The sequence below is a fragment of the Hibiscus syriacus genome, unplaced genomic scaffold (assembly GCF_006381635.1).
Source record: "Hibiscus syriacus cultivar Baekdansim isolate YM2019G1 unplaced genomic scaffold, ASM638163v2 tig00110387_pilon, whole genome shotgun sequence".
Classification (NCBI taxonomy): Eukaryota; Viridiplantae; Streptophyta; class Magnoliopsida; order Malvales; family Malvaceae; genus Hibiscus; species Hibiscus syriacus.
Window position 1 is genome coordinate 4,492,261 of NW_024062717.1, and position 72,089 is coordinate 4,564,349.

Sequence of the window (72,089 nt, forward strand, 5' to 3'; positions counted from 1 at the left end):
TTATTTTCATTTACTTCCCAGCATGTATGTATGTATGTATGTTTTTCTTTTCTGTTTAGATTATCATAATTTAACCTTCATCTTTTCATTTTGATCGATTTAATATTTTTATTTTACAAATCTAACATCCTTTTGGCCTCTTAGGGGTACTTTATAATCGATCAGAGATAAGTAATTCGGATCGAACTTTTATTTTCTATTTAACTTTCAATTTTCTTAATACAACTGAAAAATTAAATTAGTACCGAAAGGGCAGCTCAAGGGTGCTAATCCTTCCTTGATTGTAACGGACTCCTGAATCGACATATTTATGGTAAAATGCAGATCATGTAAGATGGTGTTCGATCAACCTAATTTTTTTTAAATTATCGGTGATGGCTCTAACGTGTTTTATTTAAGTCGAAACCCAATTCTGGTACACCTAAAAGACGGTTGCAACAGTATAAAAAATATTTTTTAAAACTAATTTATCATGCTGAATAGAAATTTGTTTTAATATTTTTGACAATGTGATTTATGGGGTTAATTTTCAATGTTGAACTACCAAATTAAGTCTTGAACATTGTTTCCAGTTAGAACTTCTGTGTTTCGCTTTAAGGCCAATTTAGTGGCATACTATGTGTTCTCATTGTATGGGCTTTTGATGGAACAAACTTGATTATTTACCTATTGTCGCGGATGTCTTTGGTTGGGCCCAGAATTGGGCTTCGACGTGAATGAATTGGGTTAGAGTCGCCACCGACCACTTTAAAATAAATTTAGGTGGGTTGGACACCATCTTACTTGATCTGCGTTGTACCAGAAACATGTCGGTTCGGGAGTCGGTTACGGTCAAGGAAGGATTAGCACCACTGAACCGCCCTTTCGGTACCAATTAATTTTTCGGTTGTCTTTATTGCGAAAATTAGAAATTTAAATTTAAATTACCCGATTCGAATTACTTACCTTTGATCGGTTGAAATTTCTCTAAAAAAAGGAGCGAAAATGTTAGTCAAGAAATAATAAATATTGAATAGATCCAAGGACAATATAGAAATAATAAAAAATAATAATTATGAAATCAAAAGAGAGGAAAAAAATAAGTCGATGAAATAGAACGAGATAAAAAAATGAATAATAATAATAATAATAATAATGCTAAATATAAAAAAAACAAATAAAAATATATAGCAATAATAAAAGGGACTGAATTGAAATAAAATCAAATTTGAGGGTCAATCTCGAAGTAAATCAAAGAAAGAATGAATTTCAATGGTCAAACTAAAATGTATAAATAATACGGGGGCCAAAATCATAGTTAATCCCAAAATGTTGGACACGCGTGTGAGATTACTATATAGAAAGGGTTAAACTGAGATTATCCCTAAAATTTTGAAGAACACGATGATACAGGGCCTCAAAACAACGTCATTTTGCTCATGCTATTTAAGCCCAACAATACCCCCTAAATCACTCATCCTTCCTCATTTCTCATATCTCCTCTCTCTCTAAACTAATATCACTCTCGTTTCTCTCTAGAGAGAGTACCACCGGTGGGAGCCCGGCCACCCGTCAGTCTCTGTCGAACGCCAGCGGCGGCCGGGAAAATCGAATCCTCACCGAATGCTCGTCTCCACCCCGGTCCCAAATCCGAGACCTATTTCTCCAAACAAAACCCCTATTGGCATAGATCTAAGCCAAAAGTCTCGACCTTTTACCTTTCCGGTGACCTTTCCGCTTCTGTTCTTGCCGTTTGGTCTTTGTGCTTCGTTGTTTTGCTTGTTCTCTCGGTCTTACTGTAGTATTCGTTTGGTTGTTGGTATTTTTGCGTGGTTCTTTGGTTCTGTTTTCTTTTCACCGTTCTGTGTTGATGGTGGTTTTTTGGTTTCTAGATATTTGCTGATTGTTCTCGTATACACTGTGTATTTTGTGGTCGTTGTTTCAGCGACTCTCGATGGTTTATGAGATGGTTGGCCTACTGTGATGGTTGTTGATGTTTTTCTTATTTGTGGTGTTTTGATGGTTTTGTGGTTGGCCTTTGGTTCGATGATGATGGGATTTTTGTGTGTTGGCCGATGATCTTGGGTTCTGTATTGGTACTGTGTGTATCTCTGTGTGGTTTTGGTTTACCGTTTTTGTGTGATTCTGTTCCGATGATCTCCTGTTGACCCCCTTGTTGTCGATGGTGGTGGGGTATTTATACCCACCACCGACGCGCCCTCAACTGGCTGTTCCCGCCATTATCGGACCGTTGCTTACTTGCCCGGCTAAAACGGGATGGGTCAGTCCCGATTAAGTCGAGACTTGCTGCCCCACGACTGAGTTCTGGCCAGATGTTTCGCCTGGTTATTCGGTGACTTCTGGCTGCCTTTGTGACTTATTCATGCGGCGCTGTGACATCGTGAAAACCCTAATCTACTATTAGGTTGGTTCAGGCTCAATCTGGACTGCTATTGGACCCTAAAAAACATAAAAGAAAATAATAAAAGAAAATGAATAAACAATAATAATAATATAATATAAATTATATAATATATATACTTCAAAAATATTTTTTAAAATTGTATATTATATTTAAAAAAGTTTTCAAAACTATATATTATATAGTTTTAAAAATATTATATAAGTTTTCAAAAAATGTTTTTAAAACTATATATTACATAATTTTTCCAAAAATGTTTTTAAAACTATATGTTATATAATATTTTTAAAAAATGTTTTTAAAATTATATATTATATAATTTTTTAAAATTGTTTTAAAAAACTATATACTATATAAGTTTTCAAAATGTTTTAAAAACTATATATTATATAAATTTTCAAAATGTTTTAAAAACTATATATTATATAAGTTTTCAAAATGTTTTAAAAACTATATAATATATAAATGTTTTCAAAATGTTTTCAAAACTATATATTATATATATTTTAAAAATATTTTCAAAAACCATATAATATATAAAACTTTCGAAAATCTTTTTCTGAAAATTATATATTATATTTTATCAAGAACATTTTCACAAACTATATTATATATATATATATATAATAAAAATATATAAAAAATAAAATAACTCCGGACGAAAATGAATGTCTACACCTATTTGATTGCACTTTGCACTTTTTTTATTAACGTGTTGTTTCACTTGTGGTACCCTTTTGGCGGTTGCCATTACTGGCATGCAAATGACACCTTTGAATTGAGGTGTAGGTTTATAAGAGCTTTTAGGAGCATTTACTATTTTTTTGGTGGCTTCTTTTATTTTTTTCCTTGGTTTTGGTCAGCTTTTCTCGGCTTCTGCGTTATTACTTTGGGATTGAGTGCTTTTTATATGGGCATTTCACATGTTGCTCATAAGTTCATGTTGTAAATCTTCATTCATTATCTGCTTTTTGTCGCATAACTACTATTACTAACATATTTACAATATTTATTTATTTCTGTAAGCGAGCTAACGCATAAACGCGATCAAGCTGCACATATATCTGCTCTTGCAGAAGCAAAGAAGCGTGAGGATGGTTTGAAGAGAGCTTTAGGAAGAAAGAATGCCTAGCAAGTGTATGGTCATTATTTGGAGCCTTGCTTTCTTGTAGTTATTTTCCTTTTTACTATTCTCAGCATTTCTATATGTTTCTTTGGACTTTGTTATTGGATTTTATAGATTGAAAAGGTTTTACATGAGATAAGTGTAGAGTCAGCTGAAACTAAGGTTGCAGCTGAAAGTAGATTAGATGAAGCACGTTCTATGATTCAGGATGCTGGGAAAATAATTGCAAAAACCGAGGCAAAGTTTCATGCTGCAAAGTCTTTACAGGCAGAAGCTGCCCTCATCCAACGCGATGCTAAGAGAAAGATCCAACAATTTGAAACACGTGAAGATGATTTTAGTAGACGTATTGTATTGTTCAAAAACGAGTATGTCGCATTGTGTTTTCCTTCTTCATGTTGTTGTACCGTCATTTTCCTTTTTACCATTTCTCTGTTTTTCCCCATTGGTTTGCAGTTGACATGCTTTTATTTCCTTGGAGGAAGTACTTGTGCTCTATATATCCTCTTTATTCATACAATGTAGTCTTTTCTTTGCTGGATCGCTATATGAATTAGGTCTTGTAATGAAAAGTTACTATAATTAAGAATCCACAACATGATTGCAAAGTAATCCTTTTAATCTGTTTATAAGAGAGAGACATGATTGAATCTCCTGTTGCTGAAAGTGAACAAGTAAATACTAATTGGCTGGGTCAGGGTGGTTTTCTGCAGATATATGCATACTTTGTTGCATTTATACTGTTTGCTGATGATAATATAATTCATACAATAATTTTTACCATGATTTCAGATTGTGCAACAATTGTATAAATTTTAATAGAATTTTGGTTCAGTGAGTGTTAATTATTTGGTCCTATGTTTTAGTTCTGATGCAAAAGAGAGAGAGATCACCCGTGAACGGCAAATGCTGAGTGAGAGGCAGAAGATTGTACAGCAAGAACATGAAAGACTGCTTGATGGACAAGCTTCCCTGAATCAAAGAGAGGAATATATTTTCAGTAGAACTCAAGAACTAAATCGACTTGGAAAGGAGTTGCAGGCTTCAAAAGTGGCTATTGAAAAGGAACGAAGAGCTTTGAAGGATGAGAAATCCAGCATTGAGTTGCCTTTAGTTTCTCTATCAAAAAAAGAGGAGATTCCATGTTTCATTTGCCCATAACAGTTTCTGATTTGGAGCGCCGTTTCAATGAATTTGTTGCTTTTACCACATTGAAAGTCATAATAATTCAGTTCCTCTCTTGTGCATGCAGGCCATTATTGAGCGAGAAATTTTTCTTAGCAAGAAAGAGAAAGAGCTACTTGTTTCTCAAGAGAAACTTGCAAACAAGGAATCTGTGAGTTACTTTGTTAAACACTCTTTAGTGTGTTCACTTTGTTTCTGTTTCGTTTATGGGAAATTTGTTCTTTTCACTGAATGATGCAGGGTGAATTTCGCAAGGTTATTGCTAGTCATGAAAATGCATTGAGAACCAGAAACTCTGAGTTTGAGGGCGAGCTTGAGCTCAAGCGCAAAATGGTGGAAGATGGGATTGAAATGAAGAGACGGGCATGGGAGTTAAAGGAGATGGATATAAATCACAAGGAGGATCAAATTTGTGAAAGAGAACATGATCTTGATGTTCGATTGAGGATATTAGCAGAGAAGGAGAAGGAAGTGGCTGAGAAGTCAAATCTCATAGATTTGAGTGCTTTTGAAAAAGAACTTGAGTTGAAGAAAGTCCTTTTAGAAAAAGAAAAGGAAGAGATGAGTAAAACGAAACTAGAGCTTCAGGAGTCACTGTCGTTATTGGAAGATAAAAGAAACCAGGTTGATCGCGCAAACGAGAAATTAGAAGCCCTGAGAAGAGATACACATGAATTATTAACTTTAGAATTGAAACTGAAGGAAGAACTTGATATAGTTAGGGCTCAAAAATTGGAGCTGATTGCTGATGTTGATAAGTTAAGGGTTTCAAATCACGGTCCGAAAAAGTGATAACGTCCGTGAAATAATGGTTTCACCGCTATCCGAGTTATCCGCTACGCCCGCAATTGTGCCGTGACGGCCTAAATAGCGCCCGCAACGGCCACAATCACGGTAAACCTGAAATGACCGAAAACACGACCACGACGCGATTTGAAACCCTGGATAGGTTGGAAGCAGCACGTGTTTGCGAGGAGAGAAGCAATTTCGAAGTATCTCAAGGATGAGCGTGATAGATTGAAATGGGAGCGCGAGCATAACAAGGATGTTGAATCATTGAATCGTGAGAGAGAGGACTTCATGAAAAAGATGGTGACTGAGCATTCTGATTGGTTCAATAAGATTCAAGTAGAGCGTGCTGATTTCTTGAATTGAAACCCAAAAGAGGGAGCTGGAAAATAGTATTGAGAAAAGCCGTGAAGAATTGGAAAGTTCTTTGAAGGAAAGAGAGGAAGCATTTGAGCGAGAAAAGAAAAATCAACTTGATCATATTATTGCTCTAAAGGAAATAACGGAGGAGGAGTTGGAACAAGCTACTTCAGAAATGAGAAGGCTTGATGCTGAGCGGTTAGAAATCAAGTTGGACCGTGAGAGAAGGGAACGTGAATGGGCTGAGTTGAACAAGTCTATTGAGGAGGTTATGTGCAAAGACACAAATTGAAGCAACAGAGGGAATTATTGCATGCCGATAGAAAAGAGATACGTGTAGAGATTGAAGAGCTAAAAAAGTTGGGGGACTCGAAAGCTGCTTTGGATAATATGACAGTGGCTCAAATGCATCGCTCTATTGTTGAGCTTAGTCAGCAGAAAGCATCTGGAAGAAGGAATCTGAAGCAGCAAGCTGTCATGCAAAATGTTGAATCTGGTTCGGATAAAAATGAAGTTGTTGCTCTGAATGGCAATGGATTCAACTCTCCAATGTCAAAACCAGATAGTACTCCTAGCTCATCCCGTTTCTCTTGGATCAAGTGCTGCAGTGATTTGATATTCAAACATACCCCTGACAAGGCTCAAATGAAGCCTGAAGAAAGATCTTTGATATCTGATCATGCAGATGGATGTTTGACACTAGCTGGAAGGAAAAGGAAAGTTGACAACATACCTTCAAATGGCACTAAAAATAGTAGGCAAAAGAAAGATGCTTCTGTAACTGCAGAGGACTGTACTCTCTGCATCTACTTCTGTACTTAAATTGATTTTTTCTTAGCATGTTCTCTTTACAATGTCATTTGTTATTTTTTCAGCGCAAATTCCATTGAACCAAATACAGTGCTGGATCAGCCTGCATTGATGTCATACAAGCAAATTCAAGGAGGTGCTGATGAGTCCAATGTTTTAATTGTTGATAGAGCAGTTGATATTTCTGAAGTAGCTGTAGTTTATGTAAAAAAGCTGTAGATGATTTTTCCAATCTAAGAAATATTCATGGAAGTGCTACAGGAAATAATGGTAAATCCAGAGAAGCATTTTTGGTGCAAAAAGAACATATGGGGAATGTTTCTCAAGTTACCAAGCCCTCTCGGGTAATTTATGGTTGGACTTGTCTGCAAGTTTCTTGCCATCTTATTAGTATCAGCATTCTACTAGACTCTTATTTACAATATGAATTCTTTGCTTCTTTTTTTCTAACCGATGTCACATCTCCATTTGTTAACAGTATCATTCCCTGTTTTTGAGCAAGTTAATACTTTCTCACAGTAGGTATACAAGTTGATGGCTTCCATCTTCTTGGAACTGTTCCATGGCATTTTCTCAGAGCAAAATTGCCCATCTTATTGCTGTCCATGTTTTCTTAATTCGATACATGCTTCATAACTCGCTTTCCTTGTCAGTCTTTGTTCTGTATCCTTAAGGTTTATGCAATTTTTGATTCTGTAGAAAAAGGAAGACAAGACAGGAGAAGTTGAACAGAAATTTGTAGATGATGCCGCTGCCAAACCAGGTGAGAATGAGAAAACCGAACTGAGGGTAGTTGTAGTAGCAATATAACTTCTTTTTAGCTGCTAAATTCGATTGAAGTTTTAATTATTTTGTGCAAAGGTGCTCCGTTGTTTCCTGTCTTGCATCCATATCTTACATGAAATCATGAGTTATCATTAAAACAATAGATGTCTGATAAGATGAAGGCATTATCTTAAACAATATGAATCGACTTTAACAACCCCGCAAGAAAATCTACTTTTTTTTCAGGCATTTTAACCTTTCCAAACCAAACCTACTATTGGTTTAAAATGAAACTTTATTTTGTTGACCTCGAAATCCAATTGTTAATCACATGTATGGAGGGCACTTGGCAGACCAGAATAAAACTCGGATCGAAAAAAATTAATTTTAAACTTTGAGTTATTCAAGTCAATTCTTATTAGTGATTTGAATTTTGAGTTTAGTCGAGTTTAGATTTTAAAAAAAGGAATATTGAAGTTGCACTATTTTTTGTCTTTAGCTAAGTAATTTGATTGTTTCACGATTTGGTTTTTGATTTCTTTGTTTTTCTCTTTAGTTTTAAGTCCATTTTAATCAAATTTGAACCAGCACTCCTCAAATAACATAAAATACCTATGTAATTTCATTAATCTTTTTTTACGATAATTTTTGTTTCAATTTATTCCCTCAATTTTATATTTTTATTCAATTTGATTATTAGATTGTAACTTTTTACAAAATTTTATTTCATCAGTTTCTTGACTCTTTTATTCTAATATCAATACTTTGTCATCAGAATCCACTCTTTAAAAAATAATATTACAAATATGTTATATAATTTTAGATGATATTTAATTTATTAAATAATACTATTTTTATAACCCAATTGAAAATGAGATCAAACAAGTCTGCTACAAAAACTCAACTAAAGACCATTTTACAAATTTTACAAACATAAAAGGGTATTGAACGCATTTTAAACCAATATCTAACATTAACAACCTTTCCTAACAAAACAAACCAGAGGGTACCAATATTGAATAGTTTAGTATCGACAGGCTATTAAAAATTTTGACAGAACTTACAATATCGATACTTACAATTTGATATTGAGATCATTCATTCATTATCGATAACGAGTAGGAAGTATCAATATTATCTGTGTAGAATTGCAGAATATTATCATTATATTTTAAAACATGACCGAAATGCTCGAAATTATTATTATTTTTCATTAGCCACCATAAAATTTTAAAATTCAATTTGTTCCCGCTTAATATAACGATTCATCGATTGAATTTAATAAATTCGTTCATTTAATTTAATCGCTTTTATTTCAAAGTTCCATTGTGAACCATATGACCCATAATCATATTCCATTTTCACAAACCATTATAATATCATCTATTCTTTAATTGAGCTATGATTTCATTTCTATAAATGCATATACATAATATATTAGTTATATACTCTTGCATACGTACATAATCCGACATTTAATTAGAATATATTTTAAACATCACAAATGAATGTGATCTTTAGAACCGATTTCAATGAATGAGGTTTTGACCTTCTTTTATACTCTATCTTAGGACAATCCCAAGAAGTCACATGACATACATTGATAGGTGGGATAAGAGGGTTTGATAAGATTCTGGACGAGGGTATAACAGATTCTTTTGTTAATTGGAAACATAATATGGTTACTATCAGTTATGTTTAGGCAATGATCTAATTAAAATCAAGAAGGCCTACATACGAAATTCAATTTTTTTTTACGAATCCAATGACTTTAGTAGTTGATAAATTGTTATTATTTTTTTATGTTTCGGATTCAAGCACTACATGTACGTAAATGTATGAACGTTTAATATCAAATGGTTAAAAGTTTTTTGAATAAATATTGCTTTTGAATATTTATTCCTTGTTTTATATATTTTTTTACGTCTTCTAACTACAAAATCAAGTGAAAAGCGAAAACCATGGAAGCTTTTTGTAGGAACTAGGAAAAGAAAAAATAATCTTTCTAGTCTATTCTGCAAGCTTTATATTTTTCTTTTCTTATTTTCCTCAAGTTGTCGACAACAAAATCTCCCAACATTGACATGCTTTTGCTTTCTTAAAGATGACAAAAACACATGAAGACAACCATTTTTTTATCACTGCAAACCGAGTAAAATCTCAACCTTTCTTTAAGCACTAATTAAACCCTAGAAAAGTTAACTTGATAGATTTCTTACAAGCAACTCTTGGTTCCAAACTTTACGTAGCGGGTGACGACTTCGAGACAAAACAAAACCAGTTTTAGCTTTTATTCGCATCTAAATCTCCACAATCTTTTACTTTTGGTTGAAAAATGTAATACGCGTACGTAAAAGAAGGAACTGAATTAAAGATACAATTGTTTATAATTATATATATGTAGTTCTTTTTCTAGATATGATCATCCATGGTGGTAACGTAATTTTTTTACAATTGAACCTAAATACACTGCATGCAAATCCCACATGGACTGAGTGCACTCTCTCTTTGTCTACAAATTAAGAAATCACTTAAAAAAATCGTTATATAATTCCAAAAGGAACTATCAACAATGTGTTCACACTAGCTAAAAATTGTAGCTGAAATAGCTTCATCGTTCGTCTTGCTCCCGGTCATGGAAGGATAGGAACGACAGCCGGGAAATCCATTTCTCGATGTGGGACTCTTTTGTTAAGCTCTTCAAATCTCGATGACTCTTATTTTTACTGCTAGTGGTTGAATTAACGAAGGATTTTAACCTTTGCATGGCGAGTTTCAGAGTATCTTCCGACATGTTAGCGAAGCAAACTCGGAACCATCCTGGTTCACTGCAATGACACGAAGAACCGGGAGAAATGTTCAGTTTAACATCGCAAACTATTCTTTCCCAAAGCTCCATTTCAGCTTCGAACGTGTTGGAGCTCAATAGGTGCCTCATATCAACCCAACAGAACAGCCCGGCATTGCTGTCTAAGCAGCCGATACCGGCTTTTTCGAGGCCAGAAACCATCTTCCTCTGTCTCTTTTGAAGCCTTTTCAAGTTTTTGGCAGTGTAATAGTTCCTGAATTTCTTATCGGATAACATAACTGAGAGAAGATATTGAGTTTGTGAAGAAACTAGGCCAAAACTGGACATTTTCGTGGCGGCGGATACAACAGTGGGATCGTTGGAGTAAATTGCTCCAACTCGAAAACCAGGGAGACCCAGATCCTTGGAAAGACCATAAACAATATGAACTCTATCCCAGACCTCAGTTTTTTCCAGGTTTCTCTCTTTCAAAACTTCCATGATACTAACGAAGCCTGGGGAGCTAAAAACAGTTCCCGAGTATATTTCGTCGCTTATTAAATGAATTTCTTTGTCAGTAATGAAGTTAATGAGAAGGTCCAGTTCGGCTCTTGTCATCGTTGTGCCCAATGGATTCGAAGGGTTGGTGATTAAGATCCCTTTCACCCTTAGGTTCTGTTTTCGAGCACGTTGATAAGCTTCTTCAATGGCGGATGCAGTGATTTGAAAACGGTTGGAGCTGGTACAGTGGATTGGTACAATCTCAACACCAGTTCTCCACTTGAGATCTCTATCAAATCTGTGAATATATCAATCATTAGAAAATGTTCGATTTTATGCAGAAAATTAAGCATTTTTGTTGTTAGTAATCAACATTCAACATACCCTGGGTAATATGGTGTAGGAAGAAGAAAAGCGTCGCGTTGTTCAGCGAGGCAAAACATGAGCGTTTCATTGGCAGAAGTTGCACCTGCGGTGAGTACTACGTGATTTGGATCAAAAGTTACTTTGTTTCCTCTGATTTCTGCCATGAAATCAACCAAGGCCTGTTGATAATAGAAGATCATCAAAAACCAAGGAATACTATCGTTTTTTATGTTATAAAATGATAGATTTTGTTGAGCTTTTAAGCCTACCTTTTTGAATTCAGGAAGACCATGATAATCCTGGAAAAGAGCAAGCTCTCTGAAAATGGATTTCCCATCTCTCTTGCACCCAACAGCGTCTGGGTTTTTGGCCAGCCATGACTCAAGAAGATCAAACGAGAGCTGCAAAATAAACATTAAAAAAAACTTGAAAATTTGCATTTTTAACATTTTAACAAGCTAGTGCATAAGAAAGGTGCGTGAAGAGATTCCATTTTCCGGGCTTCTGTAAATTACCTGATTCTCTGCAAGACCCATTTGAATGATTCCTTGAGGGTTGTGGAGTTGATGGTAAGGGTTTTTCTCGTATTCCTGCAATCCTAGGAAGTAAGAAGAATCTTGTCCATGAGAGTTGAACGTGGCTTTTCTTGACAACAACACCATTTTTTCTTCACAAAAAGAACCAAAAAAAGGAAGATTGATGGGAGTAAGTAAAATGATAGCTTTGAGTTTGCTGTTGAAAATACAGAAAATTTCCTTCGATTGTCGTTGTTAATGGCGATCGATATTTGGCCTGCCAATTGGGTGTATATATATATATATCTGAAGTAAATTTAAAATATTTCAAAAATATTAAACCAGAAAATAAAAGTCAATGCTGACATGGAACCGATTGTTTGCTGGTCGATATGTTCCCTTTCCTGTCTTCCCAGCTAACCCAATGTCGGCCACTTTGTTTGATCTCCCTCACTAACCAGCTTAACTTGTACTATTTAAAAAAAAAAGTTAAATGGTCTTCAAATTAATTTTATTTATAATATTTTTAACCAATTTTGATCATAATTTGAAGATATTAAACACATGGACGGTGGAGATTGGTACTACAAATCTGTGTTCCTCGATGATAAAGCAAAATAAATAGAAGAAGGGATAGACGTAGATTCGTTTAATTTGGTTATAGCATATTTTCGTAATATATACAATTAAATTATCACAGAAATAATTAAAATTTAATACTATAAAACTGTACGAGATATAGTGAAGAAAACATTATATGAGAAAGATAATATCATTTTTTACCACACTGATATTTAACCTATAGATCAATTAATTTAGATTGAGTACCGTAAAAATTATTATATAAACGACTCTTAATTTAATTTGTTTATTCATAACCTTGGGAATAAAATATTTAATCTTATTTAAAAGATCTAATGCGTTATCTGACTAAACTAACATACTAATAAAAATGATAACGGTAAGTGGTTGAATAAAATGATAATTAAAATATTTAATCTTATTTTGAGGCATATAAGCCGGACTACAAATAAGGTGGCAGATCGACTAGCTAAGATTACCATAACAAGAGGAGAGGTTCATAAGGTATTCTCCGTTCCACCGCGGGAAGTGGTTGAATTAGTTCAACAGGAAGCTGCCGACTATATTTTGACAGCAGAAGCTTAATCTACTACAGTTTATTTCTTTTGTTCACCAAAAAAAAAACCCTTTGTATTTCTCTCTTTATTTCCTTCTTTTTATAAATTTGGAAGGAATCTATTAGCATGAATCATATTCATAGTATTATCTAAAGTCTCGACAAATAAAAATCATTCATCTCATCTTTTTTTATCATATCTATAATTCACTCATAATTAACTTCTAAGTAAATGTCCACTTCCATAATTACATGGAAAAAAATGAAGATTCATCTTTAAAAAGATAACATGAAATAAAAAAGTGAGATGGATAATTTTTATTAATTAAGACAATAAATGATGTGATGAATATGATTCATGTATTAATTTCTTTATGTTAATCACATTTTACTATTTGATTGTTTTGTAGTTTAATGTCATAAATACAAGAAATTATAATAAAAATAAATGAATGTAACACCTCAAATTTAATGAAATTAGGACTAAATTGAAAGATTCGGAACCTTGCATCCTAGATTTGAACTTTTAAGAAGTTCAATGACTAAAAGTGAAATTATTCCATTTCTGGTTAATTTAAACAAGGGTTAAGGTCGGTGGGCTTTGAACCCAAACAATTAGGTATGGTGAACCATGACCTAGCCATTAGGCTAAGGCGCTATTAGTGTCAGAATTCCATTTTATTTATTTTAAAAAGATTACAGATGGATTTTAAATCCCAAAATCATATAGATCCTAGGGACGATCGAACCAAATTTCCCTAAAATTTATCTTCCCTATTGCCATCTCTTCTGCCTCGAACAGTCGTCCTCTGACCACCGTGTCGTGCACCTCCAGTATTGTTGTGACCAGCGTCCACCCACAACTAAAACCCCTCAAATCGTCCATCGTAAAAGGCCTTTGATTATCGTAAACCGTCCTTCGATATGCTTCAATAAAACCATCGTTGCTGTGAATTTTATCATAATTTTACGTCGATTTTGCCACCATCGTCACTGAGTTCCTTACTAGGTTCTGACCAAACCCAACCCCTCCAATCCCTTGTCGCCATCGAATCCTCCTTCGTCGACGTGGGTAAGCTCGAATTTAAGTTTTCGGTGATTTTGGAGAATTTTGTTGTGATTTTTGGGTTGATATTGATTAATTCGAGTATGCGGATGATCAGACTCAAACTACATTCATAGACACAATAAGACTGATAAGAAATGATTTCAAGTACAATGATTAGTCTGAAGAGCAAATCACCTCGAAATCTCTAAATTCTATTCATCATCGTTAAAAGCTTTAATACTGAAATTACTTGATTATAAAATTACAAAATTGCCCCTATGAGGTAAAAATGGTTGGACTGACTTGAGAGCGAAAGTACTTTGAGAATTCATATTTAATTCGACTAATCACTGTTTCATCTATTAAAATTCCTGATCTACTCGGAGTCACTGATAATCGGATCCTAACATTGGAGTAGGTACAAGACTTATAATTGTTGATTTATCAACAAACACCTAAAGACTAAAATATTGGAAGTATTATTTGTAACACCTACGACCCGTATACTGATGTCAATACATGTTATAGATGTCACATGAATTACTTAAAACATTTTTCAACTCAAAAGTAATTTAAAATTTATTTCCTTCAAATTGTAACTGATAATATAAAATATTAAATCACATAAAATTTTAGCATAATATTTAAAACATATATTAATATAAAACACATCCCTTTATAATAATAATACTGATTCATACTATCCATAGTGAAATAGAGTAAAACAATGTAGTTTAGCCATTACAAACCAGTTCCAAAATAGTTCACAGAGCAACTAGGACATTCAAGTGTACATGCCACTAACTAAGTCAAAATCACATCAAAGGATGTCTTACTGATATTGTAATATCTCTTTGATGTTGGAGTTTCTCGGTACTCCTTACTCCTACTCCTACTCCTGATCTTTACCTACGCGTGAAAATCATCACATGCTAAGTATATACTTAGTGAGGCAATTAAAATAATAAACATTGCAATACAATTCATGCATGAATTTAAACATTATTTTCAATGCAATAAGATCACTTTACCTGCATGACTAATTTTTTACCATAATCACAAGATAATAATATCATTATTCCAGCATTGAAATTATTATCAACCAAGTACTTTTACAAAGGCACAATTACATTTAAGCACCCCAACTATACGAATATTACATTTAAATCACCAAACTTCCATAATGGTCAAATTTCACATCTTATCACTCAAAACATAGTTCCAAACAACAATTTCCAGCATAGTCCATCAAGTATTAAACAATTACACAATAATTCAAAACTTTTCTAAAATTGTCGATTTGGTCCCCAACTTTTCAAAAATTACATAATGGTCCCAAATTTTTATAAGGCTTGTAGAATAATTCCTACATCATTTCCAGACCTTACATAATTTTCTCATCCAAACAAGCCATGGTTGAATGCTCTAGAGCTCTAAAACTAGAGTTTTCATGATTTTGCTCAATTTTGATTCGATTCAAGCATGAAATCTACTTCCATCCAACCTTACAATATTTCTACAATAAAAACCCTAATCAAATTTCATCAAAACACAAAGTTCTATAACTCTAGGAAGATTGAACAAGTTTTAACATCAAACAAGCTTGAAAATAAATCTACAACCTCAAAAACATCAAGATTCATCATTAATTTCATGAACCCTAATGTGAACACAAACCCTAGGATTTGGGATCTTTGAAATCAAACAAAACTAGCAATCATAAATGGTACAAAAAGATAGCGTTTATCGTGTAGAATAATTTTCTATTTCACAACATAACCGAAATCCAAAGGAAATTGCTAAAAAATGGAAAACAATTTTTTCTTATCTTTGGAGGGGTTCACGACAATGGAAAGAAGACGAATAAGTTGGCATGAAATTTTAGATTAATTTCATGCTAATTTACCTTTAATTTATGATTTAATAAATATTAAATTCATTTAATTGGGAAAAGACCAATTTACACTTAATGAAACTTCGTATTTACCATCAAACCAAGACACCTCAACCTTATCATCTTTCAAAAGTCAAAGATGAACAAACAAATTCACACTTTACCGATTTTCCCTTGAAATTTCCAAAAAATTACAATCTTACCACTTTAATCCAACGATCCAGATTTAACATGGAATTAAATCCTCAAATCCAATGGTTTATATTATTTGCCAACATTTTAAAATATGGAAATAATATTTTTAGGTCTAATTTATCATCCTTCAATTTTTCCTGAAATTCCTATTCAATCCGATTTATCGAATATTTTTCAAACGTTATCGCTTTATAACTTTTAATACAAAATCCGTACAAAATTTCTGATTCCAACAGAAACGTCATTCTTGAGGTAAACTATTTATTTACGAGACCGGATTGTAACTTTTTAAAATTACCATTTTAATCCCTAAACTTTTCTAAAGTTTATACTTTAATCACTTAACTTTTAAAAAAAATTTGGTCACTATCCAAAATTTGGGGTATTACACTATTCATGTTTGAATTATTTGGAAAAATTGAATTAAATGGAAATATTGTACGGAAAGAAATGGCTGGAATACCATTGAATTGTAAATTTAACCAAAATGCATTGTATTGTAAAAAGACCAAGATTTCCCTTGAAGGTGAAAAATAACCCAGAAATGACATATTTGACCAATTATAAAAAAATGCATATATTTGGATCGAAAGGAATTACCACAATGTCATTGAGCTACGAAATAACTAAAATAACCTCCGATATTCAAATAACTGAAATACCCCTGAACTCCAAAATGATTGAAATACCTAGAACTCCAAGATGACTGAAGTTACCTCGAGTGTTGAAGTAACCTAAATGTCCTAACGACTTGGAATAAGTGAATATATTTGGATAAATTCTAGAAACACCAATAACCTTATGTTGTATCGTACCTAAAGGCTATGGAGCATAACTTAATTAAACTGGGTATTCTAGATACTGATATATCGCAGAAAAATATAATACCATCAAATTCCTGATCGTCTCCTCTAGTTCCGTTCTGTGGTGATTCTGAAAGTGACCAGTTCAACCAGTGTAATCAATATTAAGAAATGATTATTCGTGAAGTATATCAGTCCAGATTATTGACAAGTTTTACATGTGGAGATCGATTAGTACGATTTGAATCGAAGTCATGATAATGTGATATAAATTCAGAATAATGAAAACTACCATTTTTATCCTTATTGGATTAAGTTACTAAGAATCCATTAGAAATTAAAATGTCCAAAATACTCCTATTTGCCTGAATAATGGGAACACTCATGTTATATATAATCTTCAATAACTCTGATGTGAAAGATTCTGAATATCTTCCTGATTACTTAGTGCCTTTGAAAAATATTTGAATATTATATGATCTTGATCGTTCACTTCCCAAATGATTGATGAATCCATTAGCTATCAAACCCCTTTTATAGGGATCTTGATTCTAAAATCCTATTAAATTACAAAAGTTTCATGATTCCCTACTTGATAAATACCAAGTACCTCCGAAGAATAATTGGATCCTCTAGTGTGTTCCCTATGTGACATATAATTGTTTTACCTATTTAAAACGTGATTTTCTGAAATTACAGATTTGCTGATGTTTTGATTTACTGTTAATGAACTATGGATACATGATATGTGTTCTTTGATTACATGTTTTCATTGGAAAATATAATCATTCCTGATTTATGGATCATGGTATCTACTGGTTACTACTTGAACTATTTTATTAGGACATTATCTGGGTATGATGGAGTATGGTGGTTCAGCTCGATCAAACTAGTAATTCTTTATATAGGTTCAGACCGATCAAGCTGGTAATTCCTTACGGACCTAAGGTGACCCTTAGGTAAACTCTGAGGCCTCGAGAAACTTTCTTGGGTAGGCTCTCAAGACCAAGGCACTCCTTTGGGTAAATCATGTGATTGCATATGGTGTATGGGTGGAAGGAATTCATGTGATTTAAATAACTACATGATCATTTTTACAATATACTACTAGATCATGATTTTGATATTATAGAGTACTGCTAAATATGATTTCTATTGGGGACTGTATTGGTAGGATGGAGTATGCAAGTTCAACTCTGTTAAACTGGTAATTCCTTATACAGGTTCAGACCGATTGAGCTGGTAATTCTTTATGGACCTATGGATACCATTGGGTAGGCATAGAGGCCTTAAGGTACTCCCTTAGGGTAGCTCATTTGCTGTGTGCTTAGGGTATGTCCTTATGGATGCAATTCTGGGGAACTGCATAAAGGTGTTCGGTTGGAGGGTATTACTATGGTTTTAACATATATTTTAAACTACTAACGTTTTTAAAGGATCTATATACACTACTACTCTGGTTATTGGAACACACTAGACATCCTTCTGATCTCCTGAACTTGGTTCTCTGAATGTTTCTTCTGAACTGAAATCTTCATGTCTTTTACTCGAAGAAATATCAGTGGAACCACATCTCATCCCGAAAACTTGTAGACGGCTAAATCAATAAGGAAAATTTATGCTTTTTCATTTATCTGCATGTCCTTAGCATCACTTGGTAGTTCTGTATTATTGAGCTTCCCAAAGCTCACTCTTTTATTCTCCATTTTAGGTTAAAAGAATTATTGATCCAGTGCAGCTATCGACAACTGTAATGGGAGTTCCATTGGCTTGGGTTGAAGAGAACGGTACAAGGGAAATTAGGGGGCATGTAGGTCACATTTGATTTTTATACTGAGTATGAACTTGTATGATTTTAGTTCCGTCTGTAATACATGAATGGTTTTTCTGAACTTGTATTTTACTTATAAATTGTTTTATGATTTTATGCGCTTTAACATAAATTTTAATTTTTCCTGGATTTTTATTATGAGTTGCTCCGGTGGCCCTAATGTGACACTCGGATCGGATCGGGTCACCCGTATCGGTCTGACGGTGTTACAATGACAATCGTTATATTTATAAAATATTAAATAATTAATTTAATTTAAACTAACAAACCACAATAAATTCAAACAATTCATTACAATAAATTTCAATCAAACCTACATATATAATTAAAAGATTAAACCTTAAAATTCTCAAGACGAGAGTGCTGAAATTGTATATTAGCGTTCATGATATTATTGATGAAGATTCATATGTTCTGGAAAGTAACAAAGTTATAAAATATTATAGACCAAAGCAGAAGAGAGTTTTTGTTTTTCTGTAAATGAAACCGACATTGTACCCCTTCACAAGTTGTACAAAGTGAAAATCAATTTTTGTCTTATCATGTTTTGCTGAGCGTTTCTTTGAAATTCGATTTACATGTTACTTCAAATTCTTCTTTTAGTTATCTGAGAGATGAAAATCAATAATATCATTCAGTGATAAATTTTAAGAGGTATTGGGTGCGGTCCTATCTTTAAAAATCTTAAATCTTTATATAGTTTAGATTTTTTTATATCGTTTTATTAATGATCTAATTTCGTACTATTAAATTTTTAGTACAACTTTTTAAGTTCACACTCTTAACATAAATTCTTGTGTGTATTGAAAAAGCCACGTGGTTTTGTTGTAGGAGAAGGGTTATTAGGGTATGCCGGCATGTGAAAGTGAAAACCCTTGCTTGCATGTCCCCACTAGGAGCCAGCAACAAGAGGCACCAAGGCCCCATTTCTCTGCATAAAGAATGTAGTTCCCGACCGGAAGGGACCAGAGGTGGCCCTAATTGGCTAACCAAGTGCCAAGTCTAAAGCCTTCCATTGGTGACAAGTAACATGACGCTGCGTTTTAGTCAATGGACCAATCGCACCATTTGTGTAACCTTTTCCACAATAACGTAGGCCCCTCTCCAATCCTCCATGAACGATACCTTTGTCTCTTCTTTATGACAATGATGCCTTGACGTAGGTAAAAATCCAATATTGAACAAGTTAAAAAACAACACAACACGTATAAAATTATCAATCAGACAAAATATCATAAAGGTGATGATAAAAAAATCCCATTTTGATTAAAGTCTTGGAATGGAAGAAAAACTATTTTTCTAAAGAAAATAAGTAATACATGTCGTGGAAACATTGAACTATGTAAAGTTTTCAAAGATGGGATGTTGGACTTTTTCGTGTGTGATTGAAGGGTTATGGATTTTTAGGATGTTTGTAGGAATTCAAGGTCAAATTGCATGGAAATTTATATATAAATAGGATATAACTTAATATTAGGTATTATTTTATTCAAATTCGTTTTCTTGAAGCTTAAAAATGGCTTGGACGGTCTTATCCAAATTGGTTCCAAGATTTACGAAAACCTTAGTGTTCAAGCGATGTGATGGTTATGTTTTCCTTGCCCAAATTAACCTTGTGAGTACAAAAAAAGTATGGAATCGATAGGGCAACTTAAACCTAGCTAAAAATCTTGTTCCATTATACTATCAAATTAAGGCAAACTTGAATATGAAGCTAGGTTTTGTATAGGGTATGGGCCCATTACGTTTGAAGACAGTTGATTTAGTTTTTGTCTATTAATTATATATCCAAGTGGGTCAAGTGATCTTGGAGTTCATGCATCATATGGGTCTCTTGTTAAATATGAGCAGATATGTTAGGGGTGAAAACTTAAGAAATTATATTAAAATATTAAGAGATGTGAAATTATAAAATTTTAAAAGTGCGAAATTAGCTTAAAATATAAGAAGGATATCTTAAATACAAGAGGATTTAAAATTTCTATAGGGTGAGACCGCACCTGATACTGCCTTGGTCGATCACTGCCTATGAGCCTGTTTTTTTTAATTATTTGGGCGCGCAGTGGTTTCATATGAAAACAATGACAGCCAGGCCAGGTGGTTTGCCCTGATTGTCAGTCCATAGAGACTCGATTTTCTCCACCCTGGCTTGAACGTGATTGTTAAATTTTATTGCCCCAATATTGGACATCAGAGGTTGTTGTTCCAAATACCACAAGGGGCATTTTGATGGGGGATTTCCTTTTGCATTATTTTCTTGATTGACTTGATTAGAATATAAATTTTTATTAATTAATTGACGAAATATTAGATTATTTAAAAGCATGTTACTATTGTGACATTGTCCTTGTAAATTTTTTTAAACAAGTTTATTGTACAATAAAACACGAATTTCCAGGGTTTGAGATAAAAAAAATGAAAGGAAAGAAAAACACCTGATGGCAAAAAGAGAATTCTTTGACACAGACAAACCTCAGACAAGAAGAAAAAGAGAATCGGAGGGCAGTACTCAAAATTTTTTCCATATATTCTCACTTTAGGTTCTTTCCTTTACTTTTGTTGATGGAAGATTAATTTTGTGATCCTGTGGTGATTTTTCAGTCTATGATGAACTAAACTCTGTTTTGTTGGACTGACGATTGATCTTGTTTCTTACCCAATACGTTTATACTTGACGGATTCACCCGATTACCTAGTATGGCAATACAACTAGTGACAATAATTTAATTTATAATATCTATTGTTTCGATATCTAAAATTTATCTGAAATCAAATAATAATATAATTAAATTTTTGTTTATTGATAGTGTATACACGCTTTACAGACGTAACTACTCGAACCAGAATGCATCAAAACTAACCTTAATTCTCTAAAGCCCATTAGACTAATCATTGATGAGAATGAAGAACTTCTTGGGTTGATGTTTAGATCGAATTCATAGTGAGGTAAAAATATGATGACTAATTATTGTTTTTACTTTGTGATCGAATATTTGATAATTTTGAAGTCTAAGATCAAGCTAGGGTTTATAGCTCAAATAAAAAGGAAAAGATTGATTATTTAATGCTTCATCTGATATTATTTTGAGAGTGTTATTTGTCACAAATCATCGTGATCATATCAAACACTTACATAGGTATCATTTTACAAACGAAAGTCGAAACTGTAGGAATACTTTGATATTAATTTTGAAAATTAATTTTAAAAGGTGTTGTAAAAGATATTTTTAAAAATGTTTTTAAAAAATGGAGTTTAAAATTTAACTGTTTGAGATTGTTGTTAAAAATGATTTTGGAAACATAAAATGTCAGTTTCAGACATTATGTTATAAATTTAAATTAAATGATTAAATATAAAAATATAATTTCACCCCAAAATGATTTTCCACAACAAAAACTAAAAAATTAAGCTTTTAAGTTTAGGTTGAAAATTACTTTCCAACCTGATTTTAAATTAATTTTCAAATATTTAGAATTACTTATAAGATAAAAAATACTTTTACATTACCAGAAGCGTTCTCGTACCGAAACTCTCAAAATTTATGAGACTTTTAGGAATCTAAGCTTCCATTCAATGCTAAAAATCATGCGTACCAAGCAACAACCTTGGAACATTCACCATTATGCTTTCATTTGCTCGTTGAAAGCTAAATGGTTTTCTCTTTGCTTTTCCATTTCACATTAAATCTGCATGGTTTGTATACGGTGTCAATGTTTAAGAAATATTATAAAAAAACACTATTATTATAATCACTTCAGACTATAAAAAATATGCCTATTAAATAAAATAAAATATAAATATTAACAATAAAGAAATCATCAAATGAACAATTTACTTATCAAATACAATTTTTTCCTTAATAAAAAAATATGGACTAATTTAGATAAATTTCCAATTCCTTAAGTTTTTTTTTCAGACCAACAAAGAATATAAACATATTTAATCATAATTCAGTGTAAACCTCTTTTAACAACTTAATACTTGAACTTGATTTTTTTTAAAAGTCACTTTAAAGCATTCGAAGAAAATCATTAAATCTTTAAAAATACTTGTTGATTTATTAAAACTAGTTTAAAGAACTCTTAATCTGCTTAAAAAATACAAATTTTGATTTGTAAAATAAAATGATTTAGGAATATGATTTCGAAACAAAAAATTTACCTCAATTGAAGAAGAAGAATGAAGAACCACTAAAATTTCTTGAAAAAACTATGGAAATGAGTTTTAAAATGAAGAATAAGATTAACATTTATGTGATTTTCAAAGAAATTGAAAGGATCTTTGATGTTTGGATGGGAAGAAAATCAAGTTAGTGAATAAGAAATTTTATATCAAGTCCTAATGTGATTATTGTGCGTAAAATCTCATTGATGCATGATTGCATTTTACAAAATTGAATGAATGTTAAATTATTTTAAAACCTTGAACTTTTTATATATGCTCGAATTGTACCTGAATGAACTCGTTTTGCTCCATTATTCGAATACATCACTTGTATGTTATACGTTCGGGTCGGGTTGAAATGTTACATAACTAAATATTAGAAAAGTCTAATTGATATTGTTGAATCACGAGTTAGTAATTATGCAGACCAAACAATTGAATGAGCGGTAATTGATTCATCGAAACCGATTTAGAATTTTATATTCAGAGTTGATAACTTTGTAGTTAATGATGCTTAGAATTCCTTTTATTAATTTGGATTACATAAAATGAATACTTAATATTTAGCAACTTGGAATTTGATCATAGTTAGAAAAATGTCAATCATCACTCTATATTTAGATTATTTTTTATTTTACTGAATTTCTTTAGTGTTAGTAATATTATATTAAGAGCTTCAAATAATCTCATTGATCTATTGATAAGCTAGATCGATTTCCACATCCAGACAACAATGTACTAAATAAATACATGCGAAACAAGTGTATTTTTTTCATCAATTGAATTAATAAATATCAAACGTGTAATGTTAGGGGAACTAACACCAGTGATATCAACATCTCTTTACCAAATTTAGTGTATACACGTAATCTGGGAGCAGAAGATATATTTACTTCACCTTCAAAGCATGACAAAACAAAAGTAATGAGAATTTCACCTTGATGAATTACTCTTTGAATCACTGATATGGTTTTAGGTGGAACACTTGACAAGCTGGCGGGTATGAACTCTTTGATGATGCAGCCTGCTCAAACTTCTTAGTGACAGCTTCATTTCCTTGTAAACTAATTTGGTCGAAAAATCGAACCCACCAAGTGGAACTCCGCATTTTGGCCTTCACATACGGAACATATGTGTTAATGATAAGGTCAACAAAGCACACTAATGTTAGTGTTTAGTGAAATAATTCAGAAACAAGGATCACAACAGGAACAGGTGGAAAAACCATATGAACTACAAACAAACCTTTTCGTTACCCCACTTACACTATCTTAAACTTCAAAATTTTGTTCCCGGTTGCTAATTTAGTGAAAGATATAAACCGAAACCCAATCTTTTGGACCTCTTTCTAGCTGAATATTTGAGACTACTTAAATTTCCAACTACTCGAAATGAAATCTCATCAATACTTTGATCAGCACAATTGTTTATTTTGTAATTGAAAGTCTAAACAATCGACATGAATATGATAATATCCAATAAATTTGATCTTGATGCATTACCTGAAACAAAAATGCTAAGTGGCAATTTTGATGAGATGAATGTTAAAAGATAGAATATGGCTTATTTCAATTCAAAATTCCATTGTTATAAGTAGATAGAGACTTACTGGCCGCCCAAATTTGGATAATTCTGCCACTTTAGCCTTCTGATGACCAGGGGAACCTGATCAACAAAATGAAAGCAATTAAAATTCAAACATACTGAAAGAAAGGATCAAATATGTTAAGGGGTAAAAGCTGTGATGAATCTCCAACTTGATTAAGAAAACCAAGAGACAATGTACTACATCTATCCAAAATTTCTGACGGCTTCAACTATAACCTCTAGGAAAGTTTCAAAGTAGTATAACTTCTCCAGACTGGTAATTAAGTGCTAGTATAAAGAAGAATTGTCTAGCATCTACCGGATTATAGTATTTCATATACATTTAGTGCCGGCAGTGTAGGTGCCTGGATGGTGTAACAAGTTATGCAGAAAAGGGACCAGAGAGATAAAAAAAAGTTTCAACATATGGACTTTTCGTGGAAGGCCATGGAGGTTACTCGTGCAGTGTTAACATAGACAGATGTCACTGTAATTACACCAGAAAAAAATTTCATTTACAAGACAGTTATTTCATGAGCAAATATATCTGGATATAAGCACCTTCATTGCCTGAGTAACTCTTAATTTTATAATTTATAAGAAACTCAAAAGAGGATTTACCTGCAAAAATAACTAGGCCGTCAGAGGCAACCCTTGCGAACTCAGGCAGAGTTTTGTTCAGGTACTTTGGAGACAAGTAATCAATGGCATCTGACACAATAACAAGAGAAAAAGACTTTGACCTATACGGAAGGGGGAACTTGATATCTGCCACACGTACAATGCCTTTTCCCACAAGACTCCTGCAATCTTCTTCAACATCCTCTATGTCATATGGTTCCACACCCCAGGCTTCAGTTCCCTCTTCTTTCAAAAGTTTGGAGACCACCAAACAGGTATCAGGGCCTACATGCAAAACCTTGTGCATGCTGTCACCATATGCCTTCTTCAAAAATGGTATTGCCCTCTGAACTTCTAGTGTGCATGTATAGTCACCTACAAAGATAACAAGAATTCATTGATTTTTGGACTGTTACACAACACTAAATGAAAATATACCCTTTTTCCGGTGCATGGCAATTCCGTTATAACCAAACTTCAAATGTTCCAGTTATCACAGAACACACAAACCATATCTGACTAATGTCACTACCACATATAAATGAGAATCCCTACAATTCCTCAGGCCATAATTAAATGAAATGGAAGGGACTAATTTTTGGATCCTACCTTATCTTTCAACTTCCCTTCCTCCAAAAAGCACTGAAGGAGAGGATCATGACAATTGGTAAGAGATTATTCTATGGAAAAAGAATCATAGGAAAGAAAGCCCCATAACAATGAAATGCAGGAGCAAGGCCTCTAATATCATTTTACCCTCCAAATACTCTCCAATGAATCCTAAAAAAAACAATCTTATTTATATGCTTTAAGAAACATATCCCCATAACAACTAACTGTTAACAATGTCCAAATCCACTCTCCTAAACTTAGCATTAGTGAATCCGCTAGATATTCAAGTAGTTCGAAGAGATGTCATGACAACATAGTGGCGAAAATCAAATAAAAAACAGTAACTAGACAAGTTAATTTCAATGTGAACATCAAATCCAATGAGGAAGAAAGTAAAACATAATTCACCTTGGAGCCGACTGACAACTCGGGATTTACCTGTATCCACCCAAAATGAACAGTATGGCCAATTAGTTGAACAAATAAAATTAGCATATTGAACAGCAAAACGAGTAAGCCAAAACAAGAAATTCCATTAATATGAAGAATACCCGAGCCACTATAGACGTAGCCAATAAGAAGGATAGCTCCCTGGAAGTTGATTTTTCAACAACAAAAAAGAGAGGATAAATGATTACATCAGTTAATTTAATAATAAATAAATAAAAGAAAAGGAATGAGATAGCTATACCACTATGACAAGACCAATAGATAAAATGGGAGAAGATCGGGATTTATATTGTAAGGCACCAGCGAAGGGGTAGTTTCCGCTGTCGACAAAGCGGCGCGTGGTACTAACTTGCCTTCTTGACATGTTATTCCTGTATTGAACAAATAACAGATTTAAACAAAATGTGAAGCTGTTTCATTGGAACAAGAAAGCATCGCCAAACAAACAAAATGAGAAATGAAAAGCAGATCCAAACCATAAGAAAGCTTTCGAATATAAGATAAAATGGAAGAAAAAACAATCAAGAGCGAATGGAAAACTCACCTTAGAGGAGAGAACTGATAAAATTGGATTTTGGATCTTAGATCTGTGGGAAACAGAAAACACCCTTGTTTTCGCTTTTCTAGTGCGAATAGAATACTATTCTGAGTTTGGATTTAAACCATTTATGATTTATGCTAAAAAGGAAAATATTTACAACTAGACGAGTTTGAAAAGGACTTGGATTGGTAACTCAGTGCCGGTATTTTTATTCTCACTATTTCTAGCTTTGCGTTTTCTTTTTAAAAATATAATTTATTAAAGGTAAAACTATTTCAGATTAGGGGTGTGTAAAATTATCCGACCCGGTTGACTCGACCTGTCGATCCGCCGACCCGGATATAAAAAATCGGGTAATTCTTTAAAAAAAATTACCCGGCCGGGTCGGGTACCCGGCCCGACATTTCCCGGGTCGGGCCCGGGTCACAAAATCTAGTTTTTTCAGGTACCCGGTTACCCGAGTACTCGGTTAGTTTTTATTTTTTTTTATTTTTTTATATATAATTATATAAAATATAATGAATTATTTATATTATGAATTATTATATTTTGTATTTTAAACTTTTAAATTTTATGTTCGGATATTAGAGTATGTAATTCGAAGTTTTGAACATTTAAATTTGTGTATATATTTTTTTAAATTAATAATTTGAAAATAAAAAATTAAAAACCGGGTATCGGGTATCCGATTACCGGGTACCCGCAAAATCCGGATACCTGATTACCGGGTACCCGTAACATCCGGATCGGGACACTGACAGAGAAATCGTCGACCCGAAAGTTCCGGGTACCCAGAAATCGGGTACCCGAAAATCCGGGTACCTGGATTTGCACACCCCTACTTCAGATATCGTTAAATTTTATTCGTAGATTTAATTATATTATTAAATTTTTAATAATTATAACAATAAATTTTAATTTTATATTTAATTATGTTATTTTATCGTTAAATCATTAATGAGATGATGACATTATTAACAGTTATTGATTTGACATATCATATAAAATGATGTTATTTTAATGTGATTGTCTTAATGCTTAGAACGATGTTATTTTAGATATTGAATTTTAACGGTGTATCGATTTTGTCACTAAATTTTTGAACATTTTATTTTTTTGACATTGCACTTTTTGGTTATCGCCTGCATGCAATCATTATCTGTTACTAATCATCTTTTGCGACAAAATTAGTGTCAAAATATTTACATTTCACTCATCATTCTTCTCATATAATTAATTTTTGATAAAACTCACTCAAAATCGATGAAATTAAATAAAAAAATTATTATTTTTAAATATTTGAAGACTTTCTTAAATTTACGGGATTTGAGGTATTTGTTCAAAAATTTAAACATTGAAAAATATTATTTCGAGAAGACAACAACATACCTAAAAATTACTCTTATTGGATCTGTCATTGAAAGAGATTAGAGTATTAATACATTAAACTTTAAAATGAATTTTGTCGATTTTAAGTGAGTTTTGTGGGGGAAAAAACTAATCCTGAGAAAAGAAAGTGGAGTGAAATAAGAATATTTTGGTATCGATCTTGTCGTAAAATATGACCAATGAAGGTAGTGTTTGGCTACCGACGGCAGTTGAAAAATATAGTGCTAAAAAATAAAACTGGTTAAAAGTTAAGTGGTAAAATTGATATACCCCTAAAATTCAGTATATAAAACGACATCGTTTTAGGCATCATAACAACCACACTAGGTCATTAACAAATATTAATTATGTCATCATCATGTAACTGATTTAACGACAAAGTGATATAATTAAATGTAAAACTAAAATTCAATGTTATAATTAATAAAAATTAAAAATTTAATAATATAAACAAATCAACGAATAAAATTTAATGATATATGAAATATTTTTCCCTATATTAAAAAACCCCCTCAAACTGCAACATCATATTTAAATAAGCCTTCATACTTATCTTGTAGTTGAATAATCCCCTAAACTATGGTGTGTACCCATTAAAACCCTTAATATAGTCATCACTTTTTTATGCTTATGTGAAGGATGAGGTGACGAAAGATAAATTCATTTTTTTATGATTTTACACATCACAATTTCATTGGTTATAAAGATGTAGTTTATGTCACTAACAAAACATTAAAATATATATTATCAAAATCATTTAAGAAATCATTTTTTCAAAAAAGTGTTAGTAATTATATAGTTTGAGAATTCAAATTTAACCTTGATATTATTAAATGTAATATTCAAGACTCAGTCCAGACGTTACAATCAAACCTAAAATGTCATATAATGAAAATCAATTAAAGCTCCTAATATTTTCAGAAAGTTTAAAATAAATCATTAAATTCAACATAAAATGATTTCAAAGTCACATGGCCAAAGATGAGTCTTAAATTAGTATTATTTGGAAATAAAGTTTAAGTTAAAAACGAGATCCTTTGGTTGATATCGAATCTAAACCTAAAGTACAAAATCAGCTTGGAATGAGAAAAAAAATCGGAGAATGAACTATAAAGTTCAGTGTAGTCTCTAAGTGCATAAAATAACAAGAGAGCGTGAGAATAACAAAATTTAACCAAAGATCATATTGTGTGTTGAAATTAACTAGAGATCAGGCATTAACACAACAGATGCAGACTTAGACTAAAATGACATGTCAGTGTGCAAATACGAGCTAATAAACCTCTAACTGTTCATTCATCCGCTAATCTCCATAGACGGTGTTTCCAAAACTCAAAATCACATTATTTCTCCAAACAGCGGGAATCGAGGTCTAGGTAACAATAGGAGTAGACGCTCAATAACAACGAAAGCTAAAACTCAATGCATCAAATCGCCAAGTCTTATTGTAATACGTCGAATCGCAAAGCCCATAAATAATATGATGAAGGATAAAACTCAGAACTAGTACGATGAATGAAAAAAACTCAACTAGTACAATGCATGACAAAGTCCACAACAATTCTTCCACTCGTGCAACTAAATACCCATGCAGAGTGCAAAATAACATAAGTGATTTTAGAAACATGACAATTGTGAGAGACTTTTTAGACTAAAAAAATTGTCATACGTAAGGGACCTGAAATACACAGTATTCTAACACATAATAGTTACAATCGTGCACACACTAAATTCATTGCCGAAATTCAAAGATCATAGCATTCATATATCAGATAAACTAGAAGTCATGCTTTTCAAATGTATATATCGTTATACTTTCATAGAACAATGCCTTCATATGACATACCAAGTGACTTTCAAAAAGGACAGTCATATGGCTGCTGTCGTAAAGCAGAACAACGAAACAGAGCATACAATCGATGAACCCTCAAACAAAGAATTGAAGATGGACATCGATGGTGAAAAGCGTCGACCAGGAATATGCTTATTGAGCAAAATATCACTACTGAAGAAATGGAAGATCTTAGGTGGAAATTCGAAGTGTCCTCCTAAAGCAAGAAATAGGCAAGGGACTTCGATTCGGAAATACTACAAATCAACAGGATGATTCACTCCCAGTGACCACTGGAGAAGGGGAACCGATAGGCATAATAACACCGGAAGATGTCATTGAAGTGCTTTTGCAAGTAAATGAACCATTTTTGCATCATTAAGATCTCAAAGAAGAAAAGGTATATATGACGGCCTTTAGCCCATGCAGGCGGAGATATTTGATCACACGGATCATCGCCATTAACACTAATGATATCTCCATACATAAAACACAAGCCTAAGGAAGATTTGATTATACATAAAGTACATTAAAATCTTAAGGTTGACCATTGGAAGGAAGAACTTTGAACTCTATTATCAAGGTCAGTCAATTATGACGACTGCTAAATTTGGGCAGTGTAAAATTAGTGGATTCAATAACAAACACACTGCATAGCAGAATACAAAGAATTACCAAGGTATAAAAATCTGCTGTGGAAGTTTATTCCATTATGTAAGTGTAGTCAAGTTCAATCCAATAAAACAGGTTTTGTCTATTTAATAAAGTACGATAAACTTATATTTAAACACAATTAGCATAACATGAAGGTAAACCATGCATACAAGGATTGCAAAGTCTAATCCAGAGTGTTGGTTGCCACCTGAATGAACTTGATTAATTTTCAAATTTTATCTACCCAAGTGGATGAATATAAGGAAATTCTTCATTCCATTACAAAAAGACCCAGGTATTAATATTATAGCCCATATTTTGAACATTTCAATTATAAGAAAAAGTTATTTCCCACCATTTGTTATTGTTGAGAGAGTCAAAGAGCAGAGACAGGAAGTTTGAAAAGCCACAGCCTCCTTGTTGAGCTGTTTCACGAACACAATTAATGTAGGAGCTCAGCAAAATGGTCAAAGAGGAATCAACGTGTGGGGTAAATAGGACTGCAGGTTCCTAGAAGGAAAACAAAGTTAATAATCAGGAGTTAACATTTTTCTAAAAAGAACATTCAGAATACACCACAATAATCTTCATATAAGCTATTATCTGAGGACGGGTCCAAAAGATGAGAAGAAAAACACGAAAGTCAAAACAATTTACGATTTAACACAAACCAGCTCAACTTGACTGAAGAAAACTATGTAGAGTATTCTTCATGTTTAGCTTAATTTTGTACAACTAAAAAGGGTAATGCAATGAAAAAAAGTGCTAAAAATGAATTTTGGTCATTACACCTTCAATTTCAAACAATTATCTTAAGCACTTGGGCAAATTCTTTCATGTCCAACCAATATGATTAAAAATTGAATAGTTTATCATCTTTGATCAATCTAGTAGACGCTATCACATATAGTATTGGTTTCTAGGAATGGCAGTGGTTTATTGGCTATTTTAGTATTTCTTAATAATTGATGCCATTAGATCTGCAAACTCAATAATAATTTCTATCCATTCAACCTTATAAAAGGATTCTATATGGCCTTGATCACGATCACCTATATAGGCCTATCAAGAGTTAGTCCAAAGGACCAGGATGCACACCACAAAAGATCCATTCATGCTTATCAAAATTATGCACCATGCTTCCGATATGCAAACTAGATCCACGGCGGCTCTGCTCTACTTCCACATGCCACTAAAAGATACAGCAAAACAAGAGAAAAAAAACTCATTTTCCCTCACAAAGAGTTACTATCAATCACATAACCAAGGGTTGTAGACTTGATTCGGATTTCGTTGCAGCCAACCAATTCTTGAATGAAAAGGCATTTCTAGGGAAGGAAAGCTAGATGTAATAAAGACAAGTACCAAAAAGTGATATGAGCAAGGGGAAAAAGTCTTGACATCTAAACGTGGTGACCATTGAGTTCTTTCCGGTTCCATCTACATGCAGAACAAGCTGATTGTTTTTAAAGAATATTGAGGCTTCCCCTTTCTCCACTCTGTACAAAATGCAAATCTCATTGCTGTCAGAGAAGCAATCTAAAGAAATAATTCTGTGATTGAGTTCACTACTTGACAAATGAAAACCTTTCATTGAAGCTACTAAATGTCGGATCTACTACGGGCTGAACCCCACCGACGTCGACGAGCCCTCCTCTTTCTACCATCTGTTTTTTCCTTCGCTTTTTCTTTCAAGTCCCTCTCCCCTCGCCGTTTATACATCTTAAAAGTAATCTCTCTATCTTCAGCCATTTTCCTCACCTTCTCTGTAATCTCAGCTGCAATCTGCCTGTTATACAGTTTCCTCAAACCCCTCATGAGCTTTGCAAAAGTATCCGGCTGTGGCATTAAATCTGCATCCATCATTTCCAGACAATACGAACAGGCCTCCTTCACATGGCCCTTTGAGAAAAGGGCGTGAATCCATATTGTCCATGCAGACACATTAAGTTCACAACCTTTACCAACAATACAACTCCAAACATCCTTGGCCATTTCAAGCTTCTCAGCTCTCAACAAAGAATTGAACAAATCCTTCATAACCCCATATTGAGGAACACAAAATAGACCACTTCCAACCATTTCTTTAAAATGCTCACAGGCTTCAACCAAGCACCCTTGTGCAATAAAACCATGGATCATAACAATAAAACTATCAACTCCGGGACTAAATCCACTTCTTTCCATCTCATTCCAAACACGCAAAGCTTCTTTAACTTCCTCTAACTTACAAGCTAATCGAATAATCACATTATAAATACCAGAATCTGGAACACAACCAATCTTCCTCATCTCCTCTATCAACTCCAAACACTTTTCTAACTCTTCCTTCTTCTCATGAGCCACCATAATATGCAAAAAGGTAGACGAATTTGGTATAAGACCTTTTGCTGTCATCCTATCCAAAAGCTCATAAGCTCTCTCAAGCTTCCCCCACTTACAAAACCCACTTAACAAAGTGGTATAAGCCATAACATCCCCTTGACAACCATTTTTCTCCATTTCATCAAAAACCCTCATTGCTTCTACCATTCTATCAGCCTTACAGAGCCCCTGAATTACAATGGTATATGAACAAGCATTCGGGCCAATCCCTTTCATCGTCATTTCTTTCAACAAATCAAAAGCATCCCCCATTTTGTTTCCCAAAACATATCCACTTAACAAATTGTTATAAACCACATTATCCAGCTCCAAACCAGCTTCTTTCATTTGAACCAACACATGTTTAGCTTCCAAAATCTTCCCTTCTTTACACCAACCATATAACAAAGAAGTAAAATATTTTAAATTAGGCTTAAATCTTACCTTCATCTCCTCAAAAACTAAAGCCGCTTCTTTTGCATTCCCATTTTTACACAAAGCATCTAATAATGCCCCAAATACGGCCTCATCTTGCGGGCAACCATACTTCGGCATTTCATCGAACACTTCAATGGCCTTTTTAACCATTCGTGAAGAAGCAAACCTTCTTATCAAAACAACAAATAATTCAGCCGTTATGAAATGGGGATTCTCATTTCTGATTTCTTCCAGTAGCGCCCAAACGGCACCGAATTGTCTCATTTTGCCTAAAATCTTAATCATTGATTTGTAAATTTCATAGCTTGGGTGATATCCGGGTTGTTTTGATGCCCAAGTGAAGAATCTGTAGCCCAAATTACCAGCATCGCCACAACGGTTCAAAACTCGTTCGGTTAAACCGTGGCGGAAAACGACGCCCGACTGTTGTAAAGCGAGGTTTAGCTTTGGGACTCGAGTGTGGAATTTCCGGAGGATTCTGTATATCTTTTCGACATCCGAAGCAAAGTCATCGGCATGATGATCGTTGTCGGGTTCAAAGTCGGGCTGTGGGGTTTTAAAGGTAACTAAGCCGAACCCAGGTTTAGAACTGGTCGAGAAGTTGTTGCTGTTCTCGTCATTATGGTAGTCGTTGCCGTTGTTGGGAATGGAGTGAAAGTGGTATATGTTTGGATACGAGGAGAGTGAAAGATAACGGTGTTTGGGTATAAGCGAGAGTGCCATGGCAGAAAATCTTCGCATTGTTTTATTCTGTTTGCAAAGGTGAAAGGTTTAAGCTAGTTCTCACCAGATGTATCCATTTTCTTGATTTTCTCGGAAGGAAAAGTTTTCAAAACGGTGAAGGGAAAATTTAGGTTAAATTACTAAAATGACGGAGTACCTTTTAATTAATTTAATTTTTTTAGACTTAATATAAAAAAATATTTAATTTTTTTTCGATTAGTATAGATGTTACAAAAAAACTATATTGACCAAAAAAAAAAGTAAGCACCTAAACATCTATAATGTTTTTTTAAAAACTATTCTTTAAAAAAACGTTATTACTTATATGACAGGTCACATAAGTTGTTTTTCCAACGCTGAAGACATCCGAGACCAAAATAAAAAGAAATAGAAATATTGAGTTAAAAATCACATAAATTTTATTAAAAGAAAATTAATGTTTTTTTATGGAAAGAAAAATATTGAGCTAAAAAATGTTGAAAAATAGTTAATCTTTTATTTTTTAAATTTTATATATAATATAAATTTAGTATTCTTATAATATTTTTTTAAAAAAATTATAAAAATTTTAGTTAAAATTATTGAAAACTATAAAATATTTAAAATATTTTTCTGATTTTATAATTTTGTAAATTATAAAGTTTATATAATTTAGTGATTTTTAACAAAATATTAAGTTTGGAAATTACAATAAAAGTGACTAATTTCTTGTTCTTTTAATAAAATTTATATAATTTTTTGTTTAATATTTTTATTTTTATTTTTCATTTTAGAGAAACATTTCATGTGACTTACCAGCATAAGCAAAGACGCTTTCTTGAGAAAAAATCTTTCAAAAGACGCTTTCAAATAGACACGTCTTCATCTTATGCGACAGAAATAGATGTCATTACAGAAAATAATTATTAATACTATTTTAGTTAAAATGAGAATAAAATAATATTATTTTAATAATTTAGTCGAAAATTTAAATACCAAGATTTTTCTCATGGCTAAAAACCCATCAATCATTTCAGCAAGCTCGAATTAATTAGATATGCTAACAGGACATAATATAGTATATTAGATTTTTAATCTTTCGGCTCAATAAATTTTATAATTCATGTGAAGAAATTTTCAAAATGAGTGTTATATATTGATATATACCATCAATATTACATATGAATATGTATTATTATTTTATTATATTTTTTAAAAACTTAAAAATCTAAAAGTTAATTAATTATGCTTAAAATTAGATTTTAATATATTTTTTAACTCTCACTCTTTTCCATCTATTTTTATTATAAGATATGGTTACAGGCAATTTTGGCCATTGGAAACCATTATAAGGATAGTATATCGACATTTTTGCCAGACATGAGAACCTTTAAGCACGTTCAACTGTAAAGGTATATGATTTCAGTATCTCTGACAAAAATGCCTAAATAATAAGAACAATTTCCTCTTTGATAACACAGCATCATCCTCATCATTAAGCATTATCGGAACATGTTTAATTTCATAACAAAGAATCTTGTAATATTTTCAGACTGTAGCATACATACCTAAACTCTCACAGACCTAATCTTTGATAACAGAGCATTGATCATATCAATGGACTTGGACGATTCTTCCTGCTTTCGAGCATCGTTCACCTTCAAACTCCTATTGCTTTTACTGGGAATTCGATTGCACCTGCTACCGACGAGTCTCCCAGCATTGTATGGGACTCGCGGCGGTGTTTTATTCGGTGTTTGGCTAAGTTAAGGCTGAACGGGGTCGGGTTGGGGAAAATGAAACCATTCTCGGTAGGTCAAAGTAGGGATGGCAAACGGGCGGGTCGGGTGCGGATACCCCCTCCCTCATCCCTATACCCACCTAATATTTTCCAATCCACCACATATGTTGGGTAAAAAATTTCAAATCCACACCCGCTCACGCGGGTACATTCTCAAATTCTTCCCCACACCAACTACCCAACTGAAGACGTACCTGGCTAGACCTGCCTGACAACTAGAGGTATGCAAAAAAATCCGATCCGACCGATCCGATCCAAAAATTCAGATATCCGATCCGTTTTTCAATTTTCGGATAGTTCAGATCGGGTATCTGAATTTATTTTTTGGATTATCGGATACGGATCGATAAAAAACCATGTTCGGATTATTCGAAAACTCGAAAAAAAATTTGGGCTATATTCGAAGACCAGAGGAGGTTTTCGCATAAGGCGTGGGCACGACTTATTCATCCTGAGCTATCGCAAAAGAAGTATGCAGTTAAGGCGTGGTCACGCCTTACCAGTCCTTAGAACCCTAAATTGAGACTTACTGTATACGAGGCCATCGTCTATAAACTTCAAAACCTCCGTTGTTTTAGTGGATTTCATGTCTCTTACCTCTTCGTTTATAGACCACCAACCACACTACCATATTAAGCTAAACCATCTACCAGTAGTCATTATCTGTCCTAATCATCTTCTTATATAAACCCAAAACTTCAACAAACCATTAGCGATAAGAATTACAAATGTTGGATAAACACCTAAACAAATCAATTATTTGAGTTGTAAAAATATTATGGACACAACTTTCTCTTAGTTATTTAAACAATGACTTTTTATTTGTTGTTGCACATGTTTCTAATTATAATAAAGTTTCACCTACCTAAAATTAAAACATTATTTTATCTCTTTCCCCACACCAGCAACCAAAAAGCTTATACAAATCTAAGCAAATGATCCAGGATGAATAAAATATAGACCGGTGTTTGGATCTTTACCTTTGCATTATCCCAATCCAGAAAAAGAAGATCAAATCTAAGTTGTATTGGTTTTGGGTTTTTTTTTCAAGATGTTTTTGTTTTTCAATGCATGATTATACAAATTATAATGCATAAATTATTCATAATTTTCAAAATCAGCGGAATGTGTGAATGCACTTAAATTTAGAAGAATATCAAAATCGATAATTCAATATATGTACATAGAATGTGTTTCTTAAAAATCAAAATCAATATATGAATGCTCTTAGATTCAACAGAATATCAAAATCAAAATATTGGAGTATTGACTATTGACCTTGTATCTTGAACAGAACTAAGAGGATTAGATCTGAAAACCGAAGTATTCACCTTACGATAAGTTAAAGCGGCCACAAACAACTTTGATGCAGCAAACAAGATTGGGGAAGGTGGTTTTGGATCTGTGTATAAGGTGACATACAACTCTACTACCCGCAGAGGAGAACAGAGTAAAGAAGAGGAAGAAGGCGTACATGAATGAGCTGGAGACTAGAGTTTGAAACTTAGAGAAGAAGAACTACCAGAATATTGGTGCAGTAATCAACAAGCAAAGCACGAGAGGTTTGAAAGAAAAAAATTGATTCATAAACTTATCCCTAATATTTGGTTAAATTATAAGTTATATCTTATACAATATTAAGATTTATAAATTAGTCTCTAAAATTATACCTAAATTCATAATGGTCCAAAATTTAATGGATATTTAGTGGGCGGGCCAATGTGGGGTGGGCGGATACGGGGCGGGTAAGGTCTCAAACCCATCATCCGCCCATTACCCGCGACGGGTGCCACTTTCTAAATCCACACCCGCCCACTACCCACTAAAGTTATACCCATCCCCGCCTCAATTGGAGTGGGTACAGTGTGAAATCTACGAAATTGTATCTGTTTGTCATCCCTAGGTCAAAAAGTTTATGGGGTTAGATTTATGGGAGAAAGATGAACAAACGTTTTCCATTATCAATTACTTTATAATATTATTAAATTACTAATAATTAAATTTACTATTATTATTTTTATTAAAAAATTATTTTTTATAATAAAAAGTAGATGAAAAAGAAAAGTTTTAAAATGATTTAGAAATAGTGGTCGGAAGTCGGTTATTGCTTCTAACAACTATAGATCCGAAACCCAAGAACTTATTTTTCTCTAACATAACATATACGTCTGTCTGTTTGTATGTGTTTTTTCTTTTTTAAGTTAACCGGTAATTTTTGGTTTTAAATTTGGAATAATTAGATTTTAATAAATGCGATGTCAACTTGCTTGTTTCATGTGCAAAGTATCAAACTCGGTCTATAAAGCATGGTTGTCATCCTCACAATCTCCTACGATTGGGGAAAAGCATTGTCAATGACATACCCTGAAGAAAATGTGGCAAACGTTTCAAGGACTCCTGCTTCAGCTGCAAATAGTATATTTTAATGTGCATCCTGAGTGTATCCCGCCGCCGTCTAGTTTCAAACATAAATACCATTTGCATCCGCTTGTGCTGGCAACCCCTATTGTTGAAGATGATTCGGCAGATTATTACTGCGATATGTGTGAGACAGAAAGGAATCCAGGACTCCAAGTTTATTTTTACAAAGAATGCAATTAAATTGCACATATTGATTGTGCATTTATGAGGTAAAAACACCAACAACTACTCTCTTTTTTCTCTTTTTGTTTTGTTTTGATTATTTGATATATGTTTGAAACTCAACTTTTGTGTTTAGACTCTTGAGCCTGCAAAATAGAATATACTCTTAGATCATCATGGAATGGAAGAGAATTCTGGGGACGAAAGTTTGGAATTAGAAGGGAGATTGCATCATAAAACGGTTAGTATCTGTTTAATGATTAACTAACGGTTATTGAAAACAAATGGAAGTAAAAGTAGAGAAAAACAAAACTCCATCTTTCAAACTATTTTGAACTTAATTGAATGTTGCCTCGTTTATTAAGCCGGGATTGAATCCTACAATATATGGAGCAGATCAATGACGATTGCACTTCTCGTCAAGAACATATTGGGGCTAGTCAATGGAGATTACCGTCGCGAGGATTTCACTGGTTCAATAGAGTCTCAATGGGATTGTTGTAATGCGCTAGTTTTATCTTGGATTCTCAACACCGTCCGCAAAGATCTGTCTGCAGGGATCGTCTTTGCATCCAAGGCGGCTCTTGTTTGGTCAGACCTAAATGAGCATTCTGACAAGGCTGATGGATCACACATCTTCCTCCATCGAGAAATTGCTACATCAGTTCAAGGTGATTCATCTATCTCAACATATTTTACACGATTAAAACAGCTATGGGATGAGTTTAGTGCCCTAGTTCCCCTTACATTTTGTGAATGTGATGCATCTCAAGCGAATCCACAACATATTCTTCAGCAGTGTCGTGACGACTTTTTTTTAAAGCCTATTTAGAATAAGTTTAGAAATTAAGAATCAAAATTTTAGAAAGATTTGAAACGTTTGGAGTCGTCATCAACCTTTGGTATTAGGTATGTTAAAAACTCGCAATACACCCTTTTTAAATAAAAAATTAAAAAGAGGCGTGATTTAATATGCGATTAAGAGATTATGGGTTCGGGAGTCAATTACGCTTGGGGAATGATTAGCACCCACAACGCTCAAAAATTGTACCTTCAATTATGAATTTGTCCTTATATTAAAAATTAAGAAATTCGAATATTTATTTAGTTGATGATCCTTTTATTTCCTAAAATAAGAATATTTAAAGAATTTTAGAGAGATGCACAACATTTATCTATTTCATATTAAAGAAGAAACAAACCCCCTAATCGGAATTAAGGCAATTACTTCTTATGTTTTAATCGAAATATGAAACATTGTCATCCTTAAAATTTATAGAAATCCTAAAAGAAAATTAAGGGTGACAAGCTAGTCAAATTATTATTTAAAAGAATAAGGATGTTCCTTAGCAATTTAAACGTATGAACAAACATCTACCCTCTTGTTTTAATTAATGAGCCTATTTAATTTTCAAAGTGACTACTAGTAGAATACTTATTTATTTGAAAATATTGAAAAAGAAATGTCTAGTTATTTTAAGATCATTCCTCTCAATATTTAAAGATAAATGGATGTTGAGCTATATTTTGATATAATGATTTAGGGCAAAATATTTTTGGACTTGAATTGAATTTATTCAAAGTTTTCACAGTTTTAAAAAATAATTCAAAGTCCTTAAAACTTGGAATTGAGCACAAAACAATTTTTTGTACAAGTAGTACCGATATTGTTCTTACAGTACCGATACCTCATGAACAGTACCAATACCAAAGGTAAGGGAAGTATCGATACTCACTAGGTAGTATCGATACTACCAGCATTGCTCAAATTCCAGAATGCAAAAATGTCACCGATACCCAAAGGGTACCGATACTACTTTACATAGTAGTATCGATACCATAGGTGTAGTATCGATACCATTAGGCCCCAACGACTAGTAACATCTAGTTGATTTAAATATAAACAAAGGTAGTACCGATACTCCCTTTAGGAGTACCGATACCCCCTGTTTTGGGCAACTTTATTTTGCACGAAAATTGATCCCCAACGGCTCTAAAACACCTCCAACAGCTAGAAACGACCATAACAACATTCTAATATATAAATACAAGTTGAGGACACTTGAAGAAGGGTTAGAACACCTATTCAAGCAATCAAACACAAGAGAAGAATTTTTCATTCTTATTTTCATTTCTCTTGTATATATTTTGTTCTTGTGAGCTAAATTATTTGTAAACACCTACCTTTGAAAGGTCTATTTGTTTACTTCTTCTATCTTAGCCAAGTAAAAAGATAGGGAGTTTTTAAAGGTTATCTCTTTGTCCTTGAAAAGAAATAAAAATGAGTGAATTTGTTAGAAAATCCTTAGTGAGAAGCTAAGGTAGTTGAGGTAGACTTAGTTTAGAAGTCGAACCACTATAAATCGATGTGTCAAATTTTCTATCTTTCTAATCTCCTTATTTCCTAATCAAATTTTGCCAATTCACCCCCTTATGCAATTTTCAATTGTTCAATTGAGTCTCTTCAATCCTAACAATGGATATTCTATTTAAATCAAATTATGAATTTATTCATTTATTTCTAATTAATATTGTTAAAAAACTAATCCTAAAAGGATAATTCTAAGCTTAATTGATTTCAAACTAAAGAACTTAAACTAAGGCTCCAACTAATGACTAAAGCTAAAACTAAAGAACTTAAAGTCTAATGTTTGGTTTTAATGTCAGTGATTAAATTAAAAGATTTAGAAATCTAAAGGTTTTATTCTATGTTTAAACGTGACCATATTAAAAGATTCAAAAATTGGCATTCAATATTAATAATTAAACACATTTGGTAAAATAATTAAAGCAATTGGAGTGAAATCAATGACTAAATTGAACTCAATCAAAATTTGGGAAATGAATTACAAACATTTGGTGACCAAAATAAAATAAAGGAAAAGACAAATCCATAAGCAAAACACGCTAACTGTAGAGTGTTTTAATGAAGCAAATAGCACAAAATTTACACATTATAATTACAAAATTTTAGAACAAACTTCATTTTCATCATTTCAAAATTTTCTCCTCCCCCAAATTCTCCCAACTTGGCCAAAAATTCACCCAAAAAAAAAAACTCCCTAGTTCTTCAAACATTCAACCTTTGTTCATCCTTGTTCTTACCCAAAACCCCACTTTAATACACCACAAACACCAAAACACCACCCAAAATATGTTTTTTAATATCAAAAGCCAAACTTTCTCAAGAGCACTAACATGTTCTTCCCTCAAAATCAAACTTCAATCTTCCACTAACACCAAAAAAATAACCAAAACATGTTATTTTCGAATCAAATACCCAAACACGAAAATTTCCAACATCTTTCCTAAATCTTCCCCAAAATCTCCAAAAACAAAGCCTAAACTACACCCAAATCCAAAAGGATTTTCCCAACTTCACCCAACATAAACTACCAACCACCATGCTCCGACGACCATAACTTGACCCTGGCCACCACCAACTTCCGATGCTGACTGAACCATTCCCCACTGTCGGTGAGTTTCGGCCACCACATGTATTTGAACCAAAAAATGAAGGAAAAAAATAAAAGGGAGCTCACCTTAAAAAAATCGACCCTCTCAAGATGGAGATGAGTCCCTCCAACGACAGTAAGCTTCTTTCTTCTCTCCTTTCTTCACTTGAAATGCTTAGTATTTGATGGTTGATTCTCTCATTGATTCCTTTGTGATTATTGATAGATATAGCATCCATTTTATATTAATGGATTTGGCTCTTGATCTAACTTTTCCCGCTCAAAAGCGGTTACAAAATGGTTGAAACAAATTAAATTCAAGAACATTCCATGGTTCTAATTTTTCTTTTTTTCATGTTTGAAATGACCGGCGATGCGACAGCGACGCGCGCCGATGACGCGTCGACAAACTCTCCGATCGATAGGGACGTCGGTGGAGGAGCCAAGTCTCCTTTGGATGATGAAATCTTAGCCATTGGATCCAATCTTGATCCAATGGTTGAGATTATTTTGTGATTTTCACTTGGATGCATGATGTGTATTAATGAGAGCTCTTGGATTTAACATCTCATCTAAGGGCTCACATGAATTTCTGTTTCTTTTTACATGGGTTGAAGCGACGGTGACCCTTAGATTAAAGCTAATCAAGGGTGGAGTTTGATTTGGTTTTCTTCACTTGGATTAGTGATTAGTGATGTCATCACTTCAAAAACTACATAAATGCTCCATCTTTGATTTTTCAAAGCAAAATTTCCCCCTAAGGCACTCCAAAACTGGCGACTACGCATGGATTTAGGCTAGGGTTTCCTTTTTATTATTTTTTATTTATTTATAAATTTGTAAAACAAATGTGTGGGCTACTTATTTGGGCATTTGAAAAAAAACTATGTAATGGACTATTATCTAATAAGATGGACTATTCTTTTTTGGTTTTTATTATTTATAAAGAAAATAAAAATGGACTATTATTTAATGAAACTATATAATATGCAATTATTTAATGGAAACTGTATAAATTATTATTTAATATGAACTACTACATGCAATGCAATCCTATTTACTAAGCAATTATTATTTAATATACTACCTAACAAAAAGTGTATACTATATGATATAAGACTGTTTAATATGCAAACTATATACTATACACATACTATATGCCCACACATTTATTGTTACTACTATATCATGTTATGATATGAAAAATGATAAGTGTCACCACCTAGATAAAATGGATGATGACAAGAAAAAATTATCTCAATTTTTTAATGGGATTAAGTGATACATATTATGCTATTAGGAGTCAAATATTACTAAAGAAACCCTTGCTAATAGTTAATCAGACATACTCTATGCTAGTTCAAGAAAAGTAACAATAGTTGCATTTGTCTAGTTCATCACCTTTCTCGGATTCTACAATCCCATATTCACATTCCAATTCTAGCTATTTTTCACAATGAAGATTCAATTGTAATACCCAAAATTTTGGTTAGTGACCAAAATATAAATTTTGAAAGTTTAGTGGCCAAAATATAAAATTAGGAAAAGTTTAGGGACCTGAGTGGTATTTTTCCAAAAATATTTTTTATTCCATAAATGAATAATTTAATCTTGAAAGTGGGATTTTATTAAAATCAAATTCTTGATATGGAAATTGTGTTAAAAACTAGAAAGTGTTAAAGTCCGATAAAAATTCGATAAATCGAATCGAAAATAAATTTTGGGAAAAATTTGAAGGATGATAAATTAGGCTTAAAAATATTATTTTCACATTTTAAAATGATGTAAAATACTATAAAACATTGGATTTGAGGATTTAATTCCATGTTAAATTTGGACTGTTGGATTAAAGTGGTAAGATTGTAATTTTTGAAAAATTGCATGGGCAAATCGGTAAAGTGGAAAATAAATTGTTCATATTTGACTTTTGAAAGATGATAAGGTTGATGTGTCTTGGTTTTATGGTAAATATGAAGTTTCATTAAGGGTAAATTGGACTTTTCTCAATTAAATGAATAAAATATTCATTTAAGCTTAAATTAAAGGTAAATTAACATGAAATTAATCTAAAATTCCATGTTACATTGTTCATCCTTTTCTCATTCCAGCCCTGAGCTCCTACAAAGGTGAGAGAAAGTTTCTTTTCAATTTTTGAGCAATTTCCTTTGGATTTTGAGTTATGTCGTGAAATAGAAAATTACTCTACTGAACGCTATCTTTTGGTACCATTTATGCTTGCTAATATTGCTTGATTTTAAAGATCCAAAATTCTAGGGTTTATGGAATTGATGATGAATTTTGATATTTTTGAGGTTGTAGATTCATTTTTTAAGCTTGTTTGATTATTAAAACATGTTCAATCTTCCTAGAAATATTTCTTTGATATTCGGACAAACTATAATTATAGTTTTGATTATAGAGATGTTTTAAGGTTGTATGGAACTTGATTTCATGCTTGAAACAAATCAAAATCGAGCAAAATCATGGAAAACCTAATCTAAAAGCTTTGGAACATTCGACCATGGCTTATATGGTTGAGAAAATTATGGAAAATTATGTAAGGACTGGAAATGATATAGAAAGTATTATAAAAGACTTAGAGAAATTTGGGGACCATTTGATAATTATTGAAAAGTTAAGAGACCAAATCGATAATTTTGGAAAAATAATGTGTTGTTGTGTAATTGATTTATTGTTGATGTACTATGCTGGAAATTTCTATTTTGGAATTTAAATGAGTGTTAGGATGTGAAATTAGATCATTTTGGAAGTTTGGAAAGTTTGATGATTTAAATACAATATTCGAATAGTTTGGGGTGTTTATTTGTAATTATGCCTTTGTAAATATACTTGGTTGTTAATAATTTCAATGCTGAAAATTTTGGTATTGAAAGTTTAAGTGGTAAAATGATGAAGGACCATTTTATATATTTGGAAAAGTTGGTGCCAATATTAAAAGAATTATTAAGTGTTAAAGTATTTTGATAGTGAATAAGTTTCAAGTATGATTATGGATTTTTTTAGAAATGTATTTATGTTAGTACAATATTAATATATGTATTGATATAAATATGTGATGTTGTATAGATCGTGATTGATTTTGTGATCAAAGAAAATCAAGTATAAAAATGATCAAGTTGAAAGCTTAGTAGGGCTAATATTTTGCTATATATTTATAAATTGTCAAGGTGAGTGCAATGTGTTGAATTATGTTTCGATATAACAAATTTAAAGGAAAAATGTTTTTGGACTTGAATTGAATTTATTCAAAGTTTTAAAAAGGTTTCAAAAATAATTCAAATTCCATTAAATTCGGATATGAGTAAAAATACTAAAAGGTGTCAAAGTGCATCCATACACCTTTACAGTGCATCCATGCACCCTTGCAGTGCATCCATGCACCCACCACTAGTGCATCGATGCACCATGTAGTGCATCCATGCACTCCATTTCGAATGCAATTAGTGCATCGACGCACCCTACTGTGCATCCATGCACCAAGGATGCAACGACTAGTTTATTTGAATTTAATGAAGGGGTATCGATGCATCTTGATAGTGCACCGATGCACCATGTTATAAGCAACATTTTTAAATAGAAAAATCATCCCCAAACAGCTCCAAAACATCCCCAACGATTATATACGACATTAAACACATTCCAAGTTATAAATACAAGCTAAAGACACTTGAAGAAGTAAAAGAACAACTATCCAAGCAATCAAACACAAGAGAAAAGTTTTTCATTCTTATTTCATCTTTCTCTTGTAAATATTTTGTTTTTGTGAGCTTAATTCTTGTAAACACCTACCTTAGAGAGGTTTTCTTGTTTACATTTCTTATCTTTTTGTAAAAGGGAAAGGTTCTAGTTTAGCCCGGAAAAATTAGGGAGTCGTAAAGTTATCTCTTTGTCCTCAAAAGAAAAAACAAATTAGTGAATTTGTTGGATCCTTGGTGAGGAGCTAAGGTAGTGGACGTAAACTTTGGTTGATAAAGTCGAACTACTATAAATCGTTGTGTAATTCTCTATTTTTCAATCTCCTTACTCCCTAAACACAAAACCGTTCCGACCCCTCTTTGCAAACTGTTCCGGTTATCGATTCGAGTTTACAAAAATCTCAACAATTGGCATCAGAGCCTAACTCGTTAAGAAGGTTTAATCACCTTGAGACGATCCTCGAAAAAGCTCTACCAATTTTTGACGCAACCGACAACAAAATGACTTTTTCCTCCAGTGCTTATTATCTTGAAGAATATCCTATTATGGATTCACAACCGGTCAACAAGCCACCCTTCTTCAATGGAGCAAATTATGCACATTAGAAGAATAAGATGATGTACTTTATTCAATCCTACAATCTAAGAGCTTGGAACTCAATCATGGACGGTTACTCATCTCCACCCGGCAAGTCTAATAATTTCAATAATGTTATTCTTCAATTTCAATAATTAATATTGCATAAAATATTAATAATTGATATCAATTGAATAATTAATCATGGACGGTTACTTTATTCACCTTGAGACTCTAATAATTGATATCAAAATTTTCAAATGCATAACATTTTTGGAAAACTTTATGCATATGCACTTAATTTCAATAATTAATATTGCATAAAGTATTTTAGACTTGAATATATTGAATTTCATGTACTGCTAACATATTTGTTATTCTTTGTTGAAATTCAATTTTGTTTAAGTGTCAAATTCTTAAAGTTAAATTTTGTTTGGAATGCATTTATTGAGGGGGAGTTTTGATTTTTTAAAAAAAATTTAAAATGTCAAACTTATTACTTACTCTCCAAAGTTATTTTAAACTTCAAAGATTGAATTATTTTTTATATAACAAAAAGAGGGAGAAGTTGGGTTTAAAAAATTCAATTTCTTAATAAAAAAGAGGGAACTTAACATTTTCATATATTTTCAAACAATTGGTAACATTTGATATCATTTTGTTAACAATTGATATCTTTTTATTAAACATTTTATTAAGGGAAAGTTTTATCAAAAACAAATTTTCAAATGTTTTGTTATATTAAAAAGTGAGAGATTGTTAAATTATATTTCGATATAACAAATTTAAAGGCAAAATATTTTTAGACTTAAATTGAATTTATTCAAAATTTTAAAAAGACTTCAAAAATAATTCAAATTCCATTAAATTCAGATTTGAGCAAAAATGCTAAAAGGTGTCAAAGTGCATCCATGCACTTGCCACTAGTGCATCGATGCACCATGTAATGCATCCATGCACTCCATTTCGAATACAATTAGTGCATCAATACACCCTGTTGTGCATCAATGCACCAATGCTGTAACGACTAGTTTATTTGAATTTAATGAAGGGATATCGATGCACCTTGATAGTATACTTTGATAGTGCACCGATACACCATGTTATTGGCAATCTTTTTTAATAGAAAAATCATCCCTAAACAGCTCTAAAACATCCTCAACGGTTATATACGACATCAAACACATTCCAAGCTATAAATACAAACTAATAACGCTTGAAAAAAATAAAAAAAACAACTATCCAAACAATCAAACACAAGAGAAGAGTTTTTTATTCTTATTTCATCTTTCTCTTGTAAATATTTTGTTCTTGTGAGCTTAATATTTGTAAACAATTACCTTAAAGAGATTTTCTTATTTATATTTCTTATCCTTTTATAAAAGAGAAAGATTCTAATTTAACCCGGAAAAACTAAAGAGTTATAAAGTTATCTCTTTGTCTTCAAAAGAAAAAAAATTAGTGAATTTGTTGAAAATCCTTAGTGAGGAGTTAAGGTAGTGAACGTAGACTTTGGTTGATAAAGTCGAATCACTATAAATCGCTGTGCAATTCTCTATCTTTCAATCTCCTTACTCCCTAAACACAAAACCGTTCCGATCCCTACATTAAGAAAACATACAATCAGTGGTAAAATCAAAAGAAATTCAATGGCCAACAGTGCCAAACATTTCCGACTTTACCAAACCCCTTACAAATATCAAGTAGAAACAAACAATATCAAACAGAAGCAAACAATATAAAATAAAATAATGCAGAATCAAGCATCAAATATTGATTCTTGTAAGACACCCTACAAAAAAAATATTAATGAACTATTTGAAACTTTTATTAAATAAACATAATAAATATAAAATATTAAGTTACACCTTTGAAGGGAATAAATAAGACATAATCTCCAATTCCAATAGTTTCAGGGACCATTAAACACCCTAAAAATTTAAAAGAAAAATTAAATATTCTCTTTTCAAATAATAATGAAAAAATGATGGAAAAGGTGAGTTACCATTAAATAGTTATATGTAGGCAATAGCACATTTTATTTTCCTCTAATGCTTTATGCTATGAACAATTAAAATGTTACTTCTGTGCAATTGAGTTGAAGAATATAAAATGATTTTAACTTACACTACCCCACGATGCACATCACCATGGTTGCAATGACCCGAAACACCATAGCTATCAAATGTAATAATCTGAAAAATAATAGAAGCACAGATAAGAGAAAAAAGAAATGAAAGATATAAACAAACAAGCAATAAAAGAAAACTTTCAAATGATGTATATCGCTCCCACTCCCAAATGCATCCATCACTTAGCATAACTTGGACAGTTGGACAATTTATACAGTAACATTGAAAAAAAATCAACTTAGAACGAATTAAAGCAACCAAGCATGCAGGTGAAAAACCAACAGAGCCAAGAGTGTACCTCATCAATGACTAGAACATAAACCTCCTCTTCAATGATATTTGCCAATAAACCATGGTTCCAGACTCTACCAAAACCACCCTGACATGAAAAATAAGATTATAAACTCCTAAATCTTTTTATCAATTAACAATAGACTCTAGATTAGATAGGCCTGGCGCTATATCAAGCCAAACAAATTTTTGTATTTTTCACTGCATTTGAAAAAACATCAATTTCCAAAAGCAAACATACCAAATTATGAAAAGACCGGTTCAAAATTCATAAACTAAAAGAGACTTAATAGTATAACCTGCAAATCTGGTACAACTCACATGGTAAAATAAATTTGATGCTTCGAAATCCAAAATCCCGATGTTCTTGTGCACACTAATAGAACCAATAAGCTTATCCCTGTCGAAGACCGTCGATAACACTATTTCAGTTCAAACAACTCACATGGTCCTCACCACTGTAGTGAAAGAGGAACAACATTTTCGTCATCAGAATATGAAGCTAAACTTCATTGCAAAATTACATTAATCATCATGCATGGATGTAGAGGCACATAATGATATAATACAAACAAAATATACTAAGACAAACACATTAACAATTCAGAAATTCCTATATATCAAGGAAACAGAAGGCAACTTCTGTCTGTTCGGGAGAAGTGGACGAGGAGGTGTGTATTTTTATTATAAACTTTTCATCCATCTCAATAAGGTTACTTACCCTACACATGGACAGTAAAATAAGTCAGATTCAGGCAATTTACTTTGAGACAGAAGCTTTTAATATCATCCAGAAACAGGGAGCACACAGCTGGAAAAAAAGAAAAAACAGAGCAGGATTAAAGTGTTACTCACTGATCGAATGCTAACAAAATTTGCCTGTTCTTTAAGAGTTTCAATGTCCCGTTCTAACTGCTGCTTCCAGTCCAAAAGTAAAGCTTCATCCTGATACGATTCAGGAATATTAAATTAAGTGTTTCAATATTCTAACAAGTAACAAGATATGATTTATGAGGGTAACTGATGCAGGAACCCACAAATATGCACCTGAGGCAACTGGATTGTCACTTTGTTAGGGAAAAGGCGAGTTACTTGTTTCATGGTTTTAGCTGTTTCTTTACCCCTTTCATGAAGTCTACCAAATTATCCTGCACAGGTAACGATACATCAGGTGTGTTATTGGAAGGAGAACGCTAGGAAAAATAGGAGAATACCATATTCCAAGGGACAAAGGATGTCGTTTCAACATGTATAAATACAAGTGTAAACCTTTGACACATTATCATATGATCACACATGATCCTTCTAAAGGTTAACACAAGCAGAGAGTTAAAAACCACTAGGACAAGTCAGGTATATAGTTAAATTTAGACCGCCATTGAACAGTTAGAACACTTTGTCAATATACTCAATCTTTCAGGTAAAAGAAATTAGGCAAAATAAAAGGGTCATACTGGAAAAGCAAGATCAAGCAGAACAGTCTGGTTGGAACCAAACTTTGGGAACAGAAGACTGCCAGGGTGGGACTGCAGAAACACAATTGGCAACAACAATCCGTTAAAAAGTAATTTGTAAAGCACAAAAGAAAGAAGCAGAGCTAAACAAAATATAGTAACTTGCTTACTTTTTCCTTGTGGTTATCCATCTGTGTATGAGAACCAATTACTACAATGTTTGTTGGCAAATTCTCAAGCTTACTCTTCAAGGCAGTATATATATCAGTATTTCCAGCTATAGACTTCTCTATGTCTTTCACAAACAATATCAAGGGACTGCTTTTGATTTCATTCAATGCGACCTAAAAAATGAGACAGTTTTAGAGAAAATAATTGTGACCATGATAAAACAATAGCTCTCACGTATTAACCAGTGATACAAACCTCAAAAATTTCATTAATGATCAGCTTGTCAACATCATCACCTCCAGAACTATCCAAACGTAGTGAGCTAGCTGTAGAACAAAACATAATTTATAAGATTAGACAAAAGGTCCACAAAAAACCAGAAAAGGTGTTTAAAATGAAAGATGGGTTGAATAAGCCACCAGCACAGAAGAAACCATGATCTTCTTCACAAAGACCACCAAGGTCATTGCCCTCAGGAATAGACCTGTCAAATCTGACCCCGAATTTTGAGGAACCATTTTCTTCACAAAAACTACTTTGGAACAAAAAAATCGCTACCAGATCCAAATATCTATTACTAAGAATCAAACAAATCAAAATCAAGGGAAGAAACTTCACCGCCAAAGAATCAAAGAGAGAAGATTTACATGAAGAATCTAACCTTATCCAGAAAGGTAAAAAGATAAACGGATCTCCACTGCTCCTTTAGAAATAGACAAATCAGGGAACAATAAAGAGATTATTAGTAACGTAAGAGAACAAACGTTGTATGAAAGCAGAGAAAATCGGAGAGAGAGTGTGAGAATAGGGAGAGAGGGGGTTAAAATAACCGGGCGGACTCAGCTAGCGGCAAGCGAACAGAGAAGGGTAATCGTTGTCTTCAAATCCTCCAGAACCGAGTTCAACTGAGCCTGCAACTCAGATCCCTTACTGACCGGTGTTCGAAAACTTTTGGATGTTGAGCGGGGAAGAATAGAGACCGAAAATAAACGAGGAAGGGTTTGGCGGGAAGAGGCGGGAGAAAATGGTATTTATAATTAATATTAAAATAAATATATATTATAATTAATATTAATATTAACCTATATTAATATAATATAGTTTATAATTTGTAATTAATATTAATATAAAATATAGTCTATAAAATTAATATTAATATAAACTATATGTTATAAATTATATTGTATAGTTTATAAACTATATACTATATTAATATAAATTATAGTTAAGATAATTAACATTAATATAAACTATATAGTACATTAATATAAACTATAGTTTATAAATTATATACAATAGGTTATAAAGTATAAACTATATAGTACACTAATATAAACTATTGTTTATAAAGTATAGGTTACATATATAGTTTATATAACATATAAATAGATTGTATATATACATATATTATATGTTATATATATATAGTTTATATATGTTATACATAGTTTATACATAGATTGTATATATACATATATTATAGGTTACATATATTAACTATTGTTTATGCATAGTGTTTAGGGTGTAAGATTTAAGGTTTAACATTTAAGGTTTAACATTTAAGGTTCGATATTTAGGTAGGGTTTAGAATTTTTATAAACTATATTTTTTATTACTTAATATAGTTCATGCATAGGGTTTCTATAAACTATATATATATATATTCTATAGATTACTTATATTAATTATACATACATATATATACTATATTAATATAATTTATAATTTATAAACTATATATTTTATATAGTTTATACATATATAGTTTATATATAGTTCATATAAACATAATATATATATATATATAGCTTATAATAATTATATAGTTTATAATATAAATATAGTTTATATATAAACTTATATTATATATATATATATATTATAATTTTGTTTTCAATTTTTTAAATGAATGCAATTTTTTTAAATATAGTGTATATAGTTCACTAATAAACTATATATATATAGTTCATATGTAAACTATAGTTCATATGTAAATATCAACTATAATTTATATGTAGACTATAGTTAGTATATAAACTATATACTTTATATATAAACTATAGTTCATATATAAATATCAACTATAGTATATATATAGTTCATATGTAAACTATATAGTTTATATATATAGTTCACATGTAAACTATAGTTCATATATATATATAGTGTATATAGTTTACATATAGTATACGTTAGTTTATATTGTTTATATATAGTTTAAATACTACTATCTATAAACTATATAATTCCATAAATTAACCCTAAATCTTAAACCCTAAACCCTAAACCATATATACTATATATATATAAACTATATAGTTTATAGTAATAAACTATATAATGTATACAATATATATTATTTATAATTATACATAATATATAAATATAAATTGTATAGTTTATATATATATTTCATATATAATTTATATATAAACTATATAATTTATATTAATAAACTATGTGGTTTCTATATAGTTCAATAGCTCATATATAAACTATATAGTATTATAGTTTATACATGGTATATATAGTTTATACATAATATATAGTTTATATATAGTATGTAATAATTTAAATATAAACTATATAGTTTATATATATAATACATATACTTTATATTATATATATATATATTATAGTTGTTTCAATTTTTTTCTCACATTTTGCAATCATTTCGGTTTGATCCCTTTGTGTTGTTTTATTTATTTAAATTTAAATTTATAATTTCATATTTGTTCAATTTAGTCCTTAAAATTATATTTGCATCTGAAATTGACCCATACTTATTACTTATTTCTATTTTTAACTGGCCCATAACTTTTTAAATGGGTATAATTTAGTACTTTTTTGTATTAATTTAAACCTCACAATTTAAAATTATTTTGATTTGATCCCTCATCAATGTGTGTTGTTTAATTTATTTAAATTTTTATTTTTAATTTCATATTTATTCAATTTAGTCATTCAAATTATATTTGTATCTGAAATTGATTCAGACTTATTACTTAGTTATATTTTTTAATTGACCCATAACTTTTTAAATGGGTATCATTTAGTACTTTTTTGTATTAATTTAAACCTCACAATTTAAAATTATTTCGATTTGATTCCTTTGTATTGTTTTATTTATTTAATTTTTTATTTTTTGTTTCATATTTATTCAATTTAGTCCTCCAAATTATATTTGCATCTGAAATTGACCCATACTTATTACTTATTTATATTTTTTAATTGGCCCATAACTTTTTAAATGGGTATAATTTAGTATTTTTTTTATTAATTTCAAGCTCACAATTTAAAATTATTTCTATTTGATCCCTAATCAATGTGTGTTGTTTAATTTATTTAAATTTTAATTTGTAATTTCATATTTGTTCAATTTAATTCTTGAATTTGTATTTTTTTCATAAAATTGAACAATTATTATTTATATTCTTAGTAATTTACTCTAAATAATATACAATTACAAATTACAATTCAGCGTTCGCGAAAGACGAAAATAATTAATCCAAAAATAAAAATTAACCAATTTGAACTCAATTCGTATCTGATAGAGATCCGACCTGAATTTTATCTGCCAATGATGTGACCCGATCTGAACGAGATCCGCCTGAAGTTCATCCGAACCTGAATTAACCTGTTTTTTAACTGCTCCGGACCTGAACTGTCATCGATCTGAACTGAAAGTAGCCCGACCTAAACCTGAATTGTACCTGGTGTCAAATCAACCTGAAAATTACCCGACCTGATTTAACCTAGACCCAATCTGATCTGAGTCGAAGCATCAAATTTACCTGACTTGACCTGTATCCGATTTTACCCGACCTGACAGGATCCGACTGAAACCTGAACGATTACCCGATTTTACAACCCTAGACGCATATACCAGGTTCCTCATGGACTAATAAATTGGGCTATAGTTATTGGTAAGATAATTATATTTATATCATGTCATTTTGATTATGGTAAAAAATATTGGACATGCAGGTAAGGTGATATTATGGCATTGGGAAAATGACATTTAATTTCATGCATGAGTTATATTGCACTGTTTATTATTTTAATTGTCTCACTAAGTATATACTTAGCGTGTGATGATTTTCATGTTTAGGTAAAGATCAGGAGTAGAAGTAAGGAGTGCTGAGCAACACCAAGCATTGAGGAGTATATTACAATATAAGTAAGACATCCTTTGATGTGATTTTGACTTAGTTAGTGACATGTACTTATGAATATTGCTTTGTTGAACTATTTTGGAAATAGTTTGTAATGGCTAAACTAAACTGTTTACCCTATTTCATCATGGATGGTATTAACCAATATTACTTTTATAAATGGATTTAGTTGATATTAATATATGTTTTAAATATTATGCAACAATTTTATGTGATTTAATATTTTATAATAATAACTACACTTTTGGAGAAATTAATTTTAATCACTTTTGAGTTGGGAAATGTTTTAAGTAAATCATTTGACAACTATAACCTGTATTAGTATAAGTATACGGATCGTAGGTGTTACATCAATGGTGTGTGTGATCATGTAAAATTAAGGGATACAAAAAAGAGAATTGTTATTACCGCATCGATTTTCCTCATGATTTCAGATTCAAGAAGAAAAAAGAAACACAAGTTGCCTTAACCACAAATTAGGATCCTTATAAAGTTCATCTTCTTGATTCCAGTTTACAAGTGCCTGCTTCTTATACTCCAGCGACACTATTTTTTTCTTAGGAACAATACAATCAGATTCTTGCCTTATTACAAAAGGCTCCTTCAAAACCAACGATCAGTGTCGTAGGTAATGGTACTTGCGAATCTTTATGACATTTGCACTCTGATTTTGGACACGGGGGCCACCAACCATGTATTGTTTGACTTTTATTGTTTAGTAGATCATATTCCATGTGTTTTGAATTCACGATTTGTCCGCCTCCTAAATGGTAAAACCGTCCTAACAACCCACACTAGTTCTATTCTTTTTAATAATCATCTTATACATAATGTTCTTCTTGTATCGGATTTCCATTATAAACTTCTTTCTGTTTCGAAACTTACTAATGATATAAATTGTTTCGTTCTTTTTTATTCCTCATTTTTGCCTTCTTCAGGAGCTCTCCACTGGAAGGATGAAGGAGATTGGTAGGAATGATGGTGGTTTGTACCTATTTAAGTCACCATCATTTGATGTTCATAGTAATCCACCTCAGATTTCAGGTGTTTCAAAACCTTATTCACATTTATTTGTTTTCGCTTCTCATGTTGTCTGTCAATCTTCTATTGATAGTATGAAACTTTGGCACGCCCGATAGGATCATCCACAATCAATAAAATGCACAAATTGCATGTTCTTTCATATTTAAGATTTCATACTGATTGTGTTGATAAATGCTTGTGTTGCGGAAGACGGCTATCGGATAGAACAAAATCGTAACTGATAATTTGAGAAAATAAAAATTAAGATAAAGAAGACACAAAATTTACGTGGAAAACCCCTAAATAATATAGGGTAAAAACCACTGGCAACGGTAGAAGAATTTCACTATGAAAAAATAGGAATTACAACCTCTCTCATCTACCAAGGAGAACACAATGATAATTCTCTCTTGATAAAAAGGAGAAACAACTCTCAAGAAACTCTCTAAATTCTCTCTAGTATTGGAAGAAAGCTAGAATGCTTTGGGATGGTTTTGAAACTAAATGAGCTAGGGTATTTATAGTTGAAACTTAAGGACTAATTTGTAAATACCCTAAATTACAATGACTAAAAGTGTAATTTTATCATTACCAAAATTCAACAAAAGACAACTCCTAATTGACAATTTATGCAACCCCTTCTTGACTACAAAAATTCGGTGGATTTTTAATTCCACCTTTCGGTGGATTGGTTTGGTTTTCAACAATCTCCCACTTGAAGATTTGATTGGAACAATCATATCTTCACACCATTCTTTCTACCTTGTACCATCATGTTGCTTATGTTTCTGACATGCCACAAGAGAATCGACACCAAGTAAATTTATCAGCGTTGATCGCCTTCATCATGAAATCTGTTATGTTGTCTTTGGTATGGATCTTCTGCATATCTACTGTTCCTTCTTCCTCCTTTTCACAAATGAAATGGTATTAAACTCGTATGTTCTTTGTCATTGAATGAAATGTTGGATTCCTTGCTAAATGCAAGGCGCTTTGATTGTCACAAAACAGAGAGATATACTCTTGATTGTGCCCAAGCTCCTCCAATAGCATCTTCAACCAAATTGCTTCTTTACTGGCTTGTGTAGCTGCTACATATTATGCTTCTATTATGGATGTAGCCACAACTGACTGCAATTTTGAAACCCAACTTACAGCTCCACCAGCAGCTTTGAACACATATCCTGTAGTAGATTTGCTTCTATCCAAATCCCCTGCATAGTCAGAATCTAAATACCCATTGATTAGTAAGTTTGATCCTCCGTAACATAATGCAAAATTTGAGGTCCCTTTGATGTATCTCAGGATCATCTTTACTGTATTTCAATGCTCTTTGCCTGGATTCACCATGTACCGACTAATCACTCCCACTGTTTGTGTAATGCCTGGTCTAATGCATATCATAGCGAACATTAAACTTCCCACTGCCGATGCATACGGTACTCGAGACATATCCATCCTCTCTTCTTCAATGCTAGGACTCATACTGGAGGATAATTTGAAGTTAGTAGAAAGAGGGGTAGAAATTGGCTTACAATCTTGCATGCTGAATCGTGACAAGATCTTCTTCAAGTAATTCTTTTGTGAAAGCCAAATCTTTCTATTACTTCTGTCTCGGTGAATTTGCATCTCTAGAATCTTTTTTACTGATCCCAAGTCCTCCATTTCAAATTCCCTAGCCAGTTGTGCCTTCAATTCTTCAATATGATCTTTGTTGGGTCCTGCAACCAACATGTCATCCACATACAACAACAATATAACAAAATCGTTATCACCAGACCTCTTGAAATAAGCGCAAGGGTCTGCATTAAGTCTATTGTATCCAAGGCACATAATGAAGGAATCAAATCTCTTATACCAACACCTCGGCGCCTACTTTAGACCGTACAAAGATTTGTTCAACCTGCAAACCAAGTTCTTCTTTTCTTTTTCTTCAAAACCTTCAGGCTGGAGCATATAAATTTCTTCTTCAATATTTCCATGAAGAAAAGCTTTTTTAACATCTAGCTGCTCTAGATGTAAGTCCAATGTAGCACACATTGCCAAAACTACTCGAACTGTTGTTAGTCGAACCATAAGAGAAAATATTTCATTGAAATCAATACCTTCTTTTTGAGCATATCCTTTGACCACCAGTCTTGCACAATACCTCTCCACTTGATCATCACCATTTCGCTTGATTTTGAAGATCCATTTGTTACCAATTGGCTTCCTTCCTTGTGGTAGTGGCACAAGGTCCCATGTATTATTTTTATGAAGGGCTTCAATTTCTTCTTGCATCGCCATCATCCACGGTGAAGCATCTGAGCTGTTTATTGCCTCCTGGTATGTTGATGGCTCACCGTCCTCTGTTAAAAGGCAATATGCAACATTTCCTTCTATAAAATAATCTGAGTGCCAATTGGGACATCTTCTTACATGATCTGATTGACGAGTTGTTGGAGTTTCAGAACTCTTTGGTTCTTATTCATCATGTGCTGGTTCTACTTCAGAAGAATCTCCTTGTTCAACCTCCTTTTCCACATGTATCTATGTAGTCTCTGACTTTTCAGCACTATCATCGTCTTCTTTTCTTTGTAGTTTATCTTCTACAAAGATAACATCCCTGCTGATGATCACTTTGCGGGCAGTGGGATCCCACAAGCGATACCCCTTGACTCCATCAGCATACCACAAGAATTTGCATTTCCTGGATTTTGGATTCAGCTTTGAGATTTTTTGGGAGTTGTACATCACGTACACAATACTTCCAAATACATAGAGGTTTGAATAATCAGCTGGTTTACCAGTCCACATCTCCATTGGTGTTTTTAGCTCTATTGCAGTTGATGGAGCTCGATTCACCAAATAACAGGCAGTATTGATTGCTTCTGCCCAGAACGATTTTTCTAGGCATGCATCCCTCAACATTGCTCTTGTTCTTTCTAACAAGGTTCTGTTTATCCGCTTTGCCACTCCATTTTGTTGAGGAGTGTTCGCCACTGTGAACTGTCTTTTGATGCCTTCTTTCATGCAAAAGTCATCAAATTCTTCGCTTGTGTATTCTCCTCCATTATCTGTTCTAAAACACTTGATCTTATTTCCAGAATCAAGTTCCACTCGCGCTTTGAAGTTTTTGAAAGTTGAAAACACATATGACTTCTTCTTAATAGGGTACACCCAACATCTCCTGGAGTAATCATCAATAAATGAGACAAAATATTTTGCTCTACCTAGGGATGTAACTGGTGCTTCCCATACGTCAGAATGAACCAATTCTAGAACATTTTTTCCTCTAGAATTTGACGTGTTGAATTTCAACCGGTGCTACTTACTTGTTATGCAATGCTCACACAAAGTAAGTGATACCTTTGTTAAGCCTGGAAGTAGCTTTTGCTCCACAAGAACTTTCATTCCTCGTTCTGATATGTGTCCAAGTTTCTGATACCATAGCATTGTAGAATCTGAACTACATTAGGCAACAGAGGCTTCTGCTTCTAGCAAAGTCTCTCCCTTCAACATGTACAAGTTTGCTGCTATCTTTTCGCCTTTCAGCACCACAAGCGCTCCACGGAACACCTTCATGATTCATTTCTGTGTTTCAATCTTACTTGCATTATTATCCAACAATCATTAGGATAATAAATTTTTCTTCAGGCCTTTCACGTGCCGCACATCTCGAACAACTTTAATTGTTCCATCATACATCTTCAATTTGATGGTTCCCACGCCAATGATCTCTAAGGCATGATCATTGCAACTATACACAGATCCTCCTGAGACAGTTTTATAATGATGGAACCATTCTCTTCTTGAGGTCATGTGATATGTTGCTCCCGAATCAATGAGTCATATGTCTGCATATCTCTTTCTACCTTCCACGGCGGTTGACACTTCACAACATATAACATCTCCATCATCTGAAGTGTTTGCAGTATTGCCTTGTGGATTGGAGTTTTTATTTAGACTCCAACAATCCTTCTTCAAGTGACCCTTCTTTCCACAGTTGTAGCACTTTAAATTCTTCTTTCTTCTTGACTTCGATCTACCATGTTTGTAACTGCTGCTTTGGCCACGTTCTATTGATCTCCCTCTCATCGTTGTTAACGCTTCTGCTTGTTGTAGATTTACTTTTCTGTCTTCCTTGTTTTTGATTCGATTTTCTTCTTGTAGAATAGTAGCTGCAACGTCATCGAAGACTAGATTGGTGACTTTACTGTTTGTCAAGTTGATCATACGAATCATGTAGACTTTAAAGTAGAAGTTCAGCACGTTCTTGTTCTCCTATTGTACATATTAAAGATGTAAGATGAGAAAAAAAGTGTTCAGTGTGTTTAAGTGCTCCGTCACTGAAGTAGATTCCGGCATCTGGAGAGTGTACAATTTCCTCTTAAGGAAAATTTTATTGTGCAACGATGTGGCCTCGTACAATTTGGTGAGATAATCTCATATCTCCTTAGCTGTCTTCTTCTCCTCGATACTTGACAATACTTTATCTGCTAATGCTAGATTAAAGTTTGCCATAGCATTCCCGTCCATTTCGATCCATTTGTTGTCATCTGTGAAATCCACCGGCCTTTCACTGATAGTTGCTAGACACCCGTCTTTCCTCATGATGGTCTTCATCTTCAATTTCCACAATGAGAAATTTCTCCCATTGAATTTTTCAATATCAAATTTTGTTGTCATAGCTTCTATTATGGATAGCTCTCACTATTTCACTATCGTGAATAGTTCTCTGGAACCTTCAAAGAATGAGTAATAATTTCTTACTTTCTTATGTTGGAGGATCCACCTTTTGGTGGCAACCACAAAGATAATAAGCAGATATTACACACTCAAATTTGGCTCTAATATCAATTGTTACGGAAGATGGTTATCGAATAGAGCAAAATCGCAACTGATAATTTGAGAAAATAAAAATTAAGATAAAGAAGACACAAAATTTATGTGGAAAACCCCTAAATAATATAGGGTAAAAACCATGGGCAACGGTAGAAGAATTTCACTATGAGAAAATAGGAATTACAACTTCTCTAATCTACCAAGGAGAAAACAATGATAATTCTCTCTTGATAAAAAGGAGAAAACAACTCTCAAGAAACTCTCTAAATTCTCTCTAGTATTGGAAGAAAGCTAGAATGCTTTAGGATGGTTTTGAAGCTAAATGAGCTAGGGTATTTATAGTTGAAACTTAAGGACTAATTTGTAAATATCCTAAATTACAATGACTAAAAGTGTAATTTTATCATTACCAAAATTCAACAAAAGACAACTCCTAATTGACAATTTATGCAGCCCTTTTTTTACTACAAAAATTCGGTGGATTGGTTTGGTTTTCAACAGCTTGATTTGTCATCTAGTGAAACCGTCTAGAATTTTTAATTCCACCTTTCGGTGGATTGGTTTGGTTTTCAACAGCTTGATTTCTCATCTAGTGAAACCGTCTAGAAATTTTTTTCCTCTGAGTACTTCAATATCTACAAAACCTTTTGAATTAATACATGTTGATCTTTAACATTTTATCGTATTTCGAAAGTTTATTTACCATGGTTCAAACACAATTTTTTTAACTATATTTCAACCATATGAAATGATAATGGGCCAGAGTTTTTTAATTATGATTGCTCACTTTTTTTTCTCCCCTTGATGTTATTTATCAAAGTAGTCGCGTTTGTACCCCACAATAGAAAGGGGTTACTGAACGAAAACAAATGCACTTGATTGAAGTTGCTTGTGTAGTTCGCTTTCAATCTAATGTACCTATCAAATTCCGGAGAGAATGGGTATCTATTTCCTGTTACCTAATAAACATATTACCTACATTTATCTTTAGTTGAAAAATCACTTTTGAAGTTTTTTACAAAAAGCTTTCTAATTTCTCTCATTTAAAGGTCTTTGGTTGTCTTGTCTATGCCACCAACCTCAATAACCATGATAATTCTTCTCCTAAGGTTGTATCATCTATTTTCATAAGATATTCCCTTACTTAAAAGTGTTAGTTTCTTTTTAATCTCGACACCAAATTTTTTTATGATGTTTTTTTCATGAAACTATATTTCTTTTTCCAACACAGCCTTTTCTCATGATTCAGAATTTCTCATTCTTGATGATACCTCACCAACTTTGGATATGCCTTTTGTCGAAATGATTTTTTGATTTTTTTAAAAAAACCACGACATTCTCTAATTTTTTATTTTTTATTTAATAAATGTGAATTAAAGAAATCTGGCTTCGAAAAATTTAGGTGTTTCCTTTTTAAAGTAAAAATGTACGGTTCAAGGAGTTGTGGGTACCCAAAAACATATTTGCCACTTTAATAAAAATATTAATTTTAATTAAAAGGGTTATTATCTTTTTAATCTAGACACCAAATTTTTTTATGATGTTTCTTTTCATGAAACTATATTTCTTTTTTCAAAGATTTTACAATCTTTTTTTTTCTTTCACAACCTTTTCATGATTCATATTTCTCATTCTTGATGATAACTCGCTAACTTTGGATATGCCTTTTGTCGAATTGCTTTTTTTATTTTTTAAAAACCACGATAGGGTTTAATTTTTAATTTTTTATTAAAGAAATGTGATTTAAAAAAATCTCGTTTCAAAAAATTTAGGTGTTTCCTTTTTAAAGTAAAAACGTACGTCGCTACCAATCCTTGATTAGGGTGTGATTGGGCATCCAAAAACATATTTTACACTTTAATAAAAAAATAATTTTAATTAAAACAACAAGTATACGGTTTGCGTACCAGAAAGTTGAGTTCATGAGTCGGTTATGCGTGGGGAAGGATTAGTACCCCACAGCGCCCTAAATCAATACCTAGTTGATTAATTAACTGTCTTTGCAATGAAATACACAAGTTCGAATTTAATTTAATTTAAGATCCCTTAAAACAATATTATTTGAATTTTAAAATGAAACATTATAATATTTAATTATTTCCTATCGAGAAGAAACAACCTCTCATACCTTGAGGCAATCAATTCTTACTCCAATCGAAATAATTAAATATTACGATTCCATTGTAACGTTCGAATGCATGAAATGAAATAAAACAAATTAAATTAAAAATTATCAATCATTTAGAAAGAAGAAGGATATTCGATTATTTAAAGACGTCGAGATCAGACCTTTTATAAGTTCTAACGATCTTTTCTTGAAGAATTTAAATAAACGAACATTTTTTTCTTTTGTTCCTAAATTTTAGGTGTAGTCAAGTTTTAGAGTTTCACTTTATAGGATAAAATTTCATTTTTAAAATCGTCGAAAGTGACTTTCTTATGTCTTAAGACATTCACTTTATAACAATCGTAAAATGAAATGGTATAGCCTTTATTCCAATTATTCAATTGGGCGAAGTTATGCTAATGAGTGTATCTTACATGTAAGTTTTGAAAGGATAAATTACACCTAAATTTATATGTACGAACAAACACGTTTATTTAAACACATAAAATTAAATAACATGATATTTTATCTTGATTATATTAAATAAAATTTAACAGTATGCATAACCTGATTTAACGATACCACTAATTCCCTAACACGATACGTTATAATCAACCAACCAAAAGGACTTAAATATATACTTACATACATGAAAAACATCAAATAGAGACTAAAATAAAAAGGAATCAAATCTAAAATCAAAATCAGAAACTAGGCAAACATCAAGTCACGAAACATAAAGGTTTTGAAACTCAGGCTATAAAATCGTAATAAACACGTAACTACATATGGGATTAAAATGCAACTTAATAAAATTACATGTCAACTACAAAAATAGGTCAAAATTCGAAAAAAACTAAGCCCAAGGATGAAACCATAAGGCACAAAAACAAGGAGATGAAATCGAAAATCCAGAAATCATAAAATAGGGCCAAAATGGAATAGAGCAAAAACCAGTGTGGTTTACTAAGTAAATATCCCAACCCCAGGCGCTGAAACAGGTATCCCTTACCCTAGACGAAACAGTGTCATTTTGGCGTTTGAATAAATATGGTATTTTTTGTTAACAAGAAGAAACCTAAGCCTCATTTCATACCAAAACTTTCCATAAAAATCTCTCTTTTCTCTGGCTAACCCCTCTGTCGTTTTCTCCAACCCGCTATCCTAACTCATTCTTTCTCCACTCTTCTCTCACCCTCAATTGAAACAAACGGCCACAGTGGCCATCCATCGCTCAAGGGCTCCGACGGGAAGCTAAAGGAATAACGTCGCTCAAGGGCTTCAGCGAGGAGCCTAACCATCTTAACCTCTCCCTTTCTAAGACCCAAGCACTCTCAGATCCGCATAAACCTGAAACATCAACCCCTATAACCCCAATACCACTTGACCAAGGATAGGGAACGAAGGGTTTACCTTCAACTCAATGATGTTTGGACTCCGGGGGAAGGTGGTGTCGCTCTTCAGACGGGGAAGGTGATGTTTTTACACTTTACTTTTTTTTCCCTTGGGTATTCATTTCACTCATAAAAATGGGAAAATGCCTCATCTTTTTTTTTTCAGGTTCTCTGGTATTCTTTGCTAAGCTCTCTATTTTTTTTCTCTCCAAAGAAAAGAGATCCCCCCTTAGCTGATGATTATTGATATTATATCCTCCCTCTTTTTTTCTTTTCTTTTTTTTCTAATTTTTCTGGTCTGTTTGTTTGCATGCACAGCGAGAGCCTCTGCTGCTACCTAGGGAATGTGGCAGAGGCCATACGACCATCAGACACTCGAGTACAATTGGAGGCGGTTGAGGCGTGTGCGCGTGGGAGACGTGGAGGGCCGCGCGTGCATCTTACGCACTAAATCTGAACAGTCAACGTCTTCGGGCGAAGTTGGGCGTTAGATCATTGGCCAGATCTAATGGTTGAGATCTTCTAGCAACGGTGGCTGGTATCCTTTAGGGTAAAACCCTAAGGTTCACTGCATCTGGGCCGTCGGATCTTTGGGGACAAATCTAATGGTCGAAAATTGGTTACGCGAGATGTAGGGTTTAAAACCCTAATTGTCTACTGATTGAGTTTGATCCGAACCGTCATATTGGTAACAGATTTGACGGTTCATATCTCTTGGCGGCACTGGACAGTGGAGCTAGGGTTTCCTCCAAACTCTAACAGTTGGCCTGCTGCTCCTTGGGCTGATTTGTAATTGGGCTTTAAATTGGATGTTGTATATTACTTTGGGCCTGTAAAATAAACATTTAATTAGTATTCTATTTAATATTTTTTGTTTATATATATATATATATACACCATTACTTATTTATTTATGTACTCTATATAATAATATGTATAACACATGCATCCTAATAGTTATCTTATTTAATTAGACAATAATAGTCGATAAATATAATTAATAGTAATATGGTAATTAACATTTCATACTTAATTAATGATAATAATAATATAGCATGTAAATATATAATTAAGAATAATAATATATAAATCCAATCGAAGCTCCAATGGAAACCCGAACAAAATGAGTATCTACACCTTTAACTTCAACACATGCTCCTACTCATTCACATCCACAACAATCTTCTCCAAATATGTCCAGTGTTCCACACCTTTGTTCACCTAATGTTTCTGATCACTTTCAATAGTCCTTCATTCCTACCACAAATTCACCTATCATTCATAAATCTTTCAGAGTGTCTCAGCCATCAGCTTGGTTACATGATTTTGTTCATTCATGTCAATCTACTTCGACTCCTTCATCTCTAGGGAAATATCATATCTCTAGTTATATTACTTATTCTCATTTTTCAGACCACACAGACTTTTTATCTTTCACCTCCACTATTATTGAACCCTGTTCATATTCAGAAACTATTAAAGATCCCTTGTGGATTCATTCCATGAAGAGGAAATACTAGCTTTAGAATCAAATAATATATGAAAAGTTATTTCTTTGCCTCTGAAAAAACTCACTGTAAATGGGTTTTTCATGTCAAATACAAGGTGTCTGGTGCTATTGAATGATATAAGGTTCGTCTTGTAGCTAAAGGCTACATTCAACAGAAAATATTGATTATGGTGATACCTTATCTCTGGTTGCCAAGTTGACTACCATGTGTCTCGTTCTTGCCTTTGCATCTTTGTTTCATTGGTCTCTTCACTAAATAGATGTTCATAATACCTACTTGTAAGGCGATATTGATGAAGAGGTCTATATGTACCTACTTGAAGGTTTTTGCAGCTAGGGGTAGCACAGAGACTGTAGGCTACAAAAGTCCTTATATGGGCTCAAACAAGCCTCACACTAATAAAATTTAAAACTGACAAAACTCTGTTAAAAAGCTAGTTACAAACAGAATTAATATGACTACTTATTTACCAAGAAGCAAGGAGACAAGATGGTAATAATGCTCATATATGTTGACGACTTGATGATCACTGGAAATAGTATGGATTTGTTCAATGAACTCAAGGAGATGCTGAACCAAAACTTCAAAATGAATGATCTAGAGAGTTGAAATATTTCTTTGATTTGGAAGTTTTAAGATCTATAGAGGAGATATTAATTAATCAAAGGAACTATGACGACCTTGAATTTGTTGAAAGCATGAGGTTAGGAGGAGCTAAACCAACCTCTTTTCCCTTGATATAAAATTTAATTTTCACAAGAACAAAGTTTGATGATAACTCACGACAAGACTCCGATGACAAAAAATGAATGACAAAATTATGTATCAAAGGTTGATAGGAAGGCTTATTTATCTTACTCATACAAGGCTTTACTAGGGGTGCTTAATGAGTTGAGCAGCTCGTGAGCAGCTCGAACTCGACTTGGTCAAAGCTCAAGATGACTTGACTCGAGACCTTAATGTTATGACCATCGGCGTACCCCACGGTACAGCGGAAACAAAAACACGACGATCTCAACAGCGATCCAAGTATGCAAAACCGAAATCGGGAGGAAAGGATGTGAATACTTACAATGGGTTCCTTGAAAAACAGCAAAGACAATAACGACTAGCGGTGATCACGAACGGTTCGAATCGTAAGCATCCACGAAAACACGTCTCGGCCTCCACTTAGTTCACCGGATTGAGAGCAAAATTTACTTTCCCAAAATCAGCTTTGAGAAAAACGGCTGAAGTAAAAACGACTGCTAGATTTTACCTCACTTAAATATATCAGTTACCCTAACATATTTGGGATTTTAAGTTATTTCGAATTAATAAAAATCTTATTTAATTAATTCAAATTAAATATACATTAAAGACTTATAATCTTAATTACAATCTTTAATGTTTATTTAAAATCTTATTTAATTATTCTGAATTAAATATCAATTAAAAGAGTTGTAATCAAAATTACATTCTTTTAATGTTTACTTACTATATTCGGGATAATTAAAATCATATGTATATCAAATATATGTATATTAACTCTAGATATATTTTAGTAACATACAACAAATTGTACATCTTTGCTCATTTCAACCTAGGGTGTGACCCTATAGGTTCTTGTAACGTTAGTAGTAATTATTAGAATAATTCTAATATTACATACAATGAGTGACATCTAGCAATATATCATTGTCAACTAAGTTACAAGAAATTATGATTCGACATATCATCTTCATGATTAATTCTTTTATGTATTACATCCTTTTGTCATTTATATCTAGAATAGACAAAAGTCTTGAATAATCACACTTGTATAGTCCATCTATTGTTTCTTGATATCTAGAGTAGACTATAATTAACGAATAACTTTCATATCTCATATCATCTTATTCGAGCATGGCCATGTATTTCTAGTCTCACTCAATCAAGTGGCCTATGATATGTTTCCTATTATGAAGAAAGGACAAATCCTATCTTAATTATACACACCCCACTACATATATCGAGATATATTCAATAACAGTCTTTATAGTGCAATCAGTTACTGTGCATGTTTAACTGTATCAAAACATACAACAATATAGTTGGGATAACATTGATCTCATGTTTGAGGATCATACATATAGTCATCACCATGAGCAATGTTATGACCGTTACATAATAATCCAAGACATATGCTCATGATGGGTCAATCTAATACATTGTTCTCTAACAATATAGTCATTGATCAATTATGACATCTCTATGTCAATGACAACTAGTTTTCATCAATCAATAACATGTTAGTTTTAAGCGTATTATTATTGTTCATGCTTATAATAATATTTGACTATGGATCTTTTAATAATGTTATTATATGGACTTTATTATCTTTTAGTTCACGTTAAACACAGACATATAACTGAAAATAATAGTGTCAATGCCTTTATTCAATAAAATCGGTAAATAAATGTATTATTACAATCATCATATGATTGGTCTTTGCGCATACTCTAACACTTAACGAGTTGATTTAAGCAAAGTCCAACTCGACTCGATAAGTTCGCAAGCAGCTCATTAATATTTTTTATATAATTTTTTCGGTAGTTATCTTAAAAAATTGTTTCATTAAAAATAATAATTTACTAATAGATAATAAAAAAGATGAGGAATTGTTAATCTATTAATTTTCTAATAAAAACAAAAAAAATACTAAATTATTAATTAGTATTTTACAACAACAATAATACTAAATTATTATTTTAATGTATTTGTGGATTGTTATTTTAGAGTTTAGACTTTGAAATTGTTTCATACACTCTTTTGATAATATTTTTGGTTAAATTTATTAATTTATGTTTATATTAAGCTTTGTATAGTATTAGTAGATTTTACCTATAATTAAGAAAATAAGGTAAAAATTTTGGTGAGCTTAATGAGCAATGAGTCGAGCAACAAGTTTTTTTAATGAGCATGAGTCGAGCAAAAATTTAACAAGCTTAACGAGCAACGAGTTGAGTTGAGCAACAAAATTTTTTAACGAGCATGAGTCGAGCACTGTCCAAATCACAATCGACTCACTCAATAACCACCCTAGGCTTGACATGACATTTGTGGTCCAATATTTAAGTTAAGTTCATGCAAGACCCTAAGAATTCTCACTTTGAAGCTTATCTTAGGGTGGTGCGATACGTTAAGAGTAATCCAAGATAGGGAAATTTGATGAAAGCTTCGAATAAGTGTGAGCTTGTAGCATAGTACGATTCAGACTTGGCATTATGTCCTCTGTCTCGAAAGTCTGTTACTGGATATTGCATCAAATTGGGTGATTCTTTTATTTCTTGGAAGTCAGAAACAAACTACATTTTCTCGATTGTCTGCTGAAGCGGAGTATAGGAGCTTGGCAACAACAACAACAGAAATAATGTGGTTGAAAGGGTTGTTGGCAGAACTTGAAGTTAAAGATAAAATACCAACAACCGTCTTTTGTGATAGTAAAGCTGCAAGATAAATAGCTGAAAACCTAGTTTTTCATAAGCGTACCGAGCACATAGAAATTGATTGTCACTTTGTGAGGAAAAAGATACAAGAAAGGCTAATACAAACCAAACACATAGCTTTATCAAAACAACTTGCAGACATTATGGCTAAAGCCTTGGGGATTCAGCAACATCACTACCTGTTGGACAAGTTGAGGATTAAAAATATTTTTAAACTTCCAACTTTAGGGGAGTGTGGAAATGGTTAGTTAGTTAGTAGTTTGTTAGCTGATTAGTTAATTAGTTAGACTTCTTTTGTATATAAAAAATTAGTGTACAAGTATAAATATGAACGAAATGAGAGGAAATATTTCTAATATCAATTGTTTCAATAGACGAGTCACTGAATCCCTTATCTAAGATAAGAAGTTTGAATCATGATGTTCTTAATAGAACAAATATCAATGTAATTTATCAAAAGAAGAAGAAGAAATATGTGAGAATAAAAGTGATTTGGTGTAGAAAAAGAAATAGTCGTTTATTTACTATTAATTAATTTATTTATTTAATAAGATGAGAAACTAATTTTTTTAAAAAAAATTATCTTCTAAATTAGTCAGAAGTTTTCCCAATAAAGGAATAGGTAAGAATATAAGTGATTTGGTGCCGAAATAGTGGCCTTAGTCATCGTTTTCACCGACAAATATAGATCTGACACCACAAATTTATTTTTGGGTGAGTTGTTTTTAGTTTTCAAGCCCTGTTTCGAGTTATGATATTAAAACATGCAATATAAAGATATCAAATTGGAATAGATTTGAGCAGTGGTTTGTTCCAAATTTAGTAATGATTTTAATGTTGCAGGAAGAATAAATTATTTTAGGACAGTACTTAGCTATTTGTTAGTGTCCAAGGGATTTTAGAAGGATCTGTTATCAAATCCTGGAGGCATTTTAAATGTCACTGTTTTTGTAACTAATTCAATAATTTGTTCAACTAACCAGCTAATAATATTAAATGTTAATAGTAATCAATTACAATTATCTTTAATTTAATATTTGAAGAGATTTTAAGTAGTAAAAGTAACTCTTTTATGTAGTTTTATCTCTGTTGTAACGGTTTTCCAATTGTGTAATAGTATTTTTCCTTCATCTAAGATTGAAGAAGTTTTTAACGAGACTCACAACTTGGGAGTAAATTTTATTAATAAAAATATTTTACCGGACAAAAAAAATCACTCTTTTAACACCTCAAGTCATTGTATAGGAAGTTATTAAAAGCTATTTGTGTGTTTTTTTTTAAATTAATCTTAATTTTTACTCCATAAAATAATAAACGATGTGTATATGAATATCAAATGAACGTAAACATCAGGCCATTTAATCCAAAACTCAAATTCATAATTGGCAAGTTCGTAATGTTACGTTAAAACTAATTTAGTTCGAGTGAGTTATTGATTTCAGTTGGTCCACTCTCTTTATTGGTCCTTGGGTTTTGATGGAAGGTATTCATCTTACTTTGGTCTTAGTTGTCAAAATAATAATAATAATAATAATAAGGGTAAAGTACACAAATGGTCCCTTAATTATAAGGTGTTGCTTTGTTGAATCCCTTGACTATTAAAAGTTACAAAATGGTAACTTGACTATTCATATTTTCAAAACTCATCATTTTCTGTTAAAATATTGATAGTCATTTGATCTAGATATTACCCTATTGAATGTGATATGATAAAATTATATTTTAATGATGTCTATTGGCATCGTCGTTACTTTTAATCATTGACTCGATGATATAATATAAATGGAGACTCGATCCACAAAATACACCTCAAATGATTCTGAGATCATATTTTATAGTATCTCAGTCAATAGGTTAGCATCCAGCTCAAAAGGTCGTCAAAATTTCAATAGAAAAGGATGAGTTTGGAACATATGAATAATCGAGTAATCATTTTGTAGCTTTTAATAGTCAATGGACTCAACGAAATAACGTCTTATAGTCAGTGGATCATTTTATAAATCTTAATAGTTAAAAGACTCAACAAAGTAATGTCCTATAACCTAGGATCATTTGTATACTTTACCCAAAAATTAAAGCCTTATTTGAATAGTTGGTTAATCTATTAACGGAGGTACGAAGGTGGTGGGGGCGATTGGCCCAACTTTTTATAACATATACAAAAATATATTAATATTAATTAAAACATTTATCTATTTAGATTCCAATTGAATTTCATTTGGATTTTCTCTCTCCTTTTCTGGTTCCGGTTATAATTTGTCGTCCTGAGCCAGTTTATAGTATGATAAAATCTTACAAACAAATGTTTTTATTGGTTTTTAATAATAATAAATTTATGATTTTATAAATGTGCATGAGAAAAATATGGTTGCAAAAGAGTTAGAAATAGAAGGTGAGAAATAAGTAATTTGGTGCAGAAATATTGGCCTGAGTCATCGTTTTCACCATCAAATATAGATCTGACACCACGTTTTTAGTTTTCAAACACTACTTCGAGTTATGATAATAAAACATGGAATATAAAGATACCAAATTGGAATAGATTTTAGCAGTTGGTTGTTACAAATTTAGTAATGATTTTAATGGGGCAGCAAGAAGAAATTATTTCAGTACATAGTACCGGTAATAGATTCATGAAATAAAATTTAAATTTTAAGATAAATATACTAATCATGAAATACACTTATGTCCGCAGCTGTATAATACGTAACTATTTGTTAGAGCCTAGAGGGATTTTAAAAGGTTCTGTTATTGAATCCTCAAGGCATTTTTTTTCAAAATTATGTTAATATATTATAATTAATACTAACCTTATATTAAATAAAATAATTATTAATTTTATTATCTATCGATTTTAATGCTTTAAAAAGCATCGACGTTTTCTCTAAAAGATTTGTATGAATTATTAATAATTAAGATAAATTATTTAAATAAATATTTTCTTATAATATTTTAAACTAATAAAGAAATACTCTAAAAGATAGCCCTGCTTTTGCATCCCTGCATGAGATTTTCTTTAAAGCACAAATTTGGTTCACGTATTTAAAGTTGATTCCGTATTTAAAGCACAAATTTGGTTCACTGCATGAGATTTGTATGTATACTGAATGAAGACAAGTAATATCGCATGAGTAATAATCTTATTAGTATGTGAAATTAACTTAAGACCATAGTTTTATATGTGCAATTATGTTAAATTAATATTTTTATATTCACATTAGATATTAAAATAAATTTATTATTTTATTAATTTATATAGATACCAAATGATAAAAAGACAGAACATATAGATACCCTCAAATGTATGTTTCTCTGAGTTGTTTTTAGTTTTCTAACACTGTTTCGATTTATGGTCGTAAAAGATGGATGCTAAAGCCAAAGATCTAATTTCTCCATATATTTGATACGACTATGTAATGGTTATAACTTATACATTTAACCATAACTAAATATAAGTATTATTTTTTCCATTAAGATTTGACAAGCAACATCAAATAATTAATTACTCATTATGTAACCTCCCATTTTTGTCGTTTGAG

The 72,089-nt window shown here is 32.2% G+C and overlaps 6 protein-coding genes across 7 annotated transcripts; 2 read left to right on the forward strand and 4 right to left on the reverse strand.

Moving 5' to 3' along the window:
- Nucleotides 1–4,713: 4,713 nt before the first annotated feature.
- On the forward strand, nucleotides 4,714–6,153 carry LOC120122729 (protein CROWDED NUCLEI 4-like). The gene is made up of 4 exons (XM_039141840.1): nucleotides 4,714–4,863; nucleotides 4,953–5,490; nucleotides 5,662–5,804; nucleotides 5,878–6,153. Exons 1-4 carry the CDS (start codon nucleotides 4,774–4,776, stop codon nucleotides 6,151–6,153), a joined length of 1,047 nt encoding a protein of 348 aa, XP_038997771.1. The 5' UTR covers nucleotides 4,714–4,773.
- A 73-nt stretch (nucleotides 6,154–6,226) lies between these two features.
- Nucleotides 6,227–7,483, forward strand: LOC120122451. Of its 2 annotated transcripts, none has more exons than XM_039141586.1 (3): nucleotides 6,227–6,663; nucleotides 6,736–7,015; nucleotides 7,371–7,483. In XM_039141586.1, the coding sequence occupies exons 1-2, from the start codon at nucleotides 6,252–6,254 to the stop codon at nucleotides 6,888–6,890; spliced, it is 567 nt and encodes a 188-aa protein (XP_038997517.1). In that variant the 5' UTR covers nucleotides 6,227–6,251; the 3' UTR covers nucleotides 6,891–7,015; nucleotides 7,371–7,483. The 2 variants fall into 2 exon arrangements, with proteins under 2 accessions (XP_038997517.1, XP_038997518.1); XM_039141587.1 differs by having other exon boundaries at nucleotides 7,346–7,389.
- A 2,337-nt stretch (nucleotides 7,484–9,820) lies between these two features.
- On the reverse strand, nucleotides 9,821–11,756 carry LOC120122635 (1-aminocyclopropane-1-carboxylate synthase-like). Its single transcript, XM_039141758.1, has 4 exons — nucleotides 11,607–11,756; nucleotides 11,361–11,492; nucleotides 11,110–11,270; nucleotides 9,821–11,023 (listed from the first exon to the last, which is right to left on the reverse strand). The coding sequence occupies exons 1-4, from the start codon at nucleotides 11,751–11,753 to the stop codon at nucleotides 10,048–10,050; spliced, it is 1,416 nt and encodes a 471-aa protein (XP_038997689.1). The 5' UTR covers nucleotides 11,754–11,756; the 3' UTR covers nucleotides 9,821–10,047.
- Nucleotides 11,757–21,409: 9,653 nt separating this feature from the next.
- Nucleotides 21,410–34,012, reverse strand: LOC120122452 (pentatricopeptide repeat-containing protein At3g49730-like). Its single transcript, XM_039141588.1, has 3 exons — nucleotides 31,731–34,012; nucleotides 30,757–30,875; nucleotides 21,410–21,424 (listed from the first exon to the last, which is right to left on the reverse strand). Exon 1 carries the CDS (start codon nucleotides 33,906–33,908, stop codon nucleotides 31,968–31,970), a length of 1,941 nt encoding a protein of 646 aa, XP_038997519.1. The 5' UTR covers nucleotides 33,909–34,012; the 3' UTR covers nucleotides 21,410–21,424; nucleotides 30,757–30,875; nucleotides 31,731–31,967.
- LOC120122453 (probable pectin methylesterase CGR3) lies at nucleotides 23,436–26,673 on the reverse strand. Its single transcript, XM_039141589.1, has 7 exons — nucleotides 26,495–26,673; nucleotides 26,192–26,321; nucleotides 26,052–26,091; nucleotides 25,909–25,938; nucleotides 24,889–25,263; nucleotides 24,290–24,345; nucleotides 23,436–23,794 (listed from the first exon to the last, which is right to left on the reverse strand). Exons 2-7 carry the CDS (start codon nucleotides 26,312–26,314, stop codon nucleotides 23,639–23,641), a joined length of 780 nt encoding a protein of 259 aa, XP_038997520.1. The 5' UTR covers nucleotides 26,315–26,321; nucleotides 26,495–26,673; the 3' UTR covers nucleotides 23,436–23,638.
- A 15,205-nt stretch (nucleotides 34,013–49,217) lies between the features above and the next one.
- On the reverse strand, nucleotides 49,218–54,918 carry LOC120122730. The gene is made up of 7 exons (XM_039141841.1): nucleotides 54,863–54,918; nucleotides 50,469–50,752; nucleotides 50,305–50,375; nucleotides 50,049–50,222; nucleotides 49,879–49,950; nucleotides 49,472–49,572; nucleotides 49,218–49,369 (listed from the first exon to the last, which is right to left on the reverse strand). Exons 1-6 carry the CDS (start codon nucleotides 54,916–54,918, stop codon nucleotides 49,522–49,524), a joined length of 708 nt encoding a protein of 235 aa, XP_038997772.1. The 3' UTR covers nucleotides 49,218–49,369; nucleotides 49,472–49,521.
- Nucleotides 54,919–72,089: the final 17,171 nt, after the last annotated feature.

What these genes read in the sequence shown, in the direction of transcription:
- LOC120122729 (XM_039141840.1), top strand. Translation starts at nt 4,774, where the DNA reads ATGCAGGCCATTATTGAGCGAGAAATTTTTCTTAGCAAGAAAGAGAAA. An exon ending in AACTTGCAAACAAGGAATCT is followed by an intron (nt 4,864 to 4,952) that starts GTGAGTTACTTT and finishes TGAATGATGCAG; the next exon opens with GGTGAATTTCGCAAGGTTAT. An exon ending in GTTAAGGGTTTCAAATCACG is followed by an intron (nt 5,491 to 5,661) that starts GTCCGAAAAAGT and finishes AACCCTGGATAG; the next exon opens with GTTGGAAGCAGCACGTGTTT.
- LOC120122451 (XM_039141586.1), top strand. Translation starts at nt 6,252, where the DNA reads ATGACAGTGGCTCAAATGCATCGCTCTATTGTTGAGCTTAGTCAGCAG. An exon ending in TGCAGAGGACTGTACTCTCT is followed by an intron (nt 6,664 to 6,735) that starts GCATCTACTTCT and finishes GTTATTTTTTCA; the next exon opens with GCGCAAATTCCATTGAACCA.
- LOC120122635 (XM_039141758.1), bottom strand. Translation starts at nt 11,753, where the DNA reads ATGGTGTTGTTGTCAAGAAAAGCCACGTTCAACTCTCATGGACAAGAT. An exon ending in TGGGTCTTGCAGAGAATCAG is followed by an intron (nt 11,493 to 11,606) that starts GTAATTTACAGA and finishes TTTATTTTGCAG; the next exon opens with CTCTCGTTTGATCTTCTTGA. An exon ending in GTCTTCCTGAATTCAAAAAG is followed by an intron (nt 11,271 to 11,360) that starts GTAGGCTTAAAA and finishes TATTATCAACAG; the next exon opens with GCCTTGGTTGATTTCATGGC.
- LOC120122453 (XM_039141589.1), bottom strand. Translation starts at nt 26,314, where the DNA reads ATGTCAAGAAGGCAAGTTAGTACCACGCGCCGCTTTGTCGACAGCGGA. An exon ending in CTATTGGTCTTGTCATAGTG is followed by an intron (nt 26,092 to 26,191) that starts GTATAGCTATCT and finishes ATCAACTTCCAG; the next exon opens with GGAGCTATCCTTCTTATTGG. An exon ending in CTACGTCTATAGTGGCTCGG is followed by an intron (nt 25,939 to 26,051) that starts GTATTCTTCATA and finishes GGGTGGATACAG; the next exon opens with GTAAATCCCGAGTTGTCAGT.
- LOC120122452 (XM_039141588.1), bottom strand. Translation starts at nt 33,908, where the DNA reads ATGCGAAGATTTTCTGCCATGGCACTCTCGCTTATACCCAAACACCGT.
- LOC120122730 (XM_039141841.1), bottom strand. Translation starts at nt 54,918, where the DNA reads ATGGTTGGTGGCCCCCGTGTCCAAAATCAGAGTGCAAATGTCATAAAG. An exon ending in TCATGGTTTCTTCTGTGCTG is followed by an intron (nt 50,376 to 50,468) that starts GTGGCTTATTCA and finishes TTTGTTCTACAG; the next exon opens with CTAGCTCACTACGTTTGGAT. An exon ending in TCATTAATGAAATTTTTGAG is followed by an intron (nt 50,223 to 50,304) that starts GTTTGTATCACT and finishes CTCATTTTTTAG; the next exon opens with GTCGCATTGAATGAAATCAA.